The sequence below is a fragment of the Telmatherina bonti genome (assembly GCF_933228915.1).
Source record: "Telmatherina bonti genome assembly, chromosome: 22".
NCBI lineage: Eukaryota > Metazoa > Chordata > Actinopteri > Atheriniformes > Telmatherinidae > Telmatherina > Telmatherina bonti.
Genome location: NC_136631.1, coordinates 5,430,260 through 5,491,207, shown reverse-complemented (window position 1 = coordinate 5,491,207; position 60,948 = coordinate 5,430,260). Strand labels below are relative to the sequence as shown.

Below are 60,948 nucleotides of genomic sequence, written 5' to 3'. Positions count from 1 at the left end.
TTCGCGGCTTTTTCGCAGCTTTACGGCCCGACTCGCGTATCCTTGGCAACACAGTCAACTGTCCTGCGAAGTTTGGATCAAGTGTTTGATCCGGAAAATAATCTGGATTTAAGTAACGGAACCGGGCCTGGACCGCGGAGGACCGAACCGGTTCCGCTTGGGTCGGAACTTTTTCCTCGTTTCGCACCAAGAGTCCGTGGAAACGGGACAGCGCGAGACAATAGTGGTGCAAAGAGGGAGCGCGTGCAGGAGGGGAGGAGGTGGTGGGGGGGATCGATGCCTCGCGGGGCTTTGTTCTGGAAAGCAGCCTGCTGCGGATATCGACTGATCGATCAGGTGGATTGATGAGCGACTGGTGACCAGCATGGACGTGACGCTGTCGGAGCTGCTCGCCTCCTTCATGGAGTCTCCGCTGGTCATGTGGGTGAGTCTGCACGCGCACACAGGTCTGCGAAGGAGGAGGATGCGCGCGAGCCGCGGACCTCCGGTTCCGTTTTACTTCCCCAGGTCAGGTGCATTTATTCAGGCAGAAGGGGGTGTCCGGTACTTCCCAGCTCCCCCACCAGAAAACTCCCCTCCATCCCTCCTGTCTGACTGTAGAGATGAGTGATTGGTGATCAGAAGCCTTTAGGACTAAGATTGAAAAGTTCTGCTCCACGTTTTGCTGATTATCAGCTCCACAACTCTTTAAAAGTCTCAAAGTTTTTAAAAGTCTTCCTTTTCCCTCATTTTCAGTCTTTTTCTGCGACCTGAAGCAGAAAGTTCTGCAGCATCCTGGTGGTGTGTGTCCAGCTTCACCTGTAAAACCAGTCCAGCTTCACCTGTAAAACCAGTCCAGCTTCACCTGTAAAACCAGTCCAGCGTCACCTGTAAAACCAGTCCAGCGTCACCTGTAAAACCAGTCCAGCGTCACCTGTAAAACCAGTCCAGCGTTACCTGTAAAACCAGTCCAGCGTTACCTGTAAAACCAGTCCAGCGTCACCTGTAAAACCAGTCCAGCGTTACCTGTAAAACCAGTCCAGCGTCACCTGTAAAACCAGTCCAGCGTCACCTGTAAAACCAGTCCAGCGTCACCTGTAAAACCAGTCCAGCGTCACCTGTAAAACCAGTCCAGCGTCACCTGTAAAACCAGTCCAGCTTCACCTGTAAAACCAGTCCAGCTTCACCTGTAAAACCAGTCCAGCGTCACCTGTAAAACCAGTCCAGCGTCACCTGTAAAACCAGTCCGCTGCAGACAAACTGGCTCCTGAACCGGGACCTGAGAGACGGATCTGGACCTTCAGCTGATCCAGGTGCTGATGGCTGAAGCGTTAGAAACGGTCTCCATGGAAACGTGGCATCAGGAGAAACCGACTGAACTGATTTATTTTTATGTTTAAATGAAACGGATGAATAAATTAGGCTGAATCAGGTCTTTTTTTTAATCTTCCCGACATATTTCTTCTGTATGAATTACAGGTTAAATCTGCAATGATAGTTAATAGTTAAAGGAAGTAGAAATATGAAGGATTTATTAAACTTTTAAAGCTTGTTAGCAGCTGAATATTGGGTTAGATTTCATCTGGAAGCATAAAGCAGAAGGAAAAAAGGCGTTTTCTTGCAGCTGGGACTGGTTCAGGAACGGATCACACAGCATGATGCTGGAAGACCAACATTACAACTAAACACATAAAATATGAGGAAATAAATCATTTTTTTACATCCCACATTATTGCTACTCTTCTGCTTTTCTGTCATGAGGTGGTTTTTGTGGCGTCCCTCAGCTTGGCGACTCGGTTTTAAGTCTCAGACTGAACTGGAAAGCTCCAGGTGGAGCAGGATGCTTCTGGCTGAGGAGCTCAGGTGTTGCAGGACTGAAGCTGAACACCTGGAGTATGAGAAACGCTCCAAAGCCCGCTGAACGGCGTGGGAGGACAGCTCAGGCTGAAGCAGGACCGGCTGGACGTCACCGAGCTGCTGGTTGGAGCGATGGAGGTTCAGTTAGATGGTTTAGACCTGGAAAGATCCTCCTGAGAGGCTTCCAGTGTTTCAGACAGAAAGAAGAGAGAAAGAAGAGCTGCTCCTGACTGGACGTTACCGTCAGTTTAAGCTCTCTGATTGGTGGAAAGTCTGACAGGAAGTGTCTTCATCATCATGTCCAGGTGAAAATAGAGGTCTCTTAGCAACATGGTAGTTAAAAGGTGATAATTTGACAGATTTATTTATACAATAATGTTTTAAATATGACAATTCCGGTAAAATTCCAAATTTATTTGACACATGTAGGCTAAATATTTATTAACAATTATCTGCCGACCCTCTGAAATGATCTCAGGACCCTTACAGGGGTCCCGACCCCCAGTTTGAGATCTAAGTGATGGTGTTCAGGGAGACCTGGTGGAGTTTTAAGGGTTAAACAAAGCAGGACAGAACGTGTTGGTTTGCTGTACATTCATCTGCAGCGTTTCTCATAAATAACCAGTCGTGCTTTATGTCTATACTAGACCCACGTCTGTAGCACACACCTGGGGGAGGAGGAGAGCACAAACAATGTGTGTCGATATAAAAAAAGTTAGAAAGTAAAAAATAGATGTGGACATTTTTATTTATTTTTTTATCTTTATCTTTTAACTAATAAATAACAGAAAATCAAAACACAAAAATGAAAAAAAAACCTAAAGTTCATCTTTTCACATAACAGTTGAATAAAAATAAAAGGAATCAGATAAAAACATCAAATATATAACAATATAAATATGGGATGAAATGAAAAAACAGAAGTAGGTTATAAAGAATAAGCCAAAAAATATTTCAAGATGATTAAAAACACAAATAAATTTCCGGCTCCATGATGAATTAATCTGGAATTAATCTCATAACATTTGACCCAGAAATAACTTTTAAAGTTTATTTTAACTGGATTTTGGTGAACGACTGAATCAGATAAAGACGCAGATTTAATGTTGTAAACTCTCTTTGTGTCTGAAAATATTCATTTTTATTAAAACAGAAGAAAAACGAAGTGGCCGAAGTGAAAGTTTTTTCTGTTTTCTGCGTTAAACTTCTGGGTGATGATGAGGATGAAGACCATCCTGGTCACATGACGCGGTAGTTTGGTGATATTTTCTGCATCTCCTCGTGTCGTTTGTCTCCAACGAGCCGTCAGCAGGTTATTAACCGCGTGGAACTTCCTGTTTCCCCGTGACCTCACATCCTGCCGACCTGACGGGTCATCGCAGCTTTTCCTGTCTTTGTCGGCGGGAAAGGGACGACTTTCACCCGGCCCGTCTGGCTGCTGTCCATGCTGGAGTAGACGTTGGGAAGAAGAGCTCAGCCGAGGAGCGTCGGACGCCATATTTAGGAGGCGTTTCCATGGAAACGTGTCATTTTTCCTCCTCCATTTCCCAGCCTGTAATTTCACTGAGTCATGGATCTGGAGGAAGACGAGATGCTGACGGCGTTCCCTGCTGCATCAAACCCTCTCAGTTTGAATCCTTACATCTGAAAGTGTGTCCCCACCCCCCCACCCCCCCGCTGCAGGACTGGACCGATCCACATCTCCAGATCATTTCCAACGGGATCTGCCGTCAGATTATCCGACACACAGTGAAGGAAGGGTCGAACTCTGACACGTAATCTGCTTCTGCAGAGGAGGTCAGACTTCGTCCATCCGCCACGTAACAAACCTCTTTTCTGCGTTTTAATGTTTGCAGCTCATTTTCTAGATTTTTCTGGTTTCTGGACCAAAAGTCCAAACCAGGTTTTTTTTCCTCCCATCAGGCGTAACCATGGCAATGAAACTTTTCACCTGTTTAATGCAACACGATGCTCTTCCTGTTGAAGAAATTCATCAGTTTTTTAGTTTGATTTTAAGTCTTTATTTGACTTTTTTATTGACTTTGTAATTGTTTATGTAATAATAATAAATAATAGATGAAAATAATCATTTCTTTCAACTGTTTTATTCAGACTTTATTTAACTTTTGCATGAATAAAGACATGAATGCACGTGTCCATTTTCATGGTTCTGGGATCCTCACAATCTGCATCGTATGTGAAATAATCAGCTTTCAGATTCATTTTCAGCCTTTTTCTGTTTTTTTTCCGACAACTTTCATGTTTTGTACTTTTTAATCGAGGTTTGTCCAGAAGCTTCCTCCTTCCTGTTAGGAAAACGTCTCCAGATGCAGGAACCGGACCTGACCCCACAGAGGGTCTGACGGTACCTGAAGCGCCTCGTGCTTTCTGGTGAAACGGTGATTTTTACTGGTTTCCAGGCAGGAGCTGGAAGTTGGTCCAGCTTGCAGCTCGCCGGTCTGATGGGAGGAAGAGGAGGGTGACCCTTCATCCAGCAGACCTCCTCCCATCAGAACTCTGACGGCATTTCCTCCGTGTGTGCAGGTTCGGACGTTGGGTCCGCTGGGTTCGTGTGGCGACGTGGGCTCGGAGGAGCGGGTCAGCATGTTCATGGAGCTGGTGGACGGCGTCTTCCTGCACAAGATCATGACACACATGTAGGTACCAGCACAGAAACAGTCTGCTTTGATTTGCATGAGTTAAGAGTAAAAAATGGGTATATGAGGGTAGTGTGAGTTGATCCAGGCTTTCCTGTGTGTCTGTCAGTGTGACCACATCCTGACTCGCTAGTTTCAGGTTGTAAACGTCACAGCCAGATGTGCCGCTGCAGCGAGCGACGCTCGAGTCGCAGCTTTTAGTCACTTTACAGCAGCTCACACGTCAGGTTGTCGTAGCAACAGATTCATCGCTTTCAATACGACACAGATCCTAGTGGATGCAGGAGCATGAAACCTTCTCCTGGAGGAGGAAACGCTGCTGCTGTTTGGCTCCGGCAGCTTTAAGCAGGCCAGTTTCTCCACATCGATGCTCCTGGTGGTAATGAGTTAAACATGCTGCACACCAGTAACGTCAGGTCACCATAATCCACTTTCACAGAAGGGTTCCAGTATAAACCTGAGAAGAGTTAATCCTGTGAGCCTGTTGAAACCAGCGGTTTGCCGAGCGAATTGCAGCTTCAGCATCAAAGTTCAAAGAAATGTTAAGAACTGTATCCCAGTGCTTTTGTCTGGAAACGTAATCTGACCCGATTAGAAGCAGGTTTAATTTCTTCAGATGGAATCAATGGCGAGGTGATCAGCCGCTATAAGACAAAATAAAAACTTAATGTCCTCCTTCAAAAGACGGAAGAAAGCAATTGCATCTAATCCCTCATTAAATTACAGTAACAATAAGATTTAGCCTATTAGTATATGTTACCAGTATATATTACCAGTTTATGGTACCAGTATATATTACCAGTTTATGGTATCAGTATATATTACCAGTTTATGGTACCAGTATATATTACCAGTTTATGGTACCAGTATATATTACCAGTTTATGGTACCAGTATATATTACCAGTATATGTTACCAGTATATATTACCAGTTTATGGTACCAGTATATATTACCAGTATATGGTACCAGTATATATTACCAGTATATGTCACCAATATATGGTACCAGTATAGGTTACCAGTATATGTCACCAGTATATTTTACCAGCATATGTTACCAGTATATTTTACCAGCATGTTACCAGTATATGGCAGCAATATATATTACCAGTGTATGTTATCAGTATGTGAACCCCCGCCCACACCCAGCCTGCTCCACAGTTTCTGACTGCAGACAAAAACTTCCTCGTGTGCCTTTCCGTGTACTTTCCTGATGGTCACGTCACCACTGTGGGATTCGTTGTCATGGTAACGTCTAAATTAGAGGATACTATGCTGTATTTAGTCTCAAATCATCCAAAGTCCAGATTTCAGCTCCAGTCAGTCACTTTCAGTCGACATCCTGAGAGATTCATGGAATTTATTCCCAGTAAGACCATTAACAGCAGCTGACACCAGTATTATGAGGACTGGTGTTGAACTGGCATCTTGTCCCGTCCAGACGGATCGGTGCCCCCAATCTGACCACATGTTCATATCTGAGTTATTGTTGTTATTGTCTGCAGAAACAATGAAAATCAGGCCATTGTTCTGCACGCTGAATGAAGTCCTGGCTGACGGGGGGTGATTAGGACCGGGTCGGGGTTTATGGGAAAGTGGGTTACAGAGGAGGGGGGTGGGAAAGGAAGGGGGGGGGGGGGGGGGGGGTTGTCAGCGTGGAAGAGCCATGAGGAATATTAAAGGGAAGCCTTTTAGAGACTGTTGGTGGAGCAGTCAGTCAGAGATGCAGTCAGCCGGTAAATTTCTCATTTTTCTCATCGACCTGTGGAAAAATAAGTTGTGAGCTGAAGCTGAAATCTGACGTTTTCTGACCGGAGCGGCAGAATCAGACGGAAACCTCTGAAAGGTCAACTGCTTCGTACTCCAGTCAGAGATCTGAAACTCACATCCAGACCTCTCTAATCCGTTCCCAGAGAACGAAGTTCTCTGCGGAAGTTTGCTCTGTGGAGCTGCGATCCTTTCCAACTAAACAAGATTAGTTTGGATTTAACAGCTTGTGTTTCACCTCCTTGTCTTTTGACAAACATTCAGAAAGAAAGGCGGAACAGATGAGTACACATGCTGGAAAGGTGGACAAGATCACCGACTATAGGTTATCGACTTCAAGTTATGGACTTAGGGTAAACGTCTTTAGTTAATCGACTACAGGTGATCGCCTACAGGTAAACGTCTTTAGTTAATCGAATTTAAGTTATTGACTTGGACTACAGGTAATCAATTTCAAGTAAACAACATCAGGTAATCGTCTTCAGGTAACTGTCTTCAGGTAAACAACTTCAGGTTGTCGACTTCGGGTAATCGATTTTAGGTAATCGACTTCAGGTAATCGATTTTAGGTAATCGACTTAAGGTAATCGACTTCAGGTAATCGACTTCAGGTAATCGACTTCGGGTAATCGATTTTAGGTAATCGACTTCGGGTAATTGACTTCGGGTAATTGACTTCGGGTAATTGACTTCGGGTAATCGACTTCGGGTAATCGACTTCAAGTAATCGACTTCAGGTAATCGACTTCAGGTAATCGACTTCAGGTAATCGACTTCAGTTTATTGACTTAGGGTTATTGACTTTAGGTAAACGACTTTGGGTATTCAAATTTAGGTAAACAAGTTTGGGTAATTGACTTCCAGTAATGGACTTCAGGTAATCGACTTCAAGTTATGGACTTAGGGTAAACGTCTTTAGTTAATCGCCTACAGGTAAACGTCTTTAGTTCATTGAATTTAAGTTATTGACTTGGACTACATGTAATCAATTTCAAGTAAACAACATCAGGTAATCGTCTTCAGGTAACTGTCTTCAGGTAAACAACTTCAGGTTGTCGACTTCGGGTAATCGATTTTAGGTAATCAACTTCGGGTAATCGATTTTAGGTAATCGACTTTAGGTAATCGACTTCGGGTAATCGACTTCGGGTAATCGTCTTCGGGTAATCGACTTCAGGTAAACGACTTTAGGTAATCGACTTCACGTAAACGACTTCGGGTAATCGACTTCGGGTAATCAACTTCGGGTAATCGACTTTAGGTAATCGACTTTAGGTAATCGACTTCGGGTAATCGACTTCGGGTAATCGACTTCGGGTAATCGACTTCAGGTAAAGGACTTCAGGTAATCGACTTCAGGTAAAGGACTTCAGGTAAAGGACTTCAGGTAAAGGACTTCAGGTAAAGGACTTCAGGTAATCGACTTCAGGTAATCGACTTCAGTTTATTGACTTAGGGTTATTGACTTTAGGTAAACGACTTTGGGTATTCAAATTTAGGTAAACAAGTTTGGGTAATTGACTTCGGGTAATTGACTTCGGGTAATCGACTTCGGGTAATCGATTTTAGGTAATTGACTTCGGGTAATTGACTTCAGGTAATTGACTTCGGGTAATCGACTTCGGGTAATCGACTTCAGGTAATCGACTTCGGGTAATCGACTTCAGGTAATCGATTTTAGGTAATCGACTTCAGGTAATCGACTTCAGTTTATTGACTTAGGGTTATTGACTTTAGGTAAACGACTTTGGGTATTCAAATTTAGGTAAACGAGTTCGGGTAATTGACTTCCAGTAATGGACTTCAGGTAATCGACTTCAAGTTATGGACTTAGGGTAAACGTCTTTAGTTAATCGACTACAGGTGATCGCCTACAGGTAAACGTCTTTAGTTAATCGAATTTAAGTTATTGACTTGGACTACAGGTAATCAATTTCAAGTAAACAACATCAGGTAATCGTCTTCAGGTAACTGTCTTCAGGTAAACAACTTCAGGTTGTCGACTTCGGGTAATCGATTTTAGGTAATCGACTTCGGGTAATCGATTTTAGGTAATCGACTTCAGGTAATCGATTTTAGGTAATCGACTTAAGGTAATCGACTTCAGGTAATCGACTTCAGGTAATCGACTTCGGGTAATCGATTTTAGGTAATCGACTTCGGGTAATTGACTTCGGGTAATTGACTTCGGGTAATTGACTTCGGGTAATCGACTTCGGGTAATCGACTTCAGGTAATCGACTTCAGGTAATCGACTTCAGGTAATCGACTTCAGGTAATCGACTTCAGTTTATTGACTTAGGGTTATTGACTTTAGGTAAACGACTTTGGGTATTCAAATTTAGGTAAACAAGTTTGGGTAATTGACTTCCAGTAATGGACTTCAGGTAATCGACTTCAAGTTATGGACTTAGGGTAAACGTCTTTAGTTAATCGCCTACAGGTAAACGTCTTTAGTTCATTGAATTTAAGTTATTGACTTGGACTACATGTAATCAATTTCAAGTAAACAACATCAGGTAATCGTCTTCAGGTAACTGTCTTCAGGTAAACAACTTCAGGTTGTCGACTTCGGGTAATCGATTTTAGGTAATCAACTTCGGGTAATCGATTTTAGGTAATCGACTTTAGGTAATCGACTTCGGGTAATCGACTTCGGGTAATCGTCTTCGGGTAATCGACTTCAGGTAAACGACTTTAGGTAATCGACTTCACGTAAACGACTTCGGGTAATCGACTTCGGGTAATCGACTTCGGGTAATCGACTTCGGGTAATCGACTTTAGGTAATCGACTTTAGGTAATCAACTTCGGGTAATCGACTTCGGGTAATCGACTTCGGGTAATCGACTTCAGGTAAAGGACTTCAGGTAATCGACTTCAGGTAAAGGACTTCAGGTAAAGGACTTCAGGTAAAGGACTTCAGGTAAAGGACTTCAGGTAAAGGACTTCAGGTAATCGACTTCAGGTAATCGACTTCAGTTTATTGACTTAGGGTTATTGACTTTAGGTAAACGACTTTGGGTATTCAAATTTAGGTAAACAAGTTTGGGTAATTGACTTCGGGTAATTGACTTCGGGTAATCGACTTCGGGTAATCGACTTCGGGTAATCGATTTTAGGTAATTGACTTCGGGTAATTGACTTCAGGTAATTGACTTCGGGTAATCGACTTCGGGTAATCGACTTCGGGTAATCGACTTCGGGTAATCGACTTCGGGTAATCGATTTTAGGTAATCGACTTCAGGTAATCGACTTCAGTTTATTGACTTAGGGTTATTGACTTTAGGTAAACGACTTTGGGTATTCAAATTTAGGTAAACGAGTTCGGGTAATTGACTTCCAGTAATGGACTTCAGGTAATCGACTTCAAGTTATGGACTTAGGGTAAACGTCTTTAGTTAATCGACTACAGGTGATCGCCTACAGGTAAACGTCTTTAGTTAATCGAATTTAAGTTATTGACTTGGACTACAGGTAATCAATTTCAAGTAAACAACATCAGGTAATCGTCTTCAGGTAACTGTCTTCAGGTAAACAACTTCAGGTTGTCGACTTCGGGTAATCGATTTTAGGTAATCGACTTCGGGTAATCGATTTTAGGTAATCGACTTCAGGTAATCGATTTTAGGTAATCGACTTAAGGTAATCGACTTCAGGTAATCGACTTCAGGTAATCGACTTCGGGTAATCGATTTTAGGTAATCGACTTCGGGTAATTGACTTCGGGTAATTGACTTCGGGTAATTGACTTCGGGTAATCAACTTCGGGTAATCGACTTCAAGTAATCGACTTCAGGTAATCGACTTCAGGTAATCGACTTCAGGTAATCGACTTCAGGTAATCGACTTCAGTTTATTGACTTAGGGTTATTGACTTTAGGTAAACGACTTTGGGTATTCAAATTTAGGTAAACAAGTTTGGGTAATTGACTTCCAGTAATGGACTTCAGGTAATCGACTTCAAGTTATGGACTTAGGGTAAACGTCTTTAGTTAATCGCCTACAGGTAAACGTCTTTAGTTCATTGAATTTAAGTTATTGACTTGGACTACATGTAATCAATTTCAAGTAAACAACATCAGGTAATCGTCTTCAGGTAACTGTCTTCAGGTAAACAACTTCAGGTTGTCGACTTCGGGTAATCGATTTTAGGTAATCAACTTCGGGTAATCGATTTTAGGTAATCGACTTTAGGTAATCGACTTCGGGTAATCGACTTCGGGTAATCGTCTTCGGGTAATCGACTTCAGGTAAACGACTTTAGGTAATCGACTTCACGTAAACGACTTCGGGTAATCGACTTCGGGTAATCAACTTCGGGTAATCGACTTCAAGTAATCGGCTTTAGGTAATCGACTTCGGGTAATCGACTTCGGGTAATCGACTTCGGGTAATCGACTTCAGGTAAAGGACTTCAGGTAATCGACTTCAGGTAAAGGACTTCAGGTAAAGGACTTCAGGTAAAGGACTTCAGGTAATCGACTTCAGGTAATCGACTTCAGTTTATTGACTTAGGGTTATTGACTTTAGGTAAACGACTTTGGGTATTCAAATTTAGGTAAACAAGTTTGGGTAATTGACTTCGGGTAATTGACTTCGGGTAATCGACTTCGGGTAATCGACTTCGGGTAATCGACTTCGGGTAATCGACTTCGGGTAATCGACTTCAGGTAATCGACTTCGGGTAATCGACTTCAGGTAATCGACTTCGGGTAATCGACTTCGGGTAATCGACTTTGGGTAAATGACTTTAGGTAATCGACTTCAGGTAATCGACTTCGGGTAATCGACTTCGGGTAATCGACTTCAGGTAATCGACTTCAGGTAAAGGACTTCAGGTAATCGACTTCAGGTAAAGGACTTCAGGTAAAGGACTTCAGGTAAAGGACTTCAGGTAAAGGACTTCAGGTAATCGACTTCAGGTAATCGACTTCAGTTTATTGACTTAGGGTTATTGACTTTAGGTAAACGACTTTGGGTATTCAAATTTAGGTAAACAAGTTTGGGTAATTGACTTCGGGTAATTGACTTCGGGTAATCGACTTCGGGTAATCGACTTCGGGTAATCGACTTCGGGTAATCGACTTCGGGTAATCGACTTCAGGTAATCGACTTCGGGTAATCGACTTCGGGTAATCGACTTCAGGTAATCGACTTCGGGTAATCGACTTCGGGTAATCGACTTTGGGTAAATGACTTTAGGTAATCGACTTCAGGTAATCGACTTCGGGTAATCGACTTCGGGTAATCGACTTCAGGTAATCGACTTCAGGTAATCGACTTCAGGTAATCGACTTCAGTTTATTGACTTAGGGTTATTGACTTTAGGTAAACGACTTTGGGTATTCAAATTTAGGTAAACAAGTTTGGGTAATTGACTTCCAGTAATGGACTTCAGGTAATCGACTTCAAGTTATGGACTTAGGGTAAACGTCTTTAGTTAATCGCCTACAGGTAAACGTCTTTAGTTCATTGAATTTAAGTTATTGACTTGGACTACATGTAATCAATTTCAAGTAAACAACATCAGGTAATCGTCTTCAGGTAACTGTCTTCAGGTAAACAACTTCAGGTTGTCGACTTCGGGTAATCGATTTTAGGTAATCAACTTCGGGTAATCGATTTTAGGTAATCGATTTTAGGTAATCGACTTTAGGTAATCGACTTCGGGTAATCGACTTCGGGTAATCGTCTTCGGGTAATCGACTTCAGGTAAACGACTTTAGGTAATCGACTTCACGTAAACGACTTCGGGTAATCGACTTCGGGTAATCGACTTCGGGTAATCAACTTCGGGTAATCGACTTTAGGTAATCGACTTTAGGTAATCGACTTCGGGTAATCGACTTCGGGTAATCGACTTCGGGTAATCGACTTCAGGTAAAGGACTTCAGGTAATCGACTTCAGGTAATCGACTTCAGGTAAAGGACTTCAGGTAAAGGACTTCAGGTAAAGGACTTCAGGTAAAGGACTTCAGGTAATCGACTTCAGTTTATTGACTTAGGGTTATTGACTTTAGGTAAACGACTTTGGGTATTCAAATTTAGGTAAACAAGTTTGGGTAATTGACTTCGGGTAATTGACTTCGGGTAATCGACTTCGGGTAATCGACTTCAGGTAATCGACTTCGGGTAATCGACTTCGGGTAATCGACTTCAGGTAATCGACTTCGGGTAATCGACTTCAGGTAATCGACTTCGGGTAATCGACTTCGGGTAATCGACTTCGGGTAAATGACTTTAGGTAATCGACTTCAGGTAATCGACTTCAGGTAATCGACTTCGGGTAATCGACTTCGGGTAATCGACTTCAGGTAATCGACTTCGGGTAATCGACTTCGGGTAATCGACTTCAGGTAATCGACTTCAGGTAATCGACTTCGGGTAATCGACTTCGGGTAAATGACTTTAGGTAATCGACTTCAGGTAATCGACTTCGGGTAATCGACTTCGGGTAATCGACTTCAGGTAATCGACTTCGGGTAATCGACTTCGGGTAATCGACTTCAGGTAATCGACTTCAGGTAATCGACTTCAGGTAATCGACTTCAGTTTATTGACTTAGGGTTATTGACTTTAGGTAAACGACTTTGGGTATTCAATTTTAGGTAAACAAGTTTGGGTAATTGACTTCCAGTAATGGACTTCAGGTAATCGACTTCAAGTTATGGACTTAGGGTAAACGTCTTTAGTTAATCGACTACAGGTGATCGCCTACAGGTAAACGTCTTTAGTTAATCGAATTTAAGTTATTGACTTGGACTACAGGTAATCAATTTCAAGTAAACAACATCAGGTAATCGTCTTCAGGTAACTGTCTTCAGGTAAACAACTTCAGGTTGTTGACTTCTGGTTATCGATTTTAGGTAAACGCCTTCAGGTAAACGTCTTTAATTGATTGACTTCATGATATCGACTTCAGGTAATCGACTTCAGGTAATCGACTTCAGGTAAACGACTTCAGGTAAACGACTTCAGGTAAACAACTTCAGGTAAACATCTTCAGGTAATCATCTGGACCCAGGTGTCCTGCTGGCAGCAGGTATGAACAACTCTAAAGCCATGAAATAAAGATGTTCCCCAGGCGATTCATCTGGATCCTTTTTCTTTTTGAGAATTATATCTTTGAACAAACTTTCTCCAACTTTCAGTTTCCTCCACACTGAACAGGCTCTGGCTCATGTGGAGCATCAGTAGAAGAAAACAGCTGACGCCACGTCAGCAGCAGTAGGTCATCCAGACAGACTGACACCCCACTGCAACCCCCCTACACCGTTCACATGCAAATCAGTCTGGCCTAGGCTGACATGTGGATAGTAAATAGAATCGTTCTATGGCACAACAGTTACACCAGGACATTAGTGTCTGTGTGTGTGTGTGTGTGTGTGTGTGTGAGAGAGATATGCTCTTTGTCCCTAATAGCCACAAACTGAGCGCTCCTGTGGTGTGTGTTTGTGTCTCCATAGCGACCCGAGTCCCACCAATCAGAGACTGAACAAGAACGTGAACAACGATGTCTCGCTGCGTCTCTACAACCTCACCGTTCTCACCAGACACATCAGGACGTACTACCAGGTACACGCAAAAACACGCCGTCTGTACGACAGCAGCACACAGTCCAGCTGCAGCCAAACCACTCTGGAAATATAAATAAGTTCATAGCAGGGTTCGACAGCCAATCAGCTTCCTCCTTCGTGGACAGGTTCAGAGGTCAAAACAATCAGGAAGTAAGAGCTGGAAACAAACCTGTCGTCGTGGATGCAGTCGGCGCTTCAGTTTCATTAAATTCGTAACAAACGTCTTTTTTTTTTTTTTTTTAAATTTTTTTTTATAGATTCTGTATTCAGTGTTTTTTATTTTACTTTACTTATTTAAAAACTGTAAGATGAGTAAAAGTGTCTCAAACATGAAGAAAATCGGACGGATTTCATAGTTTTTGGCCTGTTTACATGAACTCTGCGCTTCTTCTGTTAAATGTTGCCTAACTAATAAAACGGTGCATAAAATGTTTTAGTCGGCCAACAAAACTGTGAGCGAGATTTATAAAATAGTCCCGCGCAGGGCTCTTCATGGAGGTGAACTGGTCCCAGGATTGTTTCTCCACCCGTGATACCAACCTCCGTCATTTCCCTTCGTAACGTCACACTCTGAGGTACTGGTGGTTGTTCCGCCCAGAACCAGAGGAACCCTCTGCAACATCACTGTCAGTCGGTACAGCCCTGATCCTTCACAATAGGTCACAGTTGGCGCTGTTTTGGCAGCTTTTTAGTTGTGGTCTGAAGGCTGATTGATGTTCGACAAAGAAGACAGATACGCAGTCGGACAGAAACGCAGTCGGACAGAAACGCAGTCGGACAGATACGCAGTCGGACAGAAACGCAGTCGGACAGAAACGCAGTCGGACAGAAACGCAGTCGGACAGATACGCAGACGGGCAGATACGCAGACGGGCAGATACGCAGACGGGCAGATACGCAGACGGACAGATACGTAGTTGGGCAGATACGCAGACGGACGGACAGTCTGATGGCTGAGCTGTCCGTCTGTCTGGAAGATAGCTAAGATAGAAAATAAAAATTAAAACGTAAGAAAGATTCAGAAGTGAAGTTGCCTTTCTAGGGTGGAAAGAGAGAAGGCAGAAAACTGCTGAGAAAATGGAGTAGCGCCACAACGTGGAAACCGTCACATAAAAAGCACCAAAAGAAGAAAAAGTTGCGGTTTTATTCTCCTGCTTCTTGTAAATGAAATAAAGGTTGACGGGTTGTTCCTAAAACAATGGCTAACTTTAACGTTTTTAGCGTAATCACCAGTTGTGTACTGGTTTCACAGCCTCAGGACACTGCTGGGCAGAAACGGCTTCAAAAATTGATGCAACTGATCAAATGAATCGATCAAACGATGAGTTTCCGGTCGGAAAGGTAACATTTCCCTCCATGTTTCCGAATGTCACTCACATACAGGTCACTATGGCAACGTATTAGACTTCCTCGTCGGCCAAAAGCCCTGCATGTTCTGCACATAACAGTAATACACAACCAAGCTAGCTTTAGACTGAAGTTAGCAGCCCGCACCTGGAGTTTGGAGGAAAAAGCCAGATGTGGAGGAACATTATATGCATATCATATGTTAACAGGATGTGTTTAACTTACCTTTGAAAGAATATCAGCATATTGATTGGTGATCAGCTTGAGATTTCTGGTATTTCCAGCTTGTTTGTGTCGCCGCTCTATACAACGTGTTCTTATTTCTCTTTTTTATAGAGAACATGTTAATTTCCGACCACCAAGCCTAATGACATGATCAATGCATGTGTGTGTGACTGAGTGCAGGTGTGTGCAGGATGTGCACCGCCTGCAGGTGGACGAGTGTTGCCGATATGTTTTGGCAGATTACATGTACAGTACGCAGAAATGTCATACATTTGAACGTCTGATGGACCACCCACAAAGTCTCGTCTCTTCATCTCGTGTTTCAGTCATCCACGTTCAGCTCATCGTTGTCGTGAAAAAAAAGGCATTGGCTAAACAATTTTACACTAATCAGAAATAACCTGAACCAAATCTGAAGCTTTCTTACTGTTCTCATGCGCCATGTTTTTACAAACGCTTGTGTATAACTGGAAACCTTGAAACCACCAACCACTTCATCTGGATTCTCTCAGTTCATCGTTTTATAAAAGATAAAACTTGTCTGTTGTGGTTTTAAGCTGATAAACTGACATTTTTACAGCTTCTTGCAGTTAAATTTCTGTAAGAATATAATGTACTGAAAGCGCCTCCAGCCCCAACGTCAGTCAGACCCTTTAAAGGGGTTAAAATGTTTCTGTAGCTTGTGGTGTAATGTGTCCACTCGGGGCTAATCACGAGCCTAAATACTGCATGTGTGAGCAGAGTCTTCTGAGTAAATCAGATGTAAAGAGCTCAGATGAAGATGATTAAGCTGCAGTCATATCTTGCCGACACACTTCCTGCAACACCAAGCTGTGTGTTTGCATAAGATTGATATTTTGTTATGAAAACTGAGTGAAACTTGAATAAGTTTCAGTCTTTAAGCCTTTTGCAGATACTGAGGCAGCTCGGGGTTTTTCTGCTCCTGTTGTTTAAGAATCTGAACAAAGAGAAAATGTTTGGAGATTTACAATCAGCAGTCACTTTGAGAGACCTAAAGGTGAAGTTAAAAGAAATCAGGCGACTTTCTGAAGGTCATTTCCTGGAGCTTTACCCCCTGGTTTCTCCCCTCTGACACACATTCTCACCCTTTATGCAAAAAATCACATTTACCAAACATTCTGTCATTAAATCAGCTTTTTTAAACCAAACATCCATCCTACCACCCATCTATTCAACCAAACATCCATCCATTCAACCAACTGTCCATCCATCCATCCATTCAACCAACTGTCCATCCTACCATTCATCCATCCATTCAACCAACTGTCCATCCTACCATTCATCCATCCATTCAACCAACTGTCCATCTATCCATCTGTCCATCTATCCATCCATCCATCCATCCATCCATCCATCCATCCATTCATCCATCCATCCATTCATCCATCATCCATCCATTCAACCAACTGTCCATCCTACCATCCATCCATTCAACCAACGGTCCATCCATCCATCGATTCAACCAACTGTCTATCCATCCATCCATCCATCCATTCATCCATCCAACCAGCTGTCCATCCATCCATTCAACCAACTGTCCATCCTACCATCCATCCATTCAATCAACTGTCCATCCATCCATCCATCCATCCATCCATCCATTCATCCATCCAACCAGCTGTCCATCCATCCATTCAACCAACTGTCCATCCTACCATCCATCCATTCAATCAACTGTCCATCCTACCATCCATCCATTCAATCAACTGTCCATCCATCCATCCATCCATCCATCCATCCGTCCATTCATCCATCCAACCAGCTGTCCATTCATCCATCCAACCAGCTGTCCATCCATCCATTCAACCAACTGTCCATCCTACCATCCATCCATTCAATCAACTGTCCATCCATCCATCCATCCATCCATTCAACCAACTGTCCATCCATCCATTCATCCATCCATTCAACCAACTGTCCATCTATCCATCCGTCTATCTATCCATCCATCCATCCATCCATTCATCCATCCACCCATCCATCCATTCAACCTACTGTCCATCCTACCATCCATCCATTCAACCAACGGTCCATCCATCCAACCAACCAACCAACTGTCCATCCATCCATTCAATCAACTGTCCATCCATTTTCTTTTCCAGGCGTGCGCTCACGTGTGTGTGTATGTGTGTGCGCTTGCAGTGAAGTGGGTCATTCTGGACAGTTCGTAGTTAATCTGTCCATGATGGTTAATCTCACTGAATCTTACACACACACACACACACACACACACACACACACACACACACACACACACACGTGTGCATGCACCTTTTTATAAGCTTGTTGACTGGTTTTTAGTGTTGGATCAGCTGCAAAGATGAAACATACACACTCATGCAAACCTACCACCCCCCCCCAGCCGTCCATATGGGGCGTTGGTTTTCTCCCAATTAGATGAAGTCCCAGCAGACACTGCCCCCTCCACCCCCACCCCAAGAGAAAACACAAACCTGAGTGTGTGAAGCAGGGTGTGTTCTTTCCCCTCTTTGTAACCTGACACCACAAGCTTTGAACAGTGTTTACCCTCCTCACACTCACTGGTTTTCATGCCAGCCCTGTGATGATTTATTGATTAACTGATCAGTTTATAACCATGAAGAATGAGCTGAAAGGAATTCCAGCTCGCCTCTCCTTTGTCTTATTGAGACTTTTTATCTGTTTGCCACACAGAAGCTAAAATTAGACATGAACTCTGGTAACTTGTGGGACTTTTAGATGACTTACAGGCTGGTGATTGATCGTTTTTTAAATGCAGGATGGTAGAAACATGTCAAGGGTTTTGTTTTCCCTCCATGATGAAAACTTACCAGGCGCTTCCTCTGGCTGGAGGCCAGGTTATCAGACTGCAGTCATTCTGTCTTTTACAACATAATACAAAAAAAATGTGTAAAATGAGAATTCCTGCCATTTATGAGCGAGCACCAGGTAGAAACCAGCCTGCACACAAAGCGAGAGGAGAGAACAGGATCAGAGTCAATGGAAGGACTTTCAGCACTCTGCGTTTCCTTAGAATGACTGCTCACCTTAATCTAAACGAGGCATTGGTCCAATTAGTAAGTATGCATGATGCATTCATACTCCTATTTACATGTTATACAGATTAATCCTCCACCCCTGCTTACAATTATGTGTGCTTATATTTGCACAATTTTTTATTAATAGGTTTTCATCAATATGTAATCATAATTCTACTGTAATGCCCTGCTCTCTGGTCTTCCCAAAAAGAGTATTTCTAGTTTACAACTACTGCAGAACTCGGCGGCACGAGTTCTGACAAGGACCAGGGGGCGGGAACACATTACACCAGTTTTAAAGTCGCTGCATTGGCTCCCCGTGCAATTCAGGATTGATTTTAAGGTTCTTTTAGTGGTTTATAAATGTCTTAATGGTCTTGGGCCTTCTTATTTATCTGATCTGTTTTTAAGGTATGAACCCTCGCGGACCCTGAGGTCCTCAGGTACCGGCCTTTTAGTTCTTCCTAAAGTTCGTACCAAAACATATGGCGAGGCCACATTTCAGTATTACGGGCCTCGCCTATGGAACAGCCTGCCTGAGGGCCTCAGGGCTGCAGAGACTGTTGATGTTTTTAAAAAAAAAGCTCAAGACCTACCTTTTTAGTTTAGCTTATAACTAAGTTTTAACATTCTTATATTAACCCATATTTATCTTTCTTTTTAGTTAATTTTATTTATTTATTTATATATTTTATATATTGATTTACATAGTATAGATTTTATTATTTTATTTTAATGGATTTTATTTTTGTTTAGTTATCACTCCAGCTCTCTCCTCATCGGGGTCCTCTTCGCCGAGGGCTGCCCACAGAGATTCCTTCTGATTCTCTGAAATCTTTCAGAGATTTTATACACTAAAGATGGGGCCAATCTTTAGTATCACAATTAATATTTAAGGACATTTTTCCCAAATTATTCCACAAATTTTAGACCCAGATCGTCCATTTCCATCTGAGAGAGCCTAAATTGCTTGTTTTAGATCCAGTTCGTTACTTTTCCAGCCAGTTGTTGTTTTTGTTCCAACAGCTGATTTACAATCAGCTCATATTTTCCATGAAGTGGTTAAATGTTTTCATTTTAACATCTTATATGTACACGTTTATCTTCTAGAATAAAATACGGCTTGATGGCATTTTTAAATTGTTTACTTCCATTTTTATTTACATTTTGCACAGCGTCTCAGCTGTTTTGGAATTGTGGTTGTTGATGTTTTTGTAAATTAAACATAAATAATCCTTTGCCGGGATGTTAAATTTCCTCCCTTTTTTCTCCCACAATCCTTCCATTTCCTCCTAAACAAAGCAACAAGACAGCCGCCGGTTCAGCAGCTAATTGAAATAAACACGAATGAATCAGGTTAATTTCTGATGTCCTGAAGCGTGCATGCCGTTCAGCTGCAGCTACGTGGGGAGGATGCAGATTTAACCCGAAGTGGAGACTTCCTGGTTCAGAGGAAGTCCTGTTCGGGGAGTTGGACGCTAATGTTACCTGTTGAGTTCAGCGTTTTCACACGCAGCAGTGAAAGTGATCAGATTACAGCTTTAATGCAGCGGTGTCTTTCATTTGTCACAAACGCGTCTGAACATGTTTCTGGATAAAAATTCAGAACAAACAGACTAAACAAACCCCCCCAGTTTGTCTGTTTTAGATCTACAGCGGAAGTTTCCGGGTTATTTTGGACACCTTGCCTTAAAGAGTCAGAAACTCTGGGAAACTGATTCTATTGTTTGTCAGTAACTTAAGCAGTGCTCTCCTCTCACGCCCCTTTCCTCACCCTTCCTCCTCTTTTCACTCCTCCTAAGTTACCACGGCAACCACAGAACAAAGCCCCGAGCCTTCGTGGGATGTTTTGAACTGTGTATCCTCTGTCCTACTTTGTACACACACAAACACACACACTGCCGTTTGGACTGGGATAGACGGTGTGTTTTTTACTGCAGTGAAACGGTGTTTTAATGCCTGTAACTGCTGTTCAGTGTGAGCGGTGAAGGGGCGAGGCAGGACTGCAGGAGGTTTGCAGAGACCGGATCGGATTTTAATCTAACTGCTCGTCACACAGCCAGTGGTTTACAGGGAGCACGAACGTGTTCACAGGAGAAAACACACAAGAACAGGGAAAAAAACCTACTTTTACTCAGCTTACAGCTGAGGAAAAAAAAGTAAGGAAGTTACTGTTTGGTGGATTATTTCTCCCCTTTAGTTTAGTTTAGTGAACTCAAAGACCCCTTTGATGAGAATGACCATGGGCAGAAATGTTCCCTTGCCCGGACGTTGGTCACCGGGGCCCCCCTATGGAGTCAGGCCTAGGGGTGGGGCACGAGACCGACCGTCTGGTGGCCGGGCCTTTGCCCATGGGGTCCGGTTGGGCTCACCCTGAAAGTGTGACACGGTCCATCCCGTGGATTCACCATCTGGGGGAGGAGCCGTAGGGTCGGGTGTAGAGCTGCAACTACGAGTACTTTTGGAATTGGGTACTCTGTCGATTATTTCTTCGAGTAATTGAGTACTCTAACGATTATTTTATTTATTTTTTATTATGATTTGTAAAACAAATACTGGAAAGTCAACCAGAGTAAATCTATAAAGCTCATGACAGCTCATGACCATAGGTGAGGGTAGGAACGTAGTTCGACTGGTAAATCGAGAGCTTCGCCTTCTGGCTCAGCTCCTTCTTCACCACGACAGACCGGCGCAGAGTCCGCATTACTGCAGACGCCGCACCGATCCGTCTGTCGATCTTGCGCTCCATCCTTCCCTCACTCGTGAACAAGACCCCGAGATATTTAAACTCCTCCACTTGAGGCAGGACCTGACTCCCGACCCAGAGAGGGCAAACCACCCTATTCTGGCTGAGGACCATGGTCTCAGATTTGGAGGTGCTGATTCCCATCCCAGCCGCTTCACACTCGGCAGCGTATCGCTCAAGTGAGAGCTGGAGATCACGACCAGATGAAGCCAACAGGACCACGTCATCTGCAAAAAGCAGGGACCCAATCCTGAGGCCACCAAGTCGGATCCCCTCAACACCTCGGCTGCACCTAGAAATTCTGTCCATATAAGTTATGAACAGAATCGGTGATAAAGGGCAGCCTTGGCGGAGTCCAACCCTCACCGGAAACGAATCCGACTTACTACCGGCAATGCGGACCAAGCTCTGACACCTGTCGTACAGGGACCGGACAGCTCGTACAAGGGGGTCCGGTACCCCATACTCCTGGAGTACCCCCCACAGGACCCCCCGGGGGACACGGTCGAACACCTTCTCCAGGTCCACAAAGCACATGTAGACTGGTTGGGAAAACTCCCATGCCCCCTCCAGGACCCCAAAGAGGGTATAGAGCTGGTCCACTGTTCCGCAGCCAGGACAAAAACCACACTGCTCCTCCTCTATCCGAGATTTGACTATCCAGCGGACTCTCCTCTCCAGGACCCCTGAATAGACCTTACCAGGGAGGCAGAGGAGTGTGATTCCCCTGTAATTGTAACACACCCTCCGGTCCCCCTTCTTAAAAAGGGGGACCACCACCTCAGTCTGCCAATCCAGCGGTACTGCCCCCGATGTCCACGCGATGCTGCAGAGGCGTGTCAGCCAGGACAGCCCCATAGCATCCAGAGCCTTAAGGAACTCCGGGCGGATCTCATCCACCCCCAGGGCCTTGCCACCAAGGAGTTTTTTGACCACCTCAGCGACTTCAGCCCCAGAGATAGGAGAGTCCACCCCTGAGTCCACCAGCTCTGCCTCCTCATCGGAAGACGTGTTGGTAGGATTGAGGAGGTCTTCGAAGTACTTCCTCCACCAACCCACTATGTCCCGAGTTGAGGTCAGCAGCTCCCCATCTCCACTGTACACAGTGTTGATGGAGCACTGCTTCCCCCTCCTGAGCTGCCGGATGGTGGACCAGAATCGCCTCGAAGCCGTCCGAAAGTCTTTCTCCTTGGCCTCGCCGAACTCCTCCCATGCCCGAGTTTTTGCCTTGGCGACAGCCGAAGCTGCATGCCGCTTAGCCTGTTGGTACCCATCAGCTGCCTCCGGAGTCCCACAGGCCAAGAACGCCCGATAGGACTCCTTCTTCAGCTTGACGGCATCCCTCACTGTCCACCAACGAGTCCTGGGATTACCGCCACGACAGGCACCAACGACCTTACGGCCACAGCTCCGGCTGGCCGCCTCAGCAATAGAGGCACGGAACACAGCCCATTTGGACTCAATGTCCCCCGCCTCACTCGGGTCATGGTTGAAGCTCTGTTGAAGGTGGGAGTTGAAGCTCGCTCTGACAGGGGACTCAGCCAGACGTTCCCAGCAGACCCTCACAACACGTTTGGGCCTGCCAGATCTGACCGACTTCCTCCCCCACCATCTGAGCCAACTCACCACCAGGTGGTGATCAGTTGACAGCTCCGCCCCCCTCTTCACCCAAGTGTCCAAGGCATGTGGCCGCAGGTCCGACGATACGACTACAAAATCGATCATTGAACTGCGGCCCAGGGAATCTTGATGCCAGGTGTACATATGGACACTCTTATGCTGGAACATGGTGTTCGTTATAGACAATCCATGACGAGCACAGAAGTCCAATAACAAAACACCATTTTGGTTCAGAGGGGGGGGACCATGCCTCCCAATCACTCCTCTCCAGGTCTCACTGTCATTTCCCACGTGAGCATTGAAGTCCCCCAGCAGAACTATGGAGTCCCCAGAAGGAGCACCCTCCAGCACTCCCTCCAAGGACTCCAGAAAGGGTGGGTACTCTGAACTGCTGTTCGGCGCATAAGCACAGACAACAGTCAGGACCCATCCCCCCACCAGGAGAATGAGAATGCCCACACCTTTCTCATCGGCGCCTCTCACCATGAGCAACTCCAGAGTGGAAGAAAGTCCAGCCCCTCTCGAGGGTACTGGTTCCAGAGCCCAAGCCATGCGTCGAGGTGAGTCCAACTATATCTAGCCGGAACCGCTCAACCTCGCGCACAAGCTCAGGCTCCTTCCCCACCAGAGAGGTGACATTCCACGTCCCTAGAGCCAGCTTCTGCAGCCGGGGATCGGACCACCAGGGTCCCCGCCCCTTGCCGCCGCCCAGCTCACACTGCTCCCGACGCCTAAAGCTCCTCCCGCAGATGGTGAGCCCACGGGAGGTGGGGCCCATGTAACCCTTTCGGGCTGAGCCCGACCGAGCCCCATGGGTAAAGGCCCAGCCACCAGACACTCGCTCTCGTACCCCACCTCCAGGCCTGGCTCCAGAGGGGGGTCCCGGTAACCCGCGTCCGGGCAAGGGAACATTTATGCCCCGGTTTGTCGTCATCATAGGGGCGATGAGCCGTGCTTGGTCTGGTCCCTCCCCTAGACACCTGTTTGCCATGGGTGACCCTACCAGGGGCATAAAGCCCCCGACAACATAGCTGCTAGGATCTTCGGGACGCACAAACCCCTCCACCACAATAAGGTGACAGCTCAGGGAGGGGCCGCCTATTTGATCCCAATCAGAATTTGCTTTTGGCATTCACATTTCCCCAAACGAAGTGGATCTTCCGAGCAAACTGACTCTGATTAAAACCAAAAGGGCTGGTGTCTTAGTGGAAATTTCTGGCAGCAGGAACCAGAGAAGGAGTCGCAGGAACCATCATGGGAGGGAAAATCCTGCAGGGAGGCATCACAGGCAGATATTTGAAGTAGTATTTGAACATGTCCTACCAACAGGTCCAGAGGACTGGACCGAAGGACAACACAGAGGCCATCACCATGGCAGAACAGGAACAATAGAGGATCCCAGGTCTACCACACCAGACAGGATCCCAGGTCTACCACACCAGACAGGATCCCAGGTCTACCACACCAGACAGGATCCCAGGTCTACCACACCAGACAGGATCCCAGGTCTACCACACCAGACAGGATCCCAGGTCTACCACACCAGACAGGATCCCAGGTCTACCACACCAGACAGGATCCCAGGTCTACCACACCAGACAGGATCCCAGGTCTACCACACCAGACAGGATCCCAGGTCTACCACACTAGACAGGATCCCAGGTCTACCACACCAGACAGGATCCCAGGTGCAGACTGTGCCACGACTCCCCTGGAACAATCCAAGATACCGGCAGGTAAAGAATAAACGGAGCGCCATAACCAAGTAGTGTACAGGAACATCTGTGCAGAATATGGACTGGAGACCCCCAAGTCCCAGTGGGAAACTCCTCCCAAGGTGACTTCCAGATCCAGACCGACTGACTGGACATCGTGTTGATGGATCAGCAACAGAGGAAGGCCGTAGTGATCAATATATGGTATGATGGTATGATCATGAAGAAGGAGCATGAGAAACTCCAAACCATGGCCTTAAGGAAGACCTGGAGGAGGTGAAAACACCAGCAGTACCCGTAGTCATGGCAGCAGTGGGGGGCGTGTCCCCCACGCTGGAGGAGTGGCTCCATCAGACACCTGAGAAAACCAAACTACTGAGAGAAAACACATTTTACCAGCTAAATACTTTCTTCACATTGCTTGTAAAAAGTTCTACAACCTTCTTTCATCGTTTACTCATCCGGCTCCATCTGCCGCCGTCAGCTTGTAGTGAATCATTCCTCCATGAGTCATTCCTACGGCTGTTCCCAGATCAGCTTGGCATCCCCGATCCGTCACATCCTCCTGTAAAACTTAACTAGTTTTACTATCTCAGTCTAATGTTTTACTGGAGGAGCGGTTTGCTTGTGATGAAAATAAACAGAATTTACCTTTGGACTCGGACTCGCAGCTGTTTCTGCTGCTGCTCTCAGCCATCGCTGGAAGGGTTTTAAGGTGATAAGCTGTTGAAAGCCACTTTGCTCCACCTGTTCAGCCCCACACAAAGCGTGTAACAAGCAGTTTAGCTGCTGAGAAGCACAATGATTCCTTCGGGATTTGGCAGCTGATGCTGATCTGCCGTGTTTGGTGTTGAAAGGTGAAAGTGGGAACTTTCTATTCCTCTCTGCAGTTCTACTAAAGTCTTTGCAGACATGGTGCAGCTCTGCATCGGCTCTGCTTCGGTTGTTTTACGTCATGTCTGCTTGTGTGAAGAAGAGTTTGTTTAAAGCTGAAACTGCTCGGCTCAGATGAAGTCAGATCTCCTGCTAGCTGCCATCGTTTTATTGATCTGGGATTAGAAATGCGATCCCACTGTGTTACTGGGCCATGGATTTAGGTCTTTTGCGTATGTGTGTGTGTATAAGTGGGTCAGTGTAGCAGGGTTTATTGATCCCTTGTTAGTTTGAAGTGTCAGATCCTGTTGTGATGTTGCTGCAGGAGATTATTTATTGATGTCAGTAAAACGCAGACCAACACGAAGTTCGAAGTTCTGCCTTTAACCAGAATTCACACTGCAGCTGTGTCAAACACGCCACCAAGGAATAGGATTATTCTCCACTACAGTTTGAAGAACTTCTAAAGTTTTATCGCACATTTTGGCTTATTTTGTCAGTTTTTAAGGACAAATATGTGTCACACTGGAAACTGGTTACGGTGGTGTTTACTGTGTGTGATGGAACGTTTCTGAACCATTAATATGACATCGTTTGTTTTCCCTGAACGCCACCACTTGTATCATCGTCATCTGTGTCTCAGGAACGGCAGTGTGTTACTCTGTGATGGTCATGTGACCCTCCAGCTGGTCTACAGAGGTTTTCCAGCGTTTCTATCCGTCCAGGAGGTTTACAGTCCAGACACAACATGTAGTGTTTATTCAGAGACTCTAGATGGTAAATCCACCATTATTTATCACATCTTCATCACCATCACTACCATGTTGCTAAGAGACCTCTATTTTCACCTGGACATGAAGACACTTCCTGTCAGACTTTCCACCAATCAGAGAGCTTAAACTGACGGTAATGTCCAATCAGGAGCAGCCAAAGATCAACAAGTGATGAGAAAAGCAGGAAAATAATGATCCTCTATGGCTGGAATAAAGCCAGGAAGACGTTTGGGATGCAGCTGAGGTGGAGGTGCTGCAGTGAGGATAGGAGGTAGATAGTAGCAGGAAGACGTGTGGAAACATGGAAACAGTGTGTGTGTGTGTTTCAGATGTGAGAAAATGATGTGGAGATGAGAAAAGGCTTGGTCACTGCTGATCTATGTGTGTTATTTCTACAAACTTCTGGTTGCTCTTTATGCTGCTTTATCTGTTCATACATTCATTTTACATCATTTTAGCCTCAGAATCTGACAGCTGAGGCTGAAAACATCACGTTTCTATGGAAACATCACGTCTGCATGGAAACATCACGTCTGCATGGAAATGTCAAATCTCTATGGAAACGTCACGTCTGCATGGAAACGTCTCGTCTCCATGGAAACGTCAAATCTCTATGGAAACGTCACGTCTGCATGGAAACGTCTCGTCTCCATGGAAACGTCAAATCTCTATGGAAACGTCACGTCTGCATGGAAACATCACGTCTCCATGGAAACGTCACATCTGCGTGGAAACATTACGTCTCGGAAACATCACTTCTCCATGGAAACATGTCTGAATGGAAACGTCGCATCTCCATGGAAACATCACGTCTCCATGGAAACATTATGTCTCCGTGGAAACGTCACATCTGACTGGGGTTAAAAAAAACTTCAGCTTCTATATGTAGTTTTATTTTAAAAAGAAAACAAATTGACCGAAAATAGCAAAAGAATATTTGTAGTTTAAGGATCGTAGCGATTAAACGTGTATTTTCTTTCAGGCAGCAAAACGTTCCCGTGTTTAACTGGACTTTTAATGGTTGTTTCTCTGATGCAACAAACAGAAACTTCCAGACTGACGATGCGTTTCAGCTGAAGCATCGCCGCCGTGAAGACATCTGGTAGCCAGCTCACATGTTTTATTCACACCGTAGTGTGTGTGTGTGTGTGTGTGTGTGTGTGTGTGTGTGTGTGTGTGTGTGTGTGTGTGTGTGTGTGTGTGTGTGTGTGGGACAGCTGGAGATCATGTTGCCTCTTTGTGTATAGATGTGTGTAACAGTATCTGCTGCAGAGCCGTCACCGCAGCTCAGCTGTAAAATGACGCTGTGTTTTCCTCCACCTGGTCGACAGGTGACCTTCGACACCTGAGACTGACGTCTCATTAAAACGCTCCAGCAGCCTGGTTGTGTGTAGATAGGGTGTGTTTTAGTGTGTTGTTGCAGCCAGCTCCTCCCTGCTGACAGTCGCCTCCCACCTCGCCCGACGCCCACCTCCAACCCGCCATGCTTCCTCGCGGCTTCGCTGCAGCTTCAGGCGTCGACTGGCTTGAAATGTAGAATCTCTTGTTTCTGTACAACGGGTGTGTTTGGGAGACGAGAGGATGTTCAGGAATGGAAAGCATTCCCTCCTAGCTGGATTTTTCTTTCCTGACACACACACACTCTTTGTCAACAGCAGGGTGTTTCCTGTTGGCTGCTAGCCTACACACACACATGAACACACACATTAACGCAGTCTGGGACAGTGGATTTGTGTCGACTGAAGGTATTTTGATGGAAGTTGAGCTGCAGCAGCAGATAACGTCGACTCAGCCTCCACACCCACACGGTTAATATCACCGCCATAAACAGGCTGCTGGTTCCAACGCCGCCTTCCCGCCGTCTCTTTACCCCCCAAACGTCTCATTTCAGCCCAGATTGTTGTCAGAAGAAGCTGCACAGCTGTTGGGCTCCATGGATGGTGCATAGTCAGTAAAACTGGAGCTGGAACTGTCCACAGAGCTGCTGGAGTCGGCCAGACCAGAAAGCAGTTTGTCTCCATGATTCTGGTTTTCCAGCTGCTTTTCCAGAATTTATCTTAAAGTTTAAACCAAATAAAAACCAGTTTCCAGCTGAGTTTATCTGAAGCGTTATCAGGATTCCACCGGCCTGGAGTGTTGTTTAGAACAACACACACTGTTTACAGTAACGTTTACACAAACAACACCTGTGATATAAACACACCGGTGCAGAGAAACAGGGAAACTTTGTCTTCCATGAAAGCGTGAGCTCTTAGAAACTCTGTGTTCTCTGCAGACGTGTCGGAGGAGATGATGCATCTAAAACATGCTAGCAGATTTAAATCAAACCAGTTTTTTAGTTTATAGACGAGTCAAAGTTACCTCACTGAGGCATAAATGAGCCGTTTTCTTTGTTCACTCTGAAGTGTCGCCCCCTGCTGGCCGTTGGACAGACCTGCAGGTTGAAGGCAGATCTGCTTTCCCTTCTGTTTCCAGTCCACCAGGACACTATCCTCCACGTTCAGATGCTTCCTTGTTCAGTTAGACTCATGCCTCATGTCCTTGTGGTCTCTACAAGCTGAGAATGAATTATCTGCTCCTTGGTGTGACCCTCCGTCTGTCCTGCAGGAGACTCTGCAGCAGCTGATCGTCATGCCTCTTCCCAACATCCTCTGCATCGCCAAGGACCCGCTTTCAGGTAGCACACACTCCCACCAACACCCTTCCTGCAGGTTTTAGAAGTGTCACGGCTGCAACACGCCTGACTCAAACCAACGGAAACTACCAGCCTGAGTCAGGTGCTTGAAACTTCTAAAACCTGCAGGACAGCGACCCTGGAGGACCAGAACTGTGGATCCCTGCAGTACTGGTCTTTATTAGTTCTGAAACATCTGATGGGCATGTTGTCCAGAGCTAACTCTAAAGGAAAAGTCACATGTTGGAGCTGCTTTGTGTGTTTTCTTCCCTCAGCGAAGAGCATGGAGGAGCTGAGACGACTTCTGCTGCTCATGCTGGGCTGTGCTGTGCAGGTAACACACACACTTACACACCGTACCGCACGGCCTCTGTGTGTCTTTGTGGTTTTGCATGTCTGAGCAGAGGTCTTGTTGTGTGGTTTGATGATGAGCAGGGTGGGGCTGGATGTGGGTGGAGTTTCAGCGTTTAAACACACATGGATCAGCGGTTTACTGCAGCTTGTTACCCTCGGTAACAGCTTGTCACCCTCGGTAACAAGCCGCTCACGCCGCAGATTTTCTGTTAAAGATGATTAAAAGCAACATAAATCAGATTGAAACCCAGTTGTGGACTAAACCAGATGTTAGGAGTTATTCCCAGTAGCTGAGCTATCTTTGTTTGTTCCTTCCTCACACTCCCTTCCCAGCTCCTCTCCCGGCTTTTTGCCTCTTTGTCTCCCTACTGGTTTAACTGGTTCAGGAAAGAGGAAGGAATGAATGGGTGGGAGAGCTGCAGAGAGCCACATGAAAATTCTGTTGATGTGGAACAAAATGCGCCTTTGTCCGTCCAGACAGACTCACAAAGCACTTTTCAGCACATTTCCTCCAACAGGAGCGGGAAAACAAACCTTGACTTCTCTCCTTGTGTGTGTGCACGTTCAGTGTGAGCGTAAGGAGGAGATGATCGAGAAGATCAAGCTGCTGGACATCGAGACTCAAGCTGCCATCGTCTCTCACATCCAGGAGGTCAGTAGAACTTCTGGTTCAGGTTCCAGTAAACCTGGAGTCTCTGAGTCACGTTTCATTTTAAATTCTCATAAAAAACATCCAGTGGAAGCTTCATCCTGCCCCGAAACACCAGATACATGTAAGGAACACAAGTTTGAAGATAAATCCTCCCCGGTGCCGATTCAGGAGCTTCAGGTTCAGTTTCTGAGGTTTAAAGTGGTTTAGAGGAGCAGTTGTCCAACCAGACGTCATCTGGTCCCATTTCTTAGTTTCATCTGGAAAAAACAGAAAAAAAAGTTTGACGGACAGAAATCAGGATTTTATCTCCAAGATGATTCTCAAATCATGTCAGCATGGTGGGAGGAAGTGGACACGTGGAGGACAGAGGAAGAAGTCCGTCCAGCTTCTCCCCAGCCGGAGAACTTCTTTTTATCTCTGATCCTGGAATAAAGTTTGAGCTGAAAGTGAGGTGAATGATTGAAACGGCATCATGTGACCCTCCTCCGTCCCTGAAACATCCTGCAGCATGACGGGGACAGCAGCTGCATGAAACTCCAAATACCTTTACTGTGTCTTTAGACCTCATTAACAGCAGACGTTCCCAATCTGCTGCTGGACGTTCTTACATCTATCACACCTCCTTCTGACAAACGAGGTGTGATAGATTTTTATGATAAATTATTATCATTATTATTATTATGATAAATAATTCCTCAGAGTGTTTGTTGTCTTCCTGCAGCATCAGCAGAGAGCTGCTGGAAAACCAGAGTTAGTCAAGCTGGAAAAGGTTTGTTAAACAGGGAACCTGAACCGTGTGTGTGTGTGTGTGTGTGTTCGCTGCAGGTGACCCACAACCAGCTGAATGTTCTGGACCTTTCCTGGATGGAGGAAGGAGCAGAACTCTCTCATGACGCGCTGGAGCCGCTTTCCCGCAGCATGGCGGCATCGCTACGGCAACTCATCGACCAGCGGGACAAAGCCTCTGAGGTACGGAGACAAACGATGACCATCAGGCTCAGAGTGGCGGTCATCGCCATAGAAACGGCTGTAAACACAAACAGAATACAGAGATTTCTACATGTGAACCCGGTAAATAATAAACTCCTGGTGTTGCTTCTGGTCCTCCAGGTGATCATTGATCTCACCCAGGAGAGGGACTACTTCTCCAGTCAGCAGCCGCAGGAAGGGTGCAGGACCCTGGGCAGCTCGGAGCGTGGCTCGACCAGCGGCGGCGGCGGCGGCGTGAACAAAGGAGGCTCCGGCGTGTCGGCGCTGACCAAGGAGGAGAGGCAGCATCTGTCTGTGGAGCTCGCCGACACCAAAGCCAAACTCCGCCGATACAGACAAGAACTGTGAGTCTCCCGACGGCGCTGAGTCAGCGTCTCCTCTCCAGGGCGTTGGCAGGGCGTGGGTTTGATTCCAGCGGGTTGGGATTCTGTGTTTGCAGGGAGGAGAAGACGGAGCAGCTGATGGACTCCAAGCACGAGGTGGAGCGTCAGGACCAGGAGTTACAGCGGCTGAAACAGGAGGTCCGATTCTGTCCAGGAATTAAAAGTTAAAGCATCACGATGTCCAGTCAGTCGGCTGCAGGCGTGTGTGTGTGTGTGTGTTTCAGAACCAGTCGCTGTCCTGCGAGGCCCGGTCGGTCCGAGTGTACCGGGACGAGGTGGACTCGCTGAGGGAGCGAGCAGCTCGAGTCGACCGGCTGGAGACGGAACTCAGCCGATGTAAAGAAAAACTCAACGATGTCCATTTCTACAAATCCAGAGTGGAGGTACGGCACCGGGTCTGGACAGAACCAGAACCAGGACCTGGACCAGGACCAGGACCGGGATCAGGCTGGACAGAACTGGGATTTACTAGAACAGCAGATTTTAATTCATATCTGAGCCGAACATGAAAGAAATGTGAAGAAATCAGCTGATAAAGATGTTTTCAGTGTTCCAGAGGCAGCTGATCCTAAAACTCACAGGTTGAAGAGGCGATGATGATGATGAGGGACGAGGAAGAGTAACTGGTTGTTTGTGCATGCAGGAGCTCCGCGAGGACAACCTGACGCTGCTGGAGACCAAGGCGCTGCTGGAGGAGCAGCTGTCTGCCTCCAGGGGGCGCTGCGACAAACTGCACACGCTGGAGAAGGACAACCTGCTGCTGCGAGCCAAAATCCACGACCTGGAAATGGTAGGAAAACACACCTGTGTGTGGCAGAAACGCTCCTGCAGGAGTCGCGCTGACTCTGCAAACGTCTGCAGGAGCGAGACAGCGAGCGGCGGAGGCTGGAGGAGCTGGTGGAGGAGAACATGCTGCTGGAGATCGGGCAGAAGCAGAGCATGAACGAGTCGGCGCACCTGGGCTGGGAGCTGGAGCAGCTGGCCAAGAACCACGACAACGCCGACACGGAGAGTATGTCTGCGCCTCCTCTCTGAACACCTCCTCTCTAAGCGCCTCCTCTCTAATCACCTCCTCTCTAAGCGCCTCCTCTCTAAACGCCTCCTCTCTAAGCGCCTCCTCTATTAACGCCTCCTCTCTAATCACCTCCTCTCTAAACACCTCCTCTCTAAGCGCCTCCTCTCTAATCACCTCCTCTCTAATCACCTCCTCTCTAAACACCTCCTCTCTAAGCGCCTCCTCTCTAATCACCTCCTCTCTAATCACCTCCTCTCTAATCACCTCCTCTCTAATCACCTCCTCTCTAAGCACCTCCACTCTAAACGCCTCCTCTCTAATCGCCTCCTCTCTAATCACCTCCTCTCTAATCACCTCCTCTCTAAACGCCTCCTCTCTAATCACCTCCTCTCTAATCACCTCCTCTCTAAACACCTCCTCTCTAAGCGCCTCCTCTCTAAACACCTCCTCTCTAAGCGCCTCCTCTCTAATCACCTCCTCTCTAAACACCTCCTCTCTAAGCGCCTCCTCTCTAAACACCTCCTCTCTAAGCGCCTCCTCTCTAATCACCTCCTCTCTAATCACCTCCTCTCTAAACGCCTCCTCTCTAATCACCTCCTCTCTAATCACCTCCTCTCTAAACACCTCCTCTCTAAGCGCCTCCTCTCTAAACACCTCCTCTCTAAGCGCCTCCTCTCTAATCACCTCCTCTCTAAACGCCTCCTCTCTAAGCGCCTCCTCTATTAACGCCTCCTCTCTAATCACCTCCTCTCTAATCACCTCCTCTCTAAGCGCCTCCTCTCTAATCACCTCCTCTCTAAGCGCCTCCTCTCTAAACGCCTCCTCTCTAAGCGCCTCCTCTATTAACGCCTCCTCTCTAATCACCTCCTCTCTAATCACCTCCTCTCTAAGCGCCTCCTCTCTAAACGCCTCCTCTCTAATCACCTCCTCTCTAATCACCTCCTCTCTAATCACCTCCTCTCTAAGCGCCTCCTCTCTAAACGCCTCCTCTCTAAGCGCCTCCTCTATTAACGCCTCCTCTCTAATCACCTCCTCTCTAAACACCTCCTCTCTAAGCGCCTCCTCTCTAATCACCTCCTCTCTAATCACCTCCTCTCTAAGCACCTCCTCTCTAAACGCCTCCTCTCTAATCACCTCCTCTCTAATCACCTCCTCTCTAAGCGCCTCCTCTCTAAACGCCTCCTCTCTAAGCACCTCCTCTCTAAGCACCTCCTCTCTAAGCACCTCCTCTCTAAGCACCTCCTCTCTAAACGCCTCCTCTCTAAGCGCCTCCTCTCTAAGCACCTCCTCTCTAAGCGCCTCCTCTCTAAGCACCTCCTCTCTAAGCGCCTCCTCTCTGCTCCACAGCTCGCAAGTCATTGGTCCACGAGCTGAATGAGTGTGTTTCCAGTCGCCTGTTGAAGCTGGAGAAGGAGAACCGTGAGCTGCAGGCCTCCATCGAGAGGCTGAAGGAGGAGAACCACCTCCTCCAGGAGCAGCAGCTCCACACCCAGGAGCTGGACAGGGAGAACCAGAGCCTCAGCAACAAGGTGAGGATGATGATGACGATGATGTGTGCAGGAACAGAAACTGCTGATGGAGATATGTGATGCTGGTCTTACCAACGGATGACGATGTCTAAGTTAGATTCATCTCCATCGGAGGGATGAGACTCCTGCTGAATCGCCATAGTAACTGATGCTGAACACGCCGCCCGCTCCGGGAAAGTTTAGGTTCAGGATTCTAAAAAACCTTCATCCCTTCACGATTCTTCTCCCAGGCAGGAAAAGTTTAGATGTTTTCAGTCTTTAATCTACTGACTAGTTACCATGGCAACCGTTTCCCTGGTTTGCCAACAGTCTGGTCAGGATTTGTCGGTAGTTCAGTAATAAACAGAAAAAGAAGGTGTGAGTGGTTTGGTCTGATCCAGCATCGCTGTCAGGCTCCGACATGGTCTGGATGTCAGAGATTCCCATCAGGAATCTTCCTGCTCCTCCCGTCTTCACAGACTCTCGGAACTCTGCAGGTTTACACCAACCAGAAGTTTCCAGTTCGCAGAATAAACATGTCTGCTGGGAAATGAGCTTCCCGCCCTGGAAACGCTACTGGCCAATCATACGTTAGCAACGGTAACTAAGAGAGAAGGCTAACGTCCAAAGTGGTGTGTGTGCGGCACCTGGGTTCAGGTGAAGACCTCACATCAAGGATAACAAAGCTAAGATGCTAACAGCAGTTAGCACACAGTTGTTAGCCACAGAACTAGTAGAATACTAACTAAAAGTTACTAGTGCTGTAACAGTAAGGTAGTTGTTAACTGCTTAAGGCGAAACTAATATATCAGATAAACACGAGTAAGTAACGCAGGTTTACCAGGTTAAACCATAACCAACATTTACAGGCAGTTTTACATTAAAGTTAAAGCTAGCTTAAAGTAAAACAGCATGTTGACTCTGCAGTGCAAAAACATTGTTGTTCCTTTAGAAGTAAATAGTCAACACAAGGCTGAGTCTGCAGTGTGAACCGGTCAGCCTTCACCAAAGCCGGATTATCCAGTGGGCATTTTGGGCGCAGGGCCAGGGGCCCACACCCATTGGGGGGCCATGTGGGGTCCACGTGGGGTAAACACCAGCAGTTTGGACCTGAAACTAAATGTACATAAAAGCCAGATAATTACACCACAGTGTCCAGTGTGTTGCTACTGGTACCACTGGCTGAGAGATGTTAGAAACGTCATTTCACAATGAATCATTCACAATTTTTACAATGTAATGTTGTGGAACGGGGCCCCTGGAACACTCTGGGCCCAGGGGCCTGTGCACTGTTAATACGGCCCTGGTCTTCACGTCAGTTTAAACGTCGTCGGATTTTGGATTTCTCAGAAACATTTTACTGTCCGTTCCGTTTGCTTCTCTCAGATGTTTCCCAGTTATTACTCCATTATTCCCTCTGGAACATCTTCAACTAAAATCACTGAGAAATCCACGTGTTTCACGGGTAAAAAAAAGCGAGTAGGAAGCTCGCCAGGCGTAGTAACCGTGAAGGGGCGGGGCTTAGCGAAGGGTCAGTTTAACATGGCAGTAATTAGGATTCATTTTAGATATATTTTAGTCTAGAAACAAAATCTGAAGTGTGTGCAGGAACGGTAGTGTGTGTAAATTGTGACGATGAGTTTTTTCAGAGACTCTACACAGTAAAGCTCGTTCCATCCTCCACGAGAAGACAGAACTTTCTTCTGGTTCTCGAGGCTCCGAGAAGAAAATGAAGTCATTTTGTTCTCGCGGACGTGTTAAAAGACAGTTCTCGACACATCGGGATGGCAGAACTTTTTTCTTGCGGGGCTCCGAGAAGTATCGTGTGATTGGTCGGACATGTGAGGTGGGCGTGGTTAACACTGAGAAAGCAGGAAGCTTCCATAAAACTATCATCATCGCTGCTAACATGATGTCTGGAGGCTGACTGGGATTAAAATGTGCTTTTTTATGTAAAAACAAAGAAAACTTTGAGTTTCCCCGGTTGTAAATATGATGCTTGTTTTCCAGCTGGAGCGTCTGCAGGGCTTGCTGGACCAGGAGAAGCTGACCAATCAGGACATGGAGTCTCTGGGGGAGGAGTTACTGAAGGAGAAGCAGAGTCTGGAGCGGGAGATGCACGCTCTGCGGGCGGAGAAGGACCGACAGGTGCGTCTCTCACTCGCCTCACGTAGAAACGTAAACTCTTCTCTTCTAATGGCTGATCTACTCGTCCAATCAGATCTCAGAGCTGGAGAGCGAGAAGCAGCACCTGTCTGAGGCGGTGGCGTCCCTTCAGGAGCGCGCTCAGTCCAACAGCGAGGCCAGAGTCCGCGAGGTGGAAAACAAGAACCGTCTGCTGCACCAGAGCATCACCGACTCCGGCTCCCGGTTGGCCAGTCTGGAGACGCAGCTCAAGGTGGTCAGCGAGGAGGCGGAGAGGCTGCAGGAGCGAGCAGGGAGGTGCGAGGAGGCAGAGAGGGAGGTGTCCCGTCTGGAAAGGAGCCGGGACGCCCTGAACCGAGAGGTGAGGAGCAGGAAGGTCGTTCCTCCGTCAGAACGGGGCGGATCCAGCTGGTCTGACATGTTTCTGGTCTGTCTGCAGGTGGCGTCTCTGCGTGCATGCAGCGAGCGCGCCGAGGCTCTGGAGAAGCACGTGGCCTCCCTGGAGCAGGAGGTGCACAAGCTGAAGCGAGAAGCGGAGGAGGCGCAAAAGGAGGCGCAGCGACTGGTGAAGCATGAAGCAGAAAGCAGCCTGCTGTCAAAGGAAAACCTGGACCTCCGCTGCTCCCTGGAGAACCTGCGCTCCTCTTCTGCCCGCCTGCCCACCCTGCAGGAAGAGCTGAAGGAGGCACAGAGGGAGATCCAGGAGGCCCAGAGAAAGATGGAGGAAGCCAGAGAGGAGGCGCAGGGAGAGAGGAAGAGAGCTGAACGGCTGGAGTCGAGTTTATCAGCTCTGAACCAGGAGAAGCATCGTCTGGAGGAGGAGCTGGAGAGGAGCAAGGAGCAGAGGGAGGAGCTGGACGGAAGGATGAGGGAGGCACAAAGCAAAGAGGAGGAACTGAAAAGAGAAGTAGGGGGGCTGAAGGAGGAGAGGAGACGGAGAGAGGAAGCAGACGAGGAGAGGAAGAAGCTGCAGCTGGACCTGGAGCAGTCAGAGAGGAGCAGGAAGCTCCTGGAGAAGGAGACCTGGAGGATCCGGACTCTCCTGGAGGGCAAGGAGGCCGAGCTGGAGGAGAAATCCGACCAACTCGCTGCCATGGCCAAGGAGCAGGAGGCCACGAGGAAGGAGGCGGAGAGACTGAAGGAGGCGGTGCTGAAAGCAAAGGAGGTGGAGCGCGACAACAAGGAGCTGCAGAAACGGGTCACCATCGACCAGAGGACGCTGCTGACGCTCAGAGAGGTGAGGCCCCGCCCCTTCCTGTCTGTACCCGCCGCCCAGCCTCTAGCGCACAGGTGTCAAACTCCAGTCCTCGAGGGCCGGTATCCGGCAGGTTTTTGTTGTTTCCCTCCATCAACACACCTGATGCAAATCAAATGGATCCAGCAGCTTCTTGTCGACCTATTTATGAATTTCAGTCAGGTGTGTTGGAGCAGGGAGACAACAAAAACCTGCAGGATACCGGCCCTCCAGGACTGCAGTTTGACACCTGTGCACTAGAGGCTGGGCGGCGGAGCTCTAGCGGATGAGGGGAGAACTGCAATTTTTTGCACTTCCGTATAGGCTTCACTTTTAACCTCACAATAATGTCTATATCACAGACATCATATATACGTAGACGCCTCGTTGAGCGCTGGAAAGTGAACCATCGTCGCCGCCATATTGGATGGGTCTCTGCTTTTGAGTCTTGCTGCAGAACCAACGTAGTATCCCCACATAAGTGTTTTCTGTGGAACAACGCGTATATATTACACACAAACAAAACACTTTTAAAATACTTTATTTTCAGACTTTGTAGAACTGTATCGCTATATTAATAAATTAATAAATGTAAATTAATGAAAGAGTCAATCGTAGTCAATAGAAAGCAGCAACTATTCCTGTATTTTGTTCAGCATACGGTTATAACCGGCGAAATATTGAAAGCAGATCATGTGGAATTACATTTCACAAGGTTGAATAATAATTTATTTAAACAGATAAAAATAGATAAACCCAGATACATCAATAAACAGTCAAACATGTTCGTCTCAAATTCATTTATACATTTATTTATATTGTAGCTACCTATGTCTTAGTTAAATAGCATTATAAAAATATTTTAGCATAAAAGCAGGTAGTTTTTATTGTTTTACAGTATCATAACAATATCTCTGCCCTTTGTATCAAACTAAACTGTGAGAAAAATCAGGTAAAAATTGGTGAAATTATTGTTGTGGTTTGGCCTACACCTTACAAATAAATACATTAAAGGTGCATTGGAGACCCATCCAAGATGGCGGCGCGATGAGCCGTCAGCTCGTATAGACAGCGTGATACGATGCAGCGTCTACTTTTATAATGTTTATGGGCGGAAACATCCCTTCTGCCGGGAGCCGACTGGGAAGCTACTGGGAGCCTACTGGGAGGCTGCCGGGAGGCTGCTGGGAGCCTACTGGGAGGCTGCCGGGAGCCTACTGGGAGGCTGCCGCGAGCCTACTGGGAGGCTACTGGGAGGCTGCCGGGAGCCTACTGGGAGGCTGCCGGGAGCCTACTAGGAGGCTGCCGGGAGCCTACTGGGAGGCTGCCGGGAGCCTACTAGGAGGCTGCCGCGAGCCTACTGGGAGGCTGCCGGGAGGCTGCTGGGAGCCTACTGGGAGGCTGCCGGGAGCCTACTGGGAGGCTACTGGGAGGCTGCCGGGAGCCGACTGGGAGGCTACTGGGAGGCTGCCGCGAGCCTACTGGGAGGCTACTGGGAGGCTGCCGGGAGCCTACTGGGAGGCTACTGGGAGGCTGCCGGGAGCCTACTGGGAGGCTGCCGCGAGCCTACTGGGAGGCTACTGGGAGGCTGCCGGGAGCCTACTGGGAGGCTGCCGCGAGCCTACTGGGAGGCTACTGGGAGGCTGCCGGGAGCCGACTGGGAGGCTACTGGGAGGCTGCCGCGAGCCTACTGGGAGGCTACTGGGAGGCTGCCGGGAGCCGACTGGGAGGCTACTGGGAGGCTGCCGCGAGCCTACTGGGAGGCTACTGGGAGGCTGCCGGGAGCCGACTGGGAGGCTACTGGGAGACTGCCGCGAGCCTACTGGGAGGCTGCTGGGAGCCTACTGGGAGGCTGCCGCGAGCCTACTGGGAGGCTACTGGGAGGCTGCCGGGAGCCGACTGGGAGGCTACTGGGAGACTGCCGCGAGCCTACTGGGAGGCTGCTGGGAGCCTACTGGGAGGCTGCCGCGAGCCTACTGGGAGGCTACTGGGAGGCTGCCGGGAGCCGACTGGGAGGCTACTGGGAGACTGCCGCGAGCCTACTGGGAGGCTGCTGGGAGCCTACTGGGAGGCTGCCGCGAGCCTACTGGGAGGCTACTGGGAGGCTGCCGGGAGCCGACTGGGAGGCTGCCGGGAGGGGGGGGGGGGCTGTTTGGACCCAGTAGTACCAGTATGGTCCGACTACCACAGCCTACATGTTGCCGTGTCTAAACCCCACTATGACCAGTTAATGTGTGTCCAGCCGGTACCAGAAGGTGTTTCTGGGTGTTCACGCTGAAGCGGGTTGTGTGTGTGTGTGTGTGTGTGTGTGTGTGTGTGTGTGTGTGTGTGTGTGTGTGTGTGTGTGTGTGTGTGTGTGTATAGGAGCTGGTGTCGGAGAAGCTGAGCGTCCAGCAGCAGAGTGTGGAGTTGGAGAAGCTGAACGAAGAGCTGGAGAAGATCGGACTGAACCGCCAGCAGCTGCTGCAGCAGGAACACTCGCAGGAGGACAGGTACCGTCCCCGTTCTGCTGCAGGACTCCAGGTCCGCCTCAGCCGTGTAACCGACCCGTTTGTCCGCAGGTACCGGCTGCTGCAGTGTCGGCTGGAGGAAACCGTCCAGCAGACCATGAAGCTGAAGGAAGAAAAAATCTCCAGCTTGGAAAAGAAGCTTGAAGCGAGCGACGCGGCGAAGACGAGGCTGCACGGCGAGCTGGCCGCTGTAGGAACAATGTCCTCATTAAAATGTCTTTTATTCAACATGTAGAGGCTCGTTCAGAATCATCACCTCCACGTTCACACGTACTGAGGATAAAATCACATTTCTGACTTAAGATAAAACATCGTTTAAATTAAAACTTCATAATTCTGACTTTTTATCTGGAGATTCTGATTATTATGATTATTATTCTTTGGTCAACTTTTATTTTATAAATTAGCCATTAAGCCTTAGATCTCATAATGTTGAACTCATTTTATTAATAAATAACTAATAATTATGACTTCTTAATGTCAATGCTTTATGTAAAAAAATTATTTGTCTCAGTAATGAATAAAAGTTATTCTCATAATTAAAGCTATTAAATCTTATAATTATGACTTAAATCTGAATTATTTTATTATGAAATAAGTTTCTCAAACCCTCAAAATTATTAATTTTAATGATAAACAATTTGATTTAAATATGAGAACTAAATTTTATTAAATTAATTTTTTTCTCTATAACTATAACTTTAGATCATAATAATGATGTATAAAATTACATCATGATGTTTTTCCTCATAATTATACAATAAAACTTCATAATTATGATTTTTTATCTCAAATTAGATTATATCAAATTAAAGTATACTTTAATTCTCAATTATTTAATTGTAACATAAAATTTTTTACATAAATAAAGTCATTTAATTTGAATATGATAATTACTTAATCTCAATTATTTTATATGATAAAATAACCTTTTGTCTCATAATTATGATGTTTTAATCAGATTTCATTGAGAGAAAAAGACTTTTTGTCTCATAATAAAGACTGAGTATTATGTAAATATTTAATATAGAATTGGCAGCAACGGGCTTCCGTACAGTCGCTGTTAGTAAAACGTTTCGTTGTTTCAGGCTCGTCAGGCAGCGTCGATGCAGGAAAGTCTGACCACGCCGCATCCAGGCGGCGCCACGGCGGAACTTCTGCGGATCAAAGATCACCTCATCGACGTGGAGAAGAACGTAGGTTTGATAACGCAACAAACGAAACTCCCACTCCTTCGTTTTCTCCTCATTGTGCCGGTTTTCCCTGCAGAACGCCTCCCTGCAGACGGAAAGCAGCCTCCTGAAGGAGCAGCTCAAGCAGCTGGACAACCAGAACGCCTCCCTCAACAGCCAGATGGCGGCGCTGCAGCGCCACACGACCACCCTGCAGGAGCAGAACTCTGCTTTACACACACAGACCGCCAAGCTTCAGGTGCTGCACACACACACACACACACACTCCCACGCCTCTGCGTGTTGCTTCCCGATCCCTGATTTCACACCGGCCCCGTGTTGCAGGTGGAGAACTCCACCATCTCTTCGCAGAGCGCCTCCCTCATGGCCCAGAACGCCGTGCTGCAGGGTCAGGTCACCGCCTTGGAGACGGAGGTGGAGACGTGGCAGCGGCAGCGCGAGGAGGCGTGGCGAGCCAGAGAGAGCGTGCTCAGCGACCACGAGCGCCTGCTGAGCGTCCACGAGAGGCAAGCGCACGAGTACGAGCAGCTGATCAGCCAGCACGCCGCGCTGAAGGGCAAGCAGAGGACCCTGGAGAGCGAGCACAGGACGCTGCACGGCAAGTAGGTGACCGCTCACGGACCGGGTCTGGAACTCCGGACCGGACCGGAAACAAAACTTCCACTTCAGTCATGAAACATTTCCAGATTTTTAAAGAGCCTGAACGTCTCTGTCCACGTCTGAAAGCTCCAGCTTTCCATCTTTAACCAGGTTAACGCTGCAGTTTCACCTCCTTTAGTTCATGTTTCACCTTTAACCCTGAAAAATAGGCGATTTTCTGACTTCCTTTGGTTTCTTACGTTCATCTCTTCACTGCTCATCAAACAGATTGCATTTAAATGACAGTTAAACATGCAGCTCAGTCAGATTTTCCTCTCCTGAAAGACGAGACGACTCGGTGGAAACCAGACTGCAGACGTCCAGTTTCTGCCTGCGTCACATGACCCGCTGCAGTGTGGACCGTAAACACAGCGCTACAGGTGCCGTCAGAAACCCCCTCTGCTGGTTCTCTGCAGGTACTGCACGCTGCTGCAGCTGAAGGACAAGTGGGAGGAGCAGGAGGGGCGTGGTCAGAAAGAAAAAGAGGAGCTGAAGCAGGAGATCCAGAAGAATCGGCTCCTGCAGCAGGAGAATCTGCAGCTGAAAACCGAAGTGGACCGGTAGGAGATCCAGATGTCACAGCTGGCCAAACCGTTTTATTTCGTCCTTCTTTATGACTTCCTGTTTCCTCTTCAGACTGACGGCGAGCCAGGCCCACCACACGGAGCAGAACGAGGGGCTCCATCAGCGCATCAATGATCTGAAGAGCCTGCTGAGCTCGTCTCAGCAGGAGGTGAGTCAGTGGATGGCACGATACGACTCCCTCATGGAGCAGCACCAGGGCCTGGACCTCACCATGACCAAACTGGACAACCACTGCGAGGTGAACCGCATCTTCGTTTACCAACAGCTCGCAACAATAAGATGACTGATGTTCACCAAGGCTCAGGTCAAAGGTCGAGTTTTAAACTATCGTTTGTGTTTAGCTGTTAAGTCGACTGAAGGGGAACCTGGAGGAGGAGAACCACCACCTCCTCAGTCAGATTAACCTGCTGAGTCAGCAGAACCAAACTCTGCTGGAGAGGAGCATGGAGAGCAAGGAGCTGTACCACCAGGAGCAGAAATTATACATGTAACCAAACACAACACAACACCCGCTGCAGAACTTACACCTGTAACCAAATACAACACAACACCTGCTGCAGAACATACACCTGTAACCAAATACAACACAACACCTGCTGCAGAACTTACACCTGTAACCAAATAAAACACAACACCTGCTGCAGAAACAACATCTGTAACCAAATACAACACAACACCTGCTGCAGAACTTACACCTGTAACCAAATAAAATACAACACCTGCTGCAGAAACATCTGTAACCAAATACAACACAACACCTGCTGCAGAAACGACATCTGTAACCAAACACAACACCTGCTGCAGAACATACACCTGTAACCAAATACAACACAACACCTGCTGCAGAACATACACCTGTAACCAAATACAACACAACACCTGCTGCAGAAACAACATCTGTAACCAAATACAACACAACACCTGCTGCAGAACCAACATCTGTAACCAAATACAACACAACACCTGCTGCAGAACTTACACCTGTAACCAAATAAAACACAACACCTGCTGCAGAAACAACATCTGTAACCAAATACAACACAACACCTGCTGCAGAACTTACACCTGTAACCAAATAAAATACAACACCTGCTGCAGAAACATCTGTAACCAAATACAACACAACACCTGCTGCAGAAACGACATCTGTAACCAAACACAACACCTGCTGCAGAACATACACCTGTAACCAAATACAACACAACACCTGCTGCAGAACATACACCTGTAACCAAATACAACACAACACCTGCTGCAGAAACAACATCTGTAACCAAATACAACACAACACCTGCTGCAGAACCAACATCTGTAACCAAATACAACACAACACCTGCTGCAGAACATACACCTGTAACCAAATACAACACAACACCTGCTGCAGAAACAACATCTGTAACCAAATACAACACAACACCTGCTGCAGAACATACACCTGTAACCAAATAAAACACAACACCTGCTGCAGAAACATCTGTAACCAAATACAACACAACACCTGCTGCAGAACATACACCTGTAACCAAATAAAACACAACACCTGCTGCAGAAACATCTGTAACCAAATACAACACAACACCTGCTGCAGAACATACACCTGTAACCAAATAAAACACAACACCTGCGGCAGAAACGACATACACTTGTAACCAAATACAACACAACACCTGCTGCAGAACCAACATCTGTAACCAAATACAACACAACACCTGCTGCAGAAACAACACCTGTAACCAAATAAAACACAACACCTGCTGCAGAACATACACCTGTAACCAAATACAACACACCTGCTGCAGAACTTACACCTGTAACCAAATAAAATACGCCTGCTGCAAAACATACACCTGTAACCAAATACAGCACAACACCTGCTCGTCAGCACTGTGGAAATCACAGCTGATATTTGATTACTGATGGTTATTAATGCTGCAGTAATAAGTATATATTTATCTGAGCTTGTTTGGAATGGTAAAGGCTCCTATGTGATCTAAATGTCTTTTTTTTTTTTTTTTTCTCTTCGTCTAGTGATAAACTGAATTCTCTCCGTCGTCAAAAAGAGAAACTGGAGGAGAAGATTATGGACCAGTACAAGTTTTACGACCCCACACCAAAGAAGTAAATATACTTTAAACCTGCAGAGATGTTGGTTAAACCGTCTCAGGTTTGTTGGGAAGGTTTGTTGATGCATTGAAAACGTTCAGTCAGCTGCTCTCAGAACTTCATTCAGTTTTCAGAAGTATTCGTGTCATTTCCAGCTTCAACATGTCATTTAAACATAAATATGTGTTTAATGTTTGTTTTTTTTAGTCAAGCAAAAATCTACAGATTTAGTGAGTAGGAAATTGTAGATAGAAAACACGCCAGCTGTTGTAGGACAGCTGTGATTTGTGGTCGTGTCGTCTGTCAGGAGGAGTCAGTGGGCCGGCGCCAAGGCTTTAGCCAAGCTGATAAAACCTCGTAAGGAGAGCAGCCGGGACCGAGGAGGCGACAAGGAGTCCGACCGGGAGCGAGAACGAGTGAAGAGCGCTCCGGATATCCCCCTACCTGCCACACCCCCTCTCCTCCCACCTGAGACTCCGCCTCCTCTCACACAGCGGACATTTAGTGACCCACAAGACCATGCTTATAGTAACCATAGCAACCACATCAGCAGCCCCAGTCTGGGACCACAGAGTCCGGCTCTGACCCCCATCACCAGAGGTAAACACACACACACACACACACACACACACACACACACACACACAGAGGTTTCACTTTTAAACTATTTTATGGAGATGCACTTCCTTGGTTCTCCTGCAGAGGGCGCCGTTTACCATCTAAAATCCAGACCAGAAGCTAAATGATATTCTATTTACATTTTAATAAAAATGTTTTACAAGTTTTTTTTTTTTTAAAGTAATCAGTAACGATCAATCCGGCTTGTTTCTCTGCTCAGTAAAACCTGAACCTCTTCTCAGAGAGATGCAGGATTAAGACTGTGGGTCTGATCTGTCTTTACCAGGTTAAAATTGTTTAGGATCTATAAAAATTAGATCAAAAATGTTTTTATTCATTATTTCAAGCTCACAAACACATGATCACCTGACCTGATCTGAGCGGAGAGGCGGGAATATAAAACCCTGACAGCAGAAAACGTGTTTAATTCACATTCAGAAGCATTTATCAGCTCTGGATCCACTGATTTGGCATCGGTTACCATGGTGATCCGGCAGGATGAAATACACCACTGGACGCTGATGCATTTGTCTCTCCTCAAGGCAGCTCTGAGATGTTTAAGACAAACAGCTACGTGGAACTGCTGTTGATGTGTTTTCTTGTTTGTGGTCTTAGTTTTTTGTCAGGAAGTTTTAAACTTCCGGGCCACCGTACACCATGTGTGTGAGACTCCTTTGAGTTTCATATTTAAAAGAAAAAGAGTCTGTTTGTACGAGTCAGCGGCCATTTGCTTGCCCAGACGTTGGAACGTCGCAGGATGTCATGCATGTTGTTTGGAATAATCCACCATCTGGAAAACATTTAAATGACACGATGAACTTCTCCCAGATTGTTATCCGACAGTTTTATTGAGTCAACACACAGAAAAATCCACCAATCACACAAAAATATTTGTTTTAGACGGAACAGATCTGCAGAACTCGGAGCGTCTCGATTCGTTTCATCCGTCGGGTTCCTCCAGTATGACACAGATGAACCCAAACTTACATTTTCCTGATCAGCTTCCAGCATTTCCAGCTCCGTCTGTGGTTCCTGCAGGTCAGCGAGCGCCAGCCAAGCTGTCAGATATTCTGTTAGAGGAAAAGTTGCTGCGTGAAACAGTGAAAACAGACGTGTTGCTTCTGTTTGACCTGCAGACAGAAGGAACAACTCTTCATGGTGCATGGATCTTTAATGTTTGTGGGTTTTCTGGTGTTTTTAACTGAATTGTTCTAATGAAACTGAGCTCAACTCACCAGATCACCTGAAAGGTAATATTTATATGTCTGTTCCTTCAGTGGCAAAAAAACAGACGTCTAACCCCAGAAAATGTCTGAAAGGGGACCGGACTGGTCATTTCTGACCATCAGATCATGCTGCAGGTGGAACAAACATCCCATCTGTCTCTGAAAAGGTCTCATAAGCAAGTCAAAGATTTCCTCCAGTAAATTAGAATAAACAACCAAAACTTTCTGAGAACATCTTCCTCTATCAGAACAAACAAACTCATCCTCCTCCTCCTCTCAGCCAAGAGAAAAGTCTTTTCCTTCTTCGTGCTGATTAAAAATGGCAGCATCAGCAGCAGAGACAGCACCACAATTCCCCCCCTAAATGCAGCTTTCTGAGCAGAGATAATGCAGCACAGCTTGCGAACCTTGCTGGAGATAATTCAGATTTTTTTTCAGACCTGGTGGTCGTACATGGGGTCTTTCCTTTAGATATGTAAAATCACAAAGCTTAGCATCATCATCATCAGGCCCTGGTCACATGACCTCAGGGAGCTGCTAGGGGGATGTGGCTGATGAAGCCCTGTGATGTTACCTGGTACCGGTCTGTGAAGAAGTCTGCAAAAGGAGATTGTTTAATTCTGTACAGAAACCAAACCAGTTCTCAGTGATTTACAACAGAGCCAAAAACAGACAGAAAAGAATTAAAACAATTTATAAAAACCAGCCAGAAACTTCTACAGTACTGCAGGGTGTGAAGATCCTTCAGAGTACATAAACAAACCAAAAAAGTAAAAAAAAAAAAAAAAAGAACTAAAACAACAACAACAGCAGCTGCTGCAGCCGTCGAACCGCTTGCGGCACGTCAAAAAACTTGCAGCACATCAAACAACTTGCAGCACGTCAAATAACTTGGAGCGTGTTGAACCGCTTGCGGCGTGTCGAAAAACTTGCAGCACGTCGACCCACTTGCAGCACATCAAATAACTTGGAGCGTGTCGAACAGCTTGCAGCACGTCGAACCGCTTGGAGCGCGTCGAAAAACTTACAGCATGTCGAACCACTTGCAGCACATCAAACAACTTGCAGCACGTCGAACCGCCTGCGGCGCGTCGAACAGCTTGCAGCACGTCGAACCGCCTGCGGCGCGTCGAACAACTTGCGGCGCGTCGAACAGCTTGCAGCATGTTGAACAACTTGCAGTTAATTTTAAGTAAAGATGACATCAGTATGACAAAATATCTGCTCCCATACCTAAGGGAAACACGGCTAATGATCTTTTATCATGAATGTAAAACATGAAAGTAGAGCCTCATGAGAGTAATTCCTTTATTTCTATTTTACCAAAACAAAATCAGACAACGGTGGTGTGTAAACCGCAACATAACTTTTTGTTCGGCTTCATCCTGGTCTGATGTCATCTAAATCTGAAGAGAACAAGCCTTGACCCAGAACATCTACTACATAGTTCAGTTGTGGCTCTCAGGCGTTTTTTGTGGTTAAAATCAGCTGCATGTCTGTCGTAAACTCAGAATCACCTGGAAATGTTTGTGGATCACAGTAAAAGCTGAACATCGCCAACATATCGCGCCCAACCTGTGGAGCTGTTCTTGCCTCAGATCAATACCTTTTCAGCCAATCAATAAACTTTATTATTCCCAGAGTAAAAGGACAGAGTCAGGATTTAAAGTCAAATAAAGAGAAATAAAATTAAAATGCTACGGTGACATCATCAGTCAGTCACATGACACCGGATCCGAGGCCTCTGTAGGACTACTCGTACGTTGACTTGGGTGAGTTGAGCTCAGTTCAGGTTTCTCGTCTCTGATTGGTTCTGCTGCATGATGATGTAACTTCTGATCAATGACTTCACTCACAGTGACGTTTCATCTTCCTCCTCATCTTCCTCCCACCTCTCCCTCTCAGCTCCTCCTGCTCCAAAACGCTTACGTTTCCTTCGCAGCAAAAGTCAAGACAAGCTCCTCTCTTCCTCCTCCTCCTCCTCCTCCTCCTCTTCTTCCTCTTCCTCCCGCCCCTCTCTCTCTCTCACCAGACGGTTGCGGTTTTGGTCGTCCTCTGACATCACAGCTGACGTCATCACTAGCCCTCCAATTTCAGCCAACGGAGTTTTCTAACACCCCCCCTCCTCCTCCTCTTCATCATTTACATCATTACTCATCATCCTCACTGACATCCCATAAACATTCATCACTGACTCACACATACACACCCACACACACACACACACACACACCTTCTCACACACAAACACAAGCAGATGCATGTTACCGGACACTGTTACTAGTAAGTGTGTAGACCTGGTTTATGTTTGTGTAAGTGTGTGTGTGTGTGTGTGTGTGTGTGCTCGCTCGCATGCTTCTGTTGCCAAGCAACCACCCTGCCACCGTCCGACCGCTTCTCCTCAGAGTTGTTTGTTTTTGATGATCTGCTGTGAATCGGTGGAAGTTCTATCACTTCCAGACAAACATTTGCTTCACTGAACTTCGCTACACAGTTTCTCTGTGGTTACCGTGGCAACCGCACTGCTACCTGAAACCCACCTGTCTGCTGCAGCAACGTCTCACCTGTCTGCACAGAACTTACAGATATTCTTCTGAGAGAAATTAGAAGCAACGACGAAACATCAGTTGAAAAATATTTAGTATATAGTTTGTTTTTATGTCTCGGGCTACATGTTTCCATTCCTCTCCCAGTGTTCCCATTCCCTCTCCCAACATTCCCTTTCCTTGTCCCAACATCCCCATTCTCTCTCCCAGCATTCCCATTCCTTCTCTCAACGTTCCCGTTCCTTCTCCCAACATTCCCCTCCCCTCTTCAGATGTTCCCATTCCCTCTCCCAATGCTTTCATTCTCTGTCCCAACATTCCCATTCCTTCTCCCAACGTTCCGATTCCCTCTCCAAACATTCCCGTCCCCTCTCACAACGTTCCTATTCCCTCTCCCAGCATTCCCATTCCTTCTCCCAACATTCCCCTCCCCTCTTCAAATGTTCCCATTCCCTCTCCCAATGTTTTCATTCTCTGTCCCAATGTTCCTATTCCCTCTCCCAATGTTTTCATTCTCTGTCCCAATGTTCCTATTCCCTCTCCCAATGTTCCTATTCCCTCTCCCAACATTCCCATTCCCTCTCCCAACATTCCCATTCCCTCTCCCAACGTTCCTATTCCCTCTCCCAACATTCCCATTCCTTCTCTCAACGTTCCTATTCCCTCTCCCAACGTTCCGATTCCCTCTCCAAACATTCCTGTTACTTCTCCTGACATTCCTGTCCCCTCTCCCAACGTTCCTATTCCCTCTCCCAGCATTCCCATTCCTTCTCTCAACGTTCCCGTTCCTTCTCCCAACATTCCCCTCCCCTCTTCAAATGTTCCCATTCCCTCTCCCAATGCTTTCATTCTCTGTCCCAACATTCCCATTCCTTCTCCCAATGTTCCGATTCCCTCTCCAAACATTCCCGTCCCCTCTCACAACGTTCCTATTCCCTCTCCCAGCATTCCCATTCCTTCTCCCAACATTCCCCTCCCCTCTTCAAATGTTCCCATTCCCTCTCCCAATGTTTTCATTCTCTGTCCCAATGTTCCTATTCCCTCTCCCAATGTTTTCATTCTCTGTCCCAATGTTCCTATTCCCTCTCCCAATGTTTTCATTCTCTGTCCCAATGTTCCTATTCCCTCTCCCAATGTTTTCATTCTCTGTCCCAATGTTCCTATTCCCTCTCCCAACATTCCCATTCCCTCTCCCAACGTTCCTATTCCCTCTCCCAACATTCCCATTCCTTCTCTCAACGTTCCTATTCCCTCTCCCAACGTTCCGATTCCCTCTCCAAACATTCCTGTTACTTCTCCTGACATTCCTGTCCCCTCTCCCAACGTTCCTATTCCCTCTCCCAGCATTCCCGTTCCTTCTCCCAACATTCCCATTCCTTCTCCAAATGTTCCCATTCCCTCTCCCAATGTTCTCATTCTCTGTCCCAACATTCCCGTTCCTTCTCTCAACGTTCTTATTACCTCTCCCAGCATTCCCATTCCTTCTCCCAACATTCCCCTCCCCTCTTCAAATGTTCCCATTCCCTCTCCCAATGCTTTCATTCTCTGTCCCAACGTTCCTATTCCCTCTCCCAACATTCCCATTCCTTCTCTCAACGTTCCTATTCCCTCTCCCAACGCTCCTGTCCCTCTCCAAACATTCCTGTTACTTCTCCTGACATTCCTGTCCCCTCTCCCAACGTTCCTATTACCTCTCCCAATGTACCTATTCCTTCTTCCAACATTCCCCTCCCCTCTCCAAACGTTCCCATTCTTGGTCCCAACATTCCCGTCCCCTCTCCCGTCATTCTTATTACCTCTCCCAACGATCCCATTCCTTCCCCTCCCCTCAACAAATGTTCCCATTCCTTCTCCCAGCATTCCCGTTCCTTCTCCCAACCTTACCGTCTCCTCTCCCAACATTCCCATTCCTTCTCCCAACGTTCCGATTCCCTCTCCAAACATTCCCGTCCCCTCTCACAACGTTCCTATTCCCTCTCCCAGCATTCCCATTCCTTCTCCCAACATTCCCCTCCCCTCTTCAAATGTTCCCATTCCCTCTCCCAATGTTTTCATTCTCTGTCCCAATGTTCCTATTCCCTCTCCCAATGTTTTCATTCTCTGTCCCAATGTTCCTATTCCCTCTCCCAATGTTTTCATTCTCTGTCCCAATGTTCCTATTCCCTCTCCCAATGTTTTCATTCTCTGTCCCAACGTTCCTATTCCCTCTCCCAACATTCCCATTCCCTCTCCCAACGTTCCTATTCCCTCTCCCAACATTCCCATTCCTTCTCTCAACGTTCCTATTCCCTCTCCCAACGTTCCGATTCCCTCTCCAAACATTCCTGTTACTTCTCCTGACATTCCTGTCCCCTCTCCCAACGTTCCTATTCCCTCTCCCAGCATTCCCGTTCCTTCTCCCAACATTCCCATTCCTTCTCCAAATGTTCCCATTCCCTCTCCCAATGTTCTCATTCTCTGTCCCAACATTCCCGTTCCTTCTCTCAACGTTCTTATTACCTCTCCCAACGATCCCATTCCCTCTCCCAGCATTCCCATTCCTTCTCCCAACATTCCCCTCCCCTCTTCAAATGTTCCCATTCCCTCTCCCAATGCTTTCATTCTCTGTCCCAACGTTCCTATTCCCTCTCCCAACATTCCCATTCCTTCTCTCAACGTTCCTATTCCCTCTCCCAACGCTCCTGTCCCTCTCCAAACATTCCTGTTACTTCTCCTGACATTCCTGTCCCCTCTCCCAACGTTCCTATTACCTCTCCCAATGTACCTATTCCTTCTTCCAACATTCCCCTCCCCTCTCCAAACGTTCCCATTCTTGGTCCCAACATTCCCGTCCCCTCTCCCGTCATTCTTATTACCTCTCCCAACGATCCCATTCCTTCCCCTCCCCTCAACAAATGTTCCCATTCCTTCTCCCAGCATTCCCGTTCCTTCTCCCAACCTTACCGTCTCCTCTCCCAACATTCCCATTCCCTCTCCCAATGTTCCGAACCCTTCTTTCAACATTCCCAGTCACTTTTCCAACATTCCCATTACTTCTCCCAGCATTCATATTACCTCTCCAAATGTTGCCATTCCCTCTTCCAATGTTCCCATTCCTTCTCCCAATGTTCCTCTTCCCTGTTCATTTACTTTCCCTCTTCCAACGTTCCTATTTCCTATCCCAACATTCCCAGTACCTCACCCAATGTTCTCGTTCCTAAATCCAACATTACAATTCCTCCTCCCAACCCGGATCCTGGTTGTTTCAGGTACCAGGCATCACAGAAGCCTGATCCCACCCTGTACCTTCCGAGATCCGGTTTTTTGTATTTGTTCCTAACAACAGTCTGGATACTCCTTTTCCTTTTTTGCGCCATTTCTTCCAACAAACATCTGGAATCCTGACTGGTCTGGCCACAGTCCAGGTCTCCATTCAGTGGTGGTCACATCCCAGATGCCGCCTCTGGAACTCTGCACCAACTTCACATCTGCTGAGTCAAGTCTGAAGACGTCTGTTGGATCAGAGATCCAGCTTAAACGTCCTCCTTTGTCCTCTACACACTGAAAATCCTCCAGAGTCTATGAATTTCTACGTTAGAGGGAAAATATGGAAATCCTTCCAGCCTTTCTTTCAGGAACAATATTCTTCAGGATTTTATCACATTTAGAGGCACAGAGACCCTCTGAGACTTTTATGGATTCTGATGTTGGACCAGAATAATCATCAGGATCTCCTGCTTCGAAGTTTTCCCGTTTTAAGTTTTCTTTGAAAATGTTGCAGCTTGAAATGTAAAAAATGGGTTTAATCAACTTAAACGAAGCAGGTGAAACGAGACGAAATATTTTGGATTAAAGTCTGAGAATCCCTGAATGTAAAGGAGGAAACAGACGGTTTATTTCCCTCCTCCATCACAGCTTTTCCTCTGAGATGTGGAGCTGCACGCTGCCGGATCGATGCTCACACCTTCTACTGCTCAGCTTGTCAGATAACTCAACATGAAGGCAGCTGCGTGCATCAGGCGTCTCTGACGGAGAAAGTCAGTGTTCACTCTGCTTGGCTTTAACTCGCGCACACAAGCGCTCCCCGCCCTCGTGTCTCAGTCCTGCGCCGTGCTTTCTGTCCCTGCATGCCATCATGACATTGTGACACACATCACCTCACTGCTTTCTGATTGGTCCACAGGATTGGCGGACAGGGGCCGGGGCACTTATCGCGGCGGTACTCCTGCAGGCAGCAACGAAAGCGTGAATGGAGATGAAGGACAAGGTGATTTCAACATTAGAAACCAAAGTTTGACCACAGGGAGAAAAACATTTCATGGTTTGTAACTTATTCCTGGAGATTAAATCAGTTTTATGTTTTTAATCTCAGGTCAGACGCAGAGGATCCGTCTGAGCTCCACACCCAACCACCAGTCATCCTCACTGGGGGGTTCTAACAGTTCCAGACTGGGACAAGGACCTGGACGCCGGCCCAGAGGTCCGCCATGTTGTTTACATCATATTTAGCCTCTTAAGGCAGCGTGAGAAGCATGTAGCATAGCATCATGACGGAGAGAAACTCACCTAAAAGACTTTGGAAGCATCAACATCCAAACCCCGAGCAGAAAATAGGGCTACGATACGCTTTCATCCCAATTCGATCCAATTCCAATTTTTTTGGTGCCGATTCTATTTAAATTGCATTTCTCACAATTCTTCGGTATTGTTGGTTTTTTATTGATTTCAATTAGGAGAAAACAACAAAGTCGCCAGACCATCATTCTGCTGTTATAACGCCCCAGAAGACAAGTAAAAAGATCAATAAAAACAATAAAAATGACAAATTTTATAATGGTAATTTTTTTATTTACTTAATAAAAAATAAATTAAAAAAAATTTAAATTGTCAAGCAAAAAAATCCCTATATTCGATTTTTTTATTTGATTTTCTCACCTCTAGCAGAAAACATGACATCGCCGTCCACTTAACAGCTTCTGGTCGTTTCTACACTAACATGGCGTTGTATGACAGCAGAGGCAGATGAAAGTCCCGCTAGTTTCCATGGAGATGAAAGTCCCGCTAGTTTTCAAGAAGGTGAAGGTCCTGCTAGTTTCCACGGAGATCAAGGGTTTATAGTGAAGTATTCTCTCTTCTTATCATAAACTATGTTGGTTTTCACGTCTTTCTGGACCCTCATGGTGTTTCTAAGGTGAATGTGGGGTTTTTCTGGATACACCTGACTGACCGGTGTTCATCATCATCATCATCATGAGATATTTACCTACGTAACATTTCTATTGAACACCTGGAAAAACTACTTAGATACTGGAGCTCAGGTCCTCACCACATATTACTTTACTGTTGAATATTATTGTTACAGGTTTTTTTGACGAAGACACTCGCCACAACGCCTCTGACTCCATCTTTAGTTCCCATGGCAACACAGGAGGTCGGCCAGGCTCGGCAGACTTCAGCCACAACACCTCCAGCTCCAACTCCCCCGTCACCTGCAGAGGTAGGTGCACGATGAAGCGTTCATTCTGAAAAGTTTCCGGCATTAAAACGTCTCGTTTCCGCCTCAGATGCTTCAGATCGGCAGGTCCGGTCCGCCAGCCTCTCCAGCGATGACATCAGCGGACCCCACCAATCACAGCAGAGCCTGTCCCGCAGCTCCACCCTCCCCTATGACCACGCACCCCAGAGAGCCCAACCTCAGCGAGGAGGCGGAGTCAGGACAAAGCCACGCCCATCTTCCCCTGGAAGCGAGATGGTGACGCTGGAGGAGTTCCTACAGGAGAGCAACCTGCAGTCTCCTCCTGTGGTGAGAAAACGTCCGTTTCCGTTACGTCCGCTCGCAGCTCGCTTTGTCTCATCATGAAGCACCAAACATGGTTAATGCGAGGACTTAAAGTTCAGGTTGGGAGGCGTTGGAGTCGTGCTGCTCTGACATCAGAACAGCCATCTTGTTTTCCATCACCGGTAGAACTGAGCAAAACCCAAACAACAAACACTGGTAACAGAGACGCCTGCAGTCTTGTCATTTTAAAGCTTAATGAGGGGGTTTTTCAGATGCTTCCATATGGAAACATATCGCTAAAGTGCAACGGAAACATTGTCTTCATACTCACACATCCTGGACGAGACGTAGCCGGTCATATGACCAGTTTGTTTCAGGTTAAAATGGCACGTTGTGTATGGATGGATTAGTAAATGGAAATCTTTTTACATCTTCTGCCGCTTATCCGGGGTCGGGTCGCGGGGGCAGCAGCCTAAGCAGGGAAGCCCAGACTTCCCTCTCTCCAGCCACATTTACCAACTCTGCGGGGGGATCCCGAGGCGTTCCCAGGCCAGCCGAGAGATATAATCCCTCCAGCGTCTCCTGGGTCTTCCCCGGGGTCTCCTCCCAGAGGGACGTACCTGGAACACCTCACCAGGGAGGTCCAGGAGGCATCCTGACCAGATGCCCGAGCCACCTCAACTGGTTCCTCTCGATGCGGAGGAGCAGCGGCTCTACTCTGATCTCCTCCCGGATGACCGAGCTCCTCACCCTATCTCTAAGGGAGAGCCCGGCCACCCTGCGGAGGAAACTCATTTGAGCCGCCTGTATACGAGATCTGGTTCTTTCGGTCGTACAGGGACTGGACAGCTCGTACAAGGGGGTCCGGTACCCCATACTCTGGGAGTACCCCCCACAGGAGCCCCTGGGGGACACGGTCAAACGCCTTCTCCAGGTCCACAAAGCACATGTAGACTGGTTGGGCAAACCCCCATGCCCCCTCCAGGACCCCAAAGAGGGTATAGAGCTGGTCCACTGTTCCACGACCAGGATGAAAACCACACTGCTCCTCCTCAATCCGAGATTCAGCTGATAAACCCTCCTCTCCAGGACCCCGGAATAGACCTTACCAGGGAGGCTGAGGAGTGTGATTCACCTGTAACTGGAACACACCCTCCAGTCCTCCTTCTTAAAAATAATTAGAAGAAAATAGAAGTTTTACAAGGCAGGAAACGAAGAAGAAGGAAAGAAAGAAAGTCTGGTTCTGCAGGACGAGGTTTTACAAGAACTTAGACGCTAAACGCCGTTCAATGGAAACGTCTGCAAAACTTGGTCAGAAATATTACTTTTATTTAGCAAAAAGCTGCGATGGAAACAGGAAGCACTGGTCCCGCTTCACCTTTTTATTTATCGGTGCATTCAGGCGACTCCTACTGTTACTCGCTGATGACGTCACAGTTCGCGTTTCAGAACCACTATTTCTGGGCGCAGTTCAGGAACCAACGACCACCTCAGTTAAAGGCCCACGTCAACAAAACCCACATCTGACTGTTGGTTTTGCTGCTGGAGGATAAAACTTTATGTTCTATAACGCAGAAAAGGAAATAAAGCGTATAACTGCCATGGGAGGGCGGGAAGCCGCGATGTGAGACAGGATGTGTGTTCGTCTTTACTGACTCCAGTTGTCCATCTGACGACTCCAACGACGTGGACGAGGAGTTTCCATCTGTAGACATGAAGGCAGCAGAACGAGTCCAGTTCTGAACTGACGTCCGCCATGTTTACTGTGGGAAGATCACTGAACCACAAGTTTAATCTGTTGTCCCCCCCCTTCATCATGGTACAACCCGAGTCTTCAGCTCAGGTTTTAATCCGTACATCGATGTGAGAAATAAAATGTGAAACGTTCCTGTTTTTTACCACAATAGCCTCCTCCTCCTCTTCCTCATCTTCCTCCTCCTCTTCATCTTCCTCCTCCTCCAATAACTAAAATAAATAAACTTCCTTTATCTTCCGGTCCAGGTGTCGACAGGAAGCAGGGAGGACCTGATGACTGATTACTTCACCAGAAGCTCCGCCTCCTCAGCTCCCAGCGCCAGGGATCAGGCGACCCCAACCAGCTACGTCTCACCCACTGTCCAGTCATCCAATCAGAAGCCGGGACAGAGCGTGAGGCCCTCCCCCCGCCAACCTGTCGGCCAATCCCCCGCCTCGAGCCAGACCGTCACCCAGAGAACCGGCCAATCGCTGAGCAGAGCCTTCAGCCTTGCCTCTGCCGATTTGCTGCGCTCTAACGGACCGGACAGTTTCCGTGGAAACGATGGATCTCAAGGGCAGTCAGATGCGGTTGTTAGGAGACAAGGGGGAGGGGCTAATGGGCGCGAGCGGCCGCTGTCTGCTCGCTTCGCAGCGGGTCAACACGGCGACGGCGGCTTCCTGAACACACCCATCCACCACTCCCCCTCCCTCAACCTGCAGACGGAGAGATACGCCGAGCGGGAGCGAGACAGCAGGGCGGGGAGGAGCCCCATCAGCCGGAACGGCCCCTCCTCCTCCCAGTACCACCACAGGGGAGAGGTCGCCATGGTAACCCCGGTCAGGGCCACGCCTGCCGAGGTTTCTGAGTCCAGTGACATCCTGAGGGAGGGGCGATCTGGAGACCCCGCCCACTCAGAGAAAGAAGGTGACCGGGTCCGGTGCAGCTCGGTGGAGCGTCCGAAGAGCACGCCGGCGTCGCCCGACCCGAACAACGACCCGCAGACGGTGTGGTACGAGTACGGCTGCGTCTAACGCCTGCCATCAGCAGCAACAAGGCTTTTTAATGAGGCTCGGTCTAAATCCTGGAAGAGCTTCTGCGTGTTCCACCGGCTGACTAGAGCGTCCCTCAGGAAGCTTCTGGACCTGAACGTCTCCGAGGACGCCGCCGCTTCCCGTTGGTGGCCTCAGATTCATTCCCTGATGTGACCTTCACAGAAAAAACTGCTTTAAAATCCGTCTTTTATTTACAGTTTCAGAGCCGCTCAGAACGAGCAAACATTCAGTCGTGTTCACAGTTTTAACCCTTTCAGTTCCAGGCTCACAAAATTATTCATTCATAATAAATAAAAATCAAAACTGTGATTATTTTTACATCAGGAATATTACAGGGAGGAGTTTTAGAGACTTAGCAGCTAATTTAGTGTTGTAGCAGAAACTGCCTTTAATGACCTTCGTTGCCAAAAACGTCACATTGAGCGATTTAATCTGGTCGTCGTTACAGTTTGAAACCATTAACTCTTTCCCGTCTGCACGGCAGTGGGAACAGACGCAGTTTTTATTGGATTTAACCGGCTTCAGTTCTCTCCAGATGCAGCTGTGGGACCACCAGGGGGCGTCAGAGACGATGTATTTATGTTATATATTTATATGATCAGGAAAATATTTGGCACAAACAAATGCATCACCTGGTGGTCCCACGGCGGTCCCATAAAATATTTACCATCGCTGACGTTACATAAACGTTTCAGACAGACTGAATGAAAACTAACGGGTTCGTCTCGAAGGTCTTCAGTGTCTCTGAGACAACATGAAAAATATGCAAATAAATGTACGACACGTCCAAAACTCTGATCCCCAACAAACTTCCTCCTGGATTTTAATATAAATAATTCATATAAACTGATATTTAAAGGGTTAAAATCCCTAAATGATGATTTTTACAGCAGTTTTTGTTTCATGGAGGTCAGAGAAGATCTGAGGATGTCTTACGAGGACAGAAGGGACGTTGTCCAGTTATTTACTGTAAACATGGATCAGACTGAAGTCAGAGGATGCAGGACTCTGAAGACCCTGCAGGACTCTGAAGACCCTGCAGGACTCTGAAACACCTGCAGGACTCTGAACACCTGCAGGACTACCTGCAGGACTCTGAAACACCTGCAGGACTACCTGCAGGACTCTGAAACACCTGCAGGACTCGGAAACACCTGCAGGACTACCTGCAGGACTCTGAAACACCTGCAGGACTCTGAAACACCTGCAGGACTCTGAAACACCTGCAGGACTCTGAAACACCTGCAGGACTACCTGCAGGACTCTGAAACACCTGCAGGACTACCTGCAGGACTCTGAAACACCTGCAGGACTCTGAAACACCTGCAGGACTCTGAAACACCTGCAGGACACTACGATCAGGACCGAAAACACTGAACGAGCTTCCAGCGGTTCTGCAGAACTTAACAGAACCAGAAGCAGCGACTGAATGTATGTTTCCTCCTTTCTGCTCTATAAACACTGGAGGAGACGCAGCGAGGAGGGAGGAGACGCAGCGAGGAGGGAGGAGACGCAGCGAGGAGGGAGGAGACGCAGCGAGGAGGGAGGAGACGCAGCGAGGAGGGAGGAGACGCAGCGAGGAGGGAGGAGACGCAGCGAGGAGGGAAGAGACGCAGCGAGGAGGCGCTGAGATGAGGAGTAAACAGGAGGAGACGGACAGATAAACAGGACAGAGATGGAGGGACTCCTCCCTGGTAAATTACAGTCTTCCTCCCTCCATCTTTAGATTCTGTCCCAGCATGCAACACTCTGACACTTTACTGGAAATGTTGCTCCAACCACACACACACACACACACACACACACACACACACCCGTCAGTCAGTCAGGCCCTGGGGGGGTTTGGTGGCGGCGGCTTCACAAACCATCCAGCTGGACTTAATTCACGCACACACACTGACCGCTGCAGGAAGCCGCTGCGTTCTGGTCGAAGCTGCTGCACGCCATCCCAGAGCCATCGGCAGCTCTGCTCAGCAGCGGCGCTGCGGCGCCTCGTCTGCAGGACCAGAGAGGAAATAACGGGTTTGATCTGTGGAAACGTGCAGCCAGATGTTCCTGCAGGTTAAACATTCCCATCTGCATGTTTGCATCCATCCATCAGAACGACAACAACACTGCTTCAGTTTCAGCTTTTTTTCTTTTAACCACAGAACTTGTTCTCCGCTGCAACCAGGGTTGCCAGATCTGACAAAAACAAGCGAGCCAGCCGGTGAAAACAGCTGGAATTCCACTAAAACGAGGCGGGCAACTCTCATTAATATCAGATTATCTGAAAACGGCACATTTAAGGTTTCAGATGATCAGAAATGTTTACAGGTGACTGAAGTTTTATCCCTTTCAGAACATTTTCCAGCAGTTTTTACTTAGAAATTCCAGATTATTTCATGTTTTAAGATCAACAGAACAAATCGTCCTGAATCGAAAACGGGAATAAAATATTAATTTTCTTTATTTGTTCAAATCGCTCAACTTCAGGGCTACAAAGTATGTCATTATTTAGTTTATTTTAACTCTTTATGAAAACCTTTCCATGACAAACTCAGATATTTTCCATTTTGTACATGTACTGGGGGATTTTATTTAAAGATCAAACTGGTTTTTAGTCCGTTTCAGACGGATCAAAAATCAGTGTAATGTTGTGATCACATTTGCGTCTATTGGGTTGAAATTATTTCAGTAATGACATTATTTGGTAGTTTTTATAGGTTAGATTTGAGGAAAAAACTTAATAAAAATGTGTTTATTGCAGTTTTTAGACATTTATTAAGTAAATTAAGCAACAGACACGTCACCCAAAAAACAACTGGATTTAGTTTGTTTTATAAAAATTAACTCATTTTGTGTTTAAATATTTTTGTTTAAACATGATCAAATGAACATTTAGCGGGTTGAAATCAGGTCAGTAATTACATGTTAGGTGTTTTTGATTAAACAACCTGATTAAAAAAAAGTGGGAAAATGATAAATCTGATGTTTTATAGTTTATAAAACTGAACCAGAAGAGATGACTCAGGTTAGTGTTGGATTTTTCTGCAGGTGAATAAAGTAAAAATAAAAACGTGTAAAACTTAAGAGTTTAATCCAGTTCATGTTTCCAGTTGGCTCCAAAGTTTCTGTTTTTCTTTTGCATCTAAATGTGGAATCCTGAAGAAAACTGAACTAAAGCATCACTGGTTCGGTTTTTTCTTCCCGCAGAGCTCGATTTGTCTCCGTTTCCTGCCAGATTCACGTCGTCGTCGTGCAGCTTCAAAACTACAAAGAAGACGTTTTCCCCGTGACTGAGAGGCGCTGGACGGTCTGACGTTTAGCTGTAATTACTAATAACCATCATTTTTAATAACATAATTATTTATTCAGTTTTAACACCTTCAACCACAAACGAACATTTAGCCTTCGTCTCCTTCCTGCTCGCTGCAGATAAAAGTCTTAAAGTCACAAAAATATTCTGACAGCACTACAGTGATGAATGATGATGATGTTTGGAAGCAACACTGGAGATGAAGATGAGGATATGCAACAAGTTAAATTATTTTCCTGCAGCTTTTCTACCTTTAGACTTTACAGAGTTTTGTAAATATTGTTGTTTAATGTTTGATACCAAACAAATAAAAGGATCTTTTAAACTAGTAAAAAAAACGATATTTGTATGTTTTTTAGGGTTGTTTTGTGTTCGTGTGAAGCATCGCGGTGCTCTGCAGGCTCTCTGTAAACCCTTTATGTTACAGGAAAAACCACCAGAGCAGCGCTGTGCATCACCTGCTTCTGTCCACCCGCCCACTAATGTGGCTTCTGAGTTTAACATCAGTTTCAGACTCGGTTGGCCGCGTTTCTGAACACACACACACAC

The 60,948-nt window shown here is 46.8% G+C and overlaps 2 protein-coding genes across 2 annotated transcripts in view; both read left to right on the top strand.

Moving 5' to 3' along the window:
• Positions 1-364: 364 nt before the first annotated feature.
• Positions 365-58,284, top strand: ccdc88c (coiled-coil domain containing 88C; the record flags this gene model as incomplete). The annotated part of the gene is made up of 31 exons (XM_079262327.1): positions 365-424; positions 4,381-4,493; positions 13,731-13,839; positions 28,786-28,855; positions 29,128-29,186; positions 29,775-29,858; positions 30,684-30,827; positions 30,969-31,192; positions 31,288-31,369; positions 31,456-31,614; positions 31,875-32,021; positions 32,093-32,243; positions 33,594-33,775; positions 35,765-35,902; positions 35,976-36,260; positions 36,339-37,136; positions 39,498-39,625; positions 39,695-39,833; positions 40,732-40,839; positions 40,913-41,074; positions 41,161-41,438; positions 41,892-42,035; positions 42,112-42,298; positions 42,402-42,547; positions 44,089-44,178; positions 44,471-44,763; positions 52,716-52,799; positions 52,905-53,021; positions 53,895-54,029; positions 54,097-54,335; positions 56,313-58,284. The coding sequence occupies 31 exons, from the start codon at positions 365-367 to the stop codon at positions 57,078-57,080; spliced, it is 5,823 nt and encodes a 1,940-aa protein (XP_079118453.1). The 3' UTR covers positions 57,081-58,284.
• A 1,821-nt stretch (positions 58,285-60,105) lies between these two features.
• Positions 60,106-60,948, top strand: part of gpr68 (G protein-coupled receptor 68) — a gene marked incomplete at both ends in the record, with an annotated part of 12,235 nt that continues 11,392 nt past the window's right edge. The window contains 2 exons of the mRNA XM_079262326.1: positions 60,106-60,114; positions 60,325-60,396. Coding sequence (XP_079118452.1) covers positions 60,106-60,114; positions 60,325-60,396 — 81 coding nt within the window. The remainder of the gene's footprint in view (positions 60,115-60,324; positions 60,397-60,948) is intronic.